General features: G+C 41.9%; 3 protein-coding genes and 1 long non-coding RNA gene across 8 annotated transcripts; 2 read left to right on the top strand and 2 right to left on the bottom strand.

Annotated features, from left to right (window-relative positions):
* Positions 1 to 3,965: 3,965 nt before the first annotated feature.
* On the bottom strand, positions 3,966 to 4,979 carry LOC121804114 (fibrous sheath CABYR-binding protein-like). Its single transcript, XM_042203655.1, has one exon. It carries the CDS (start codon positions 4,977 to 4,979, stop codon positions 3,966 to 3,968), a length of 1,014 nt encoding a protein of 337 aa, XP_042059589.1.
* A 10,159-nt stretch (positions 4,980 to 15,138) lies between these two features.
* Positions 15,139 to 39,148, top strand: LOC121805396. Of its 3 annotated transcripts, none has more exons than XR_006051473.1 (5): positions 15,139 to 15,215; positions 15,279 to 15,342; positions 15,442 to 15,509; positions 29,569 to 33,957; positions 38,536 to 39,148. XR_006051473.1 is itself a non-coding variant. In XM_042205230.1 (5 exons), exons 3-5 carry the CDS (start codon positions 15,470 to 15,472, stop codon positions 38,537 to 38,539), a joined length of 1,854 nt encoding a protein of 617 aa, XP_042061164.1. In that variant the 5' UTR covers positions 15,139 to 15,215; positions 15,279 to 15,342; positions 15,442 to 15,469; the 3' UTR covers positions 38,540 to 39,148. The 3 variants fall into 3 exon arrangements, 1 of the variants encoding a protein (XP_042061164.1); XR_006051472.1 differs by having other exon boundaries at positions 29,569 to 32,102; positions 35,191 to 39,117; XM_042205230.1 differs by having other exon boundaries at positions 29,569 to 31,378.
* Positions 39,149 to 39,821: 673 nt separating this feature from the next.
* LOC121805397 (2-oxoglutarate-dependent dioxygenase 33-like) lies at positions 39,822 to 41,419 on the top strand. The gene is made up of 6 exons (XM_042205231.1): positions 39,822 to 39,987; positions 40,055 to 40,200; positions 40,315 to 40,334; positions 40,414 to 40,460; positions 40,535 to 40,838; positions 40,908 to 41,419. Exons 1-5 carry the CDS (start codon positions 39,970 to 39,972, stop codon positions 40,835 to 40,837), a joined length of 534 nt encoding a protein of 177 aa, XP_042061165.1. The 5' UTR covers positions 39,822 to 39,969; the 3' UTR covers position 40,838; positions 40,908 to 41,419.
* Positions 41,420 to 43,116: 1,697 nt separating this feature from the next.
* Positions 43,117 to 46,762, bottom strand: LOC121801978. Of its 3 annotated transcripts, none has more exons than XR_006050721.1 (4): positions 46,008 to 46,762; positions 45,095 to 45,186; positions 44,074 to 44,161; positions 43,117 to 43,406 (listed from the first exon to the last, which is right to left on the bottom strand). It is a non-coding gene; the product is annotated as an uncharacterized LOC121801978 (long non-coding RNA). The 3 variants fall into 3 exon arrangements; XR_006050720.1 differs by having other exon boundaries at positions 44,096 to 44,161; positions 46,008 to 46,759; XR_006050719.1 differs by lacking the exon at positions 43,117 to 43,406 and having other exon boundaries at positions 43,916 to 44,161; positions 46,008 to 46,482.
* Between the last annotated feature and the right edge of the window lie 25,327 nt (positions 46,763 to 72,089).

Here is a 72,089-nt window from a genome sequence, read left to right on the forward strand (position 1 = left end):
GCTCGAGACAGTTGAGTTTTAAGCCCAATCAACACGTATAAGAAAAAAAAAACTATACCTAGAAAAACACTGCACAAACACTAAACACAGACTACAATATACACATATGTCATACTGGCCATTGCATCCCCCCTCCCACTTCACAAGTGTCTGCCCTCAGATAAGGCTGTGAAGTGGAAAAGGTAATGGCTTGTATGACTGACACACAGACATACCAAACAAGAAAACACATGCTGAGACTAAAAAATTCTCACACTTAGACTATGCAATAGGCTGAGTGGGAGAGTTTTAAACCTAAACAGAGCTCAACAAAATCAAACACATATATACAAAAACTCCTCACACTTAGGCTACGCAGTAGGCTAAGTGTGAGTTAACATGCACACGAAAAGAAAACAACATAAACACAAACACATGCGTCAAAGTAGTAAACTCCGTACTTCTCACACTTAGACTATTGAATAGTCTAAGTGTTATGAATAGGGTTTACTCACATACTACACAGTTTATACTACCTAAAAGCACTAGAAAAACAAATAAAATACGAAAACTAAAACTGAAAAGAAAAAGAAAACTAACTGGTCAGGTGGGGTGGTGGTCACATGTTTCTCCTGCTCCTCCGCGGGACAGGGGCTGGTGCAAGTGGTTCTTCTGACTCCTTGATAAGTCGTATTCTAGGCCTTGGTTACGGGTCAGTATGATGTGCTTAATTGATTATATTTGCAAAACAGTTGTTTAAAGTGTGCAGGTTAAGCATTCTAGCCAGTAGGGAAGTTTCGGAATGTTCAGGTGAAGAAGGCGCCAGCATGATCTCATACTGATCAGTATTCGTGCTAAAACGGCTTGAGATGGAGAAGACGGATAGCTGGGACGTATTACCCACAATTAAGGGCAAAGAAGTCAAATTGCAACGAGGATTTACCCTAAAATCAAGGGTAGCCTCCCTATAAAAGGAAGCCAAATTGGAGGGGATAGAGGATTCACTCATTGAACACACCATCTTTAGGTAGAAAGTTCTCTCGGTAGTTCAGTCTTTCAGCCGTGTCCCGCTTCTTGCCTCGCCGTAGCCATGATCACTTGACGTTCAGATGTTCCCAGAATTCCAGTCATCGTCCATTCCAGCCAGCAAGATCGTAGTCTAGAGTCGCATCGCCCGGAGTGGCAAAACACTTTTACATTGCTTTCGTAGTTTTAAATTTCTCGCTTTCCTTACGTTGGATCTTGTTTACCTTTGGATATTTTCTGCTTTTGAAATACTTTGTTGAAGATCCGAACGTGTTTACGCTATGAAGTTGATTTCCGTTTCGTTTATTGTGGTGTTTCTTTATTCCCTTGCCTAGTTAGCTTAGATCTAAAGTTTCTCGGTGTTTAAAGTGCTGATTCTCTCAATTCCGTTTACGTAACAAATTTCTTTAGGATAGATAAACAAGTACTGTTTGATCGGAAAGTAGGTCGTTGCATGCAAAGCTTAGTTTTAATTTCTGAATCGTTCTTTCATGTTGACCAGTATGCAGAAGTCCAGTTTCAGTGTTTGATTTCGGATTTGATTTCTTAGTTTTGGATCTGTGTTTGTGAGTTGCTAATCTGAGTTTTTTTCCGTGTTGAATCTGGAATTGTTATCTGAATTTTGGAAGTGTTTGTTGAAGAAGATGATGTCTATTTCAATTAGAGGGGACCACTTACTTTTCAAGATGCTTTTGCTTTTGTCCTTCACTTTTAGTTAAGCCCTGTCAGCCCAGTCACAAAACTTCCACTACACTCTGAATATTCTGTTTAGCCCGAAATAGAAACCCGTACCTTCCAAATATTTTCTGTTACAAAATTGTCCCCCCATTCCACGTACACAGTTACATTCCAAATGTTTTCCTTACCGCCTGACCAGTAGAACACCTCCTTTAAGTTCCAGCCTAGGTAGAAACTCAACCCAGCGTGGTAGCTAACCAAATCTTCCGATTGTCACCGCGGTAGTTTAAGAACGCACCATCTCTGTGGGATTCGACCCTTACCACCACTATACTGATCAGAAGAAGTGGGTTGAGGAATCTTTGAAACCAAGGTCTAGGTTAGTTAGGATTTCTATCCTGATCAGTAGGATATATCCTTGCTTGAACGACACCTCCGCACCTTAGGTCCCTTTCACTCCTCTCTCTCGGACTCTGATTCGGGTCCGGTTCCTCGACACCTTCTTCCTCTGTTGCTTCTTCTTCTGTCTCGGCTATCCTTGGTTCATCAGTCTGGCCTCCGTGGCCACTCGTTCCAACTCCTCGTACTAATTTCCCTGCCGTTAACTCCTTCAGAATTCCTTCCATTACACTTGTCAGGCGAGTCAACTCCGCCCTAGCTTGTCGATTTTCCTCCGTTAGCTCTTCCACTGCTTTCTCCAATCTCTCTTGCCTCTGCGCCTGAGCTTGTGTTCTCTGGCTCGTTGTAACTCTTCCAGCTGGAATAGCTTCTTCTCCCATAGCGTAGAAACGCGGTACTCCCTGCCTCATTATACAGTATTCGTTCGGACGAAGAATGGTGTATCAAACAGACTAGGGGGGTCCACCATGATCAGGGGGGATAAGCCTTCAGCCTCCGAGATGATGATGTTGTTTCTTATAAATGCTCCCAAGAAATGGCAGAGGGAGAGGTTTCTCACAGGATGGGTGGCAATGAGATGGCACTGGTAAGCTGTCCAGAATCCCAGATGTATTTTCCTCCCTCGCTTGGCGCACCAAAGGAGGTATAATTCTGTCATCGATGTTCGGACATCTGAATTCGACTGTCCCAGCAAGTTGAAATCCAAGTAGAGTGTTACCAGGCGTAAGATCGGGTTGTTGAAGTGGATGGAGCGGGAGATAGTGGATGAAAACTGCCTAGTGGCCGGGTGAGTTAATTCTTCCCATTCCTCCCGTGGCTCAAAATTGACGTGCCTGCGGGGAATTCCCCGTTCCCTGCTTCTCCACTCCAGCCCTATGGCCTCCTCCAGACTACACATCCCCAATCTTACTGTCCACTCAATTAAACTCATGCTTATCTCACCTCCAAACAACCTAAAGCTTATTGACTCCTCGTCCAAGTTTGTGGTGACCCTAAATCTGAACGTAGTGGAAAACTCATTTGCTAGCCTAATAGGAATAGTCGGATCCCCATTCTCCAATAACCAATCAAATCCTAACGCACACACATAAGATAGAAAAGGTTCACGGGCATCCAACTCATCGAGGGAAGGGAAATGAAGTACCTTTCCACACTTAACTTGCTTGCTCCCTTCATCCTTGTTATCGAAAGCATCTTGTAGCTTTTTGGAGGCGAACAACTTCATCTCCTCCACCAGCTCATCAGTGGGTCCACTGTCCAGCGTCTATACTTCAATCTCTCCACCGGGGGATGTACCAGTTCCCGATGGTTCAGTGGAAGCTGTTGTTCTCTGTACTCTTCGTCCTCCAGGGAGATATCACTGTCGGAGCCCGAATCTTCACTGGCAGCATAGTCGCTGTCGTCTGTCTCCGGACGGTGCGGTGGGGTTCTCTGAGCTGGATCTGTGATGACGATGCCTATGTTCACCGTGCGTTGCTTCTTATTGCTTGTTTTCCTTGTAACAGGGGCTTTCCCCTTCCTTTTTCTCTCTTCTTGGTACCAGTCCTCATCTCTATCTTCATCCTCTTCCGGTTTCTTCTCTGCTTGTGTTGAAGGCTTGTCCTGGGCTGTAGGGCGGGTCTCCACGAGGGTATGTGTACTATCATCTCTTGGCTCGACGTGACCTACTGACTCAGATGCGAGGTCCAGACCCTCAGCCATCTGCTCAGTCTCATCTCTCTGGTCACTCGGCGTTGGTGAGACCACTTCAGTTTCCCTTTGAGCATCCTCCATTTAGTAGCCGGTATGGACTCATCCCCAGGTTTTGTAGAAGTAGTCCTGTCCTCTTCACTTAAAACTTCAACTGGATCTGCTGCTGTGTTCGCCTTCGTCTTGCTGGATACCTATTTTCCTAGGCATCTCTGCGATACTCTCTTCGGTTTTGGTCGTACTGCCTTGGGATCGTCCCTCAACACCAATTTTCGCTTGACGGCCTTCGGTTTTGTCACTGGAGGTGCCACTGGTTCTGGTACCTCTGTTCTTGCTACTGTCTCCTCCTGATCAATATGCGCATCACTCTCCCCTGCGTCTGGCTGGGGAGTCACTGACTGTGGTACTCTTCCTTCGGTTTGCCTCTCTTCCACCTCTTCTTCTGGCTGATGGGCTGGGCCTTCTGGGTCGTTCCTCGTACTAGCTTCTCCACCCTCTCCTACTGCCCTTGATGCGAGGTCTGGATCCTCAGCCATCGTGGCATCTTCCATCCTAGTTACCTCGTTCAGAAGCGCTTCAAACTCCTCATCAGTCATGAGGCCTTGCTTCCTGGCGGTTTCATTCAGATCTATCTCCCCCCTCGCCATTTCTTGAGGAGTAGACTCCGCTACCGGCATTCTTTCTGGTTCATCTCCTCTATTTTGACTCTTCTGCTCCTCTCTTCTTCTCGCTTCCCTTTTCCCTGGGTCAGAATCGTAGTAGGCGGAGATGGGGTCAATATCCATCGAGTCGCTTTGTTGTGGAGTTTTGGAGGGTTCCGAGGGCTCTGGCGGTGTGGTCGCCGAGGGAGATTCCCTTTCTGGTGGAATTGCTGAGGAAATCAGAATGGAAGTGGGTGGTTGTACTGTTGGTTGCACGATCGGTTCTGCTGCAGTTACTGCCGGGGCTTCTCCGGTTGTGCTCGATTTACCCCCGACTTGGCTAAAACCTGCCAACGCAGTCGCCCAATCTCTATTCGGGTCCTGTTGTCTGAGGAACTCCGCCAGTGCATTCAAAGAAACCATCGCCGGAGCCTGAGGAATCGGCTCCTGTTGTTGCGGGTTAGGCGGCCGCTCTCCCAGTGGTGGATGCGATTCTGGGGTTTCTTCCCGGTAGGTTGAAGGGGCTTTCTCACCGGTTTGTTTCTTTGCCCATTTCTTTTTTCCCATGGCTTAAATCGACGATTTCTGGTGGTAATATGGGTGTTGGTTTCTGTGGATGACGACGGAAATTTTTGGAAGAGAGAATTGCAGGTGAAGGTTTGTGATATGAAAGGGGAGAGACGGTTTGGATATGAGAGTAGAATGGGTGGTTGAGGGTTTGTAACCAGCTATGAGTGGTTTCCACGTTGGCGTCGATTCGTGTGGGAGACGGTTGAGAGCTCTGCCTCCTGATTAGACGTCGTCTATCTTTTTCTGCACACGCGCCTTCCCAGTCGTTCTCCGCCTGCAAAGCTGCAACAAGCCCCCAAATTCAAATTTCCCCCTATATTTTCCTAGAGTAGTAACAAAGTAAAAAGGATACTTAAATAAAATCGAGAGTTTCACCAAAATGGCATTCTGGTGGTCAGTACGTACTCTAAATTAAATTTAAGGACCGAAAAAATATTTTTGGATTTTTAATTTTAATTTCATGCAGAGATTTAATTAACTACCACGTATTTACAATATTTACATCTTCTCTTAGGCAATTTAGAATTCTACTTGGCCAGCGTATGTAAATTACGCTAAAAGAAGCTAGCCAGTGGAACTCCAAATTCCAATCCTACCGGTCAGTATGCAACCTTAACATGTGGTTGCAGTGGAATCTCATCCACTACACCCACCTTACTATTCTCCCTAAACACCTTCAGCTTATGTCCATTTACGATAAAAGGTTCAGAGTTAGAAAGACTCCCTGAAATCTCTACTGCTCCATTAGAGCGGATTGCGGTTATGACATAAGGTCATGTCCACTTCGACTTGAGCTTCCCAGGCATTAGCTTCAATCTCGACTGGAAGAGTAGTACTATCTGGCCAACATGGAGGTCCTTGGTCCTTAGATTTCTGTCGTGCCACAATTTAGTTCTCTCTTTATACCACATGGCGGAATCAAACGATTCCAATCTAAGTTCCTCTAACTCCTGCGGCTACAGATTCCTTTCCTCCTCACAGGCCTTAGCATCCATATTAATTTCTGTACTGCCAGCATGCTCGGTGCTCGATCCCAACGGGTAAGTGGCACATCTTTCCGAAAACGATTCGGTACGGGGACATTCCTATGGGAGTTTTGTAGGCTTTCCGATATGCCCATAGAGCATCCTCTAACCTCATGCTCCAGTCCTTCCTAGAAGGGTTGACTATTTTCTTTAGAATGTTTTTTATCTCTCGATTAGAGATCTCCGCTTGACCGTTTGCTTGCGGGTGGTACGGGCAACGACTTTGCGTAAGTCGGGAGGAGCACCCTGCACGGGAGGGTCAGTGACAAGGTGGTTACTGGCGGTGCTGGAGCTTGCATCGTCGCTCCATGCCGTGACAGTTTCTCCCTCGTCCTCAACGATCATGTTATGCATTATGATACATGCATACATTATGTCTGCAATTAGTGGACGGTGCCATCCACGGGCCGCTCCCTTCACCATAGCCCACTGTGATTGGAGGACTCCGAATGCAAGCTCCACATCTTTCCGTGCCGCTTCTTGCTTTTGGGCTAACAATGACCTCTTCAGCGTTGTCAGACATGTGATAGTCTTTACGAACATGGGCCATCGAGGGTAGATCCCTCGGCAAGATAGTACCCCATATTGTACCGACGTTGGTTGGCCGTGAACTCTACGTTCGGCGCTCGCCTGGCACACAAGTCGTTGAACAATGGAGACTCGTTCAACACATTGAGGTCGTTGTTCGGCCCAGCGACACCAAAGTAGGCATGCCATATCCACAATCGTTGGTCGGCAACGGCCTCCAACACTATCGTTGGATGTGTGCCCTTGTGCCCGCTAGTGTATCGTTCTCTCCAAACTGTTGGACAATTCTTCCACTGTCAATGCATACAGTCGATGCTTCCCAGCATCCCCGGGAAGCCGTGGGCCCGCTCGTGCATGTTCACCAACCTCTGGGTGTCGTTGGCTTTCTCAAGTATGTATCCTTAAATGCTTCGATCACTGCCCGACAGAATTTAGCTAGGCAATCTCATCCAGTATGCTCGCTTACATGGAGATACTCATCGAACATATCTGCTCAAGTTCCGTAAGCGAGTTGATGTATGGCAGATGTGCATTTCTGCAAATTCGATATACTTTGCCGGCCAACGGCATCGGTGGTTTGCATGAAATACGAGTCACGAGTAACAACTGCGTTGCCAATGCGCACGAATAATGGCCTCCGCATCCGGAACCGACGACGGAACATCTTATCACTCCATCGAGTATCTCTAGAGAAATAATTTGTGAAAAGCCGCAAATGAGCTTGTTCACGGTCTCGGTGGATATACATCCGAGTCCGTGGTACGCGGACGTGTTGTTCGTTCCACGCTTGAACTGCAGCTTGGTAGCGAGCAACCTTGCTGTTGATTTCCTCTTGGATTGCGGGCATCGCCTCCTCTAACATTCTGACAACTTGAGCTTCGATTGCTCTTTGAGCATCTGAACGAGGAGACATTTTTTACGGATATATTTGCGAGAGAGAGGAAATAAAGTAGAATAGAGATGAAAATGATGTGGAATTTATAGTAGAAATTTCGAATTAAAAAAAGTTATTCAATATTGGGGCCCAGGTCTGACCCAAGCCCCCTCCAACGCCGAGCCGGGACGCAACGGGTCACGGCCCCGTAAGCTCCATCATCGGGCCAGGCCAGAACTGGGCACGACCCCTGGTGACGTACCAAGCAGCCGTCTTCATCCCTCCAACGCCGCAGGCTGCGGGACGGGACCCAGAAGCGGTCCGGCCCACAACATTAAGGATGCTCTTATGTTGAAATTTTAAATTCCATATAATGATGTTATTTCTCATTTCACTAAGTTAATTCATAGTCTGAAACTATAGTAAAATTAATCTACTATTTTATGTGTTCCAAATTTGTTCCAACAAATTTCACTTTTTTTTTAAAACGTGTTTTCAAAATTAAAAAAAAATCACAATTTAGTAAACCCTACTTACAGTGATTAAACTTTTATGTTTCAAAATTTATACTATATCCTATATAAAGAATTATCTTCACAAATAAATTACTCCCTCCGTCTCGGCTAAGATGACACATTTTTTAGTCGATACAAAATTTTAGATCTTATTGGTTAATATTTGGAGTGGTTGTAGTAAGTATTAAGTGAAGAGCAAAAGAAAATTGAATATTTAAATGTAGAGGGAAAAAAGTGGTTGAGTGTATTATTTGGAGTGAAAAAGTAACCAAAAGTATAAATGTGTCAACTATAAAGAGAAACGTGTTATCTTAGTTGAGACGGTGAGAGTATTGAATATAAATTTGACAATTATGAATTTACATAAACACGAAAAGTTATACTCTCTCTGTTCTATAGTAGTAGAGTCATTTTACTATTTTGGTATGTTCCATAGTAGTAGAGTAATTTCCATTTTGGTAAGTTCCATAGTAGTAGAGTCATTTCCATTTTGGTACGTTTCATAGTAGTAGAGTCATTTCCCCTTTTAATAATAGTCAACATATTTCTTCTCACTTACTTTACTCATTCTTGTTTTATTCTCTCCATCTCTCTACCTTTTTTTATTTCCTACTTTATTCTTCCTTAACTCACTTAACACACCTTTTTCTTTATACCGTGCTGAAAAGAAATGTCCTCATTACAACGGAATGAAGGGAGTAAATAATAGTTGTAATATCCCTATCCCAAAAATAAATAATTTTATAGTAATTGTCATTATATATGATATTGTCATTTGTATTATAAAGAAATAAATTGAAACTTTAAATGGTAGTGTTATGATGACTACATATCTAGTTTAGTTGGTAAAGAGTTTTAAAAATATATTATGTATAATAACAAATTATTACCACGGGATTTAATGCACAATCTGTAGAGTAAGTGAGAATAATTAGTAAAGTAAGATAGAGGAAAAGAAAAATGAGTAAAGCAGGAGAGAGGAAGTGAAAAAGTAGTGAAAATAGAATTAGTGGATTGTGGGGTCTATATCCTAAAATAGAAAGATTCTAAATAGTGGCGTATCCAGAGTTTTTTATTTGGGAATACGAATTATATGACAAATAATTATTATAAATAGAATAATATTGATTATAAAAATAATTTAAATAGTAAGAATTTTTTTATATGAAGTACAAGTTGTACTAAAAATAATACTCCATTCATCCCACTTTAGAAGTCTCAGTTTACCATTTTAGTCCCTCCCACATTAGGAGTTTCGGTTAAAATATTCCATAAATGACAATAGGCCCCACATTCTACTAACCTTATTTCACTCATACTTTATTATAAGATTAATATATAAAAATGAGACTCACATTCTAGTATCATTTTTCACCAACTTTTCTTTACATTTTTTAAAACGTGTACCAAACTCAAATGAGACTCCTAAACTGGAATGGGGGAGTATTACCTAAAATCTTAAAAATAAGAATTTCATATTAAAAAATAAAAGCAATAAAAAAACTAAGAATTTTTTTATTTGAAGTACGAGTTACATTACTTAAAATGATAAAAATAAATAAATAAATAGAGTATCAATATAATAAATAAAGCAATTAAAATAAATGAAATAAGAAACATAATAGGGAAAATCAAAATAATTAAAGTATAGTAAACAATCCTAATACCTATAAAATAAAATAGGAGTGCAAATTTTTACCTAACTAAAAATTAATTACTTACAATAACGAAAATGTTAGTAGGAGTGCAAATAATTAACTAACTAAAAAAACTAATCACTACATACTGTAACAAAAATGAAAATGTTAGTACATAAATAAAAAAGGATTCAAACATAAACATAATTAAAACAATGAAAAGGAAAAAGCATAACAAAAATGAAAATGTTGAGTATAGAAATAAAAAAGGTAGTTTCCATAAATCAAAAAGAAAAAGAAAATGAGAATAAAAGTTAAAAGGTTCAATCCAGCCGGGAATCGAACTCGGAGCAATGGAGAGGCATTATAGGCAACGAACCACTGGAGCACCAAGCTTTGATTTAAATATCCAAATATCATTAATATTGGGTTATAGTTGTACCTTGTTCCCACTTGCACCCACCACTGATTTTAAAGTTTCTATTTTTAAAAAACGGTCCAAAATGAAAATAGTTGTTATTTTTAAAAAATGGAGGAAGTACCTTGTCCCCACTTGCATACGCCACTGATTTTAAAGTTTCTATTTTTAAGGAACGGTTCAAAATGAAAATAGTTGTTATTTTTAAAAAATGGAGGAAGGGTTAAATAGTAAATGGTTAATTTAAAGGTGTGTGAATGTCTATAATTAACGTGTGCATGTACACATAGAATTATACATTAATGTACGTAATTAGTACTTTTTTATGTATATGATATATGCATGTATTTCGTTGTGGTTATCAATAAGAAAAAGATAAATTCATATGAATACAAAATGTGTGCCAATGTATTAGGTGGTCAATTATTGTACTCCCACGTCTTCAACTACTGATGGTGTTTAATTTGTACTACTATATATTTTAAGTCGGCTGATACAGTAGCTTATATTCACCTTCGGGAACCAAGAAAAGAGAACATGAGACATAATCAGGAGCCCAACTAGATTATTTACTGTAAACAGGTAATGTATAAATTATATTTTTAATTTTATATACGTTACGTAGTTGATTGCTATATGTTTATATTGGAATAAATATTTGAATTATATGATGTGAACCTAATATAGTTATGTGTTATTTGAAATTATTTTGTTGAATATGATATGGATATATGATTGGTTCAATAGATATGTCAGTAGTGCAATTGTTGTATTTTTTATATGGCATTAGAATTGCTTGAATCATTGGATTAAATAGGATATGTGACAGACTTGCCCTGTGTCTGATGTCAATGATAATGGAAATAGACCTACGGGTCATATACAATGATTATAAACCTACGGGTCAAAGAAAATATGCAAACAGAGGCCTTCGTGGAAAGATCAAAGCAAAGAAGGACCTTCGTGGAAAGGTCAAATAATTAAAAGGGACCTTCAGGTCGTATACAATGGAAATTCCGGACATATACCAGGCTTGATTTGTCACATAATAATAAATTGAATAGAGGGCCATATGCATATACATAAGAAATTGTTATGATATTTAATGTTTATGGTTATTGTGCATATTTAGAATTGTTGTAAACAAGCCTAGGGGGGATTTTAGTAATTATAGTATTTGAATGATAATCTAGTTAATATATAATTTCTTTATTGAAATACTCCATATGTCTCATGTTATTTGAGGTGTTTCTTTTCAATACTGGATTTAAGAAAGATGTCTTAAGTGAGTTAAATAAAGTAGAAGAGAGAATAAAGTAAGAGAAAGAAAAGAGAGTAAAGTAAAAGAAAGAATAAAGTAGGTGAGAATAAATGTTTTGTTTTTAGCCAAAAAGAGAAATACTTAAGTAACTTGGGACAATCCAAAAAGGAATACGATTCAAGTAAGTTGAGAGGAGGGAGTATGTATTTGTTTATTATAAAGTACTAATACTATGTTAGAGGGGTAGGGGTGTGACATTTAAGATTATATATATATATATATATATATATATATATATATATATATATATATATATATATATATATATATATATAGGGTCCCCTTATTCCCACAACACTTTCTTAGTGTAGAACTAGAGACTAAATATATATATATATATATATATATATATATATATATATATATATATATATATATATGGTCCCCTTATTACCACAACACCTTCTTAGTGTAGAACTAGAGACTAAATTTTAGCCAATGGATTTTAATTTAGTGGTTGAGATTAGAGCTCCTACATCTTAAATTCGTAATTCATCCTGTGAATTAAATTGTTCAGCCAAAGGGCATCTTAGTCATTCTGTAAATGAGTGTAATTGGGTAAAAATGAATTTAGAGTAAATCAATGGATAGTTTATTTGGTTTGATTTCACGCACGTGATAGTTTATTTAGTTTAATTTTTTTGATTAATCCTAAATTCCAAATATAGAGAGTGCATGTGCCTCCTGCGAGAAATGCTGGATTCAAATCTGTTTCAAGTTTTTGTTTGGAATCAAACACCTATTAAAAATTATATGAATTCTGATTATTTACTGAGTAATTTTGTGATTCTATCGACAAACATTACCATGGGGACATAAACTGTTCGATAAAATGTCTATATTAAACTTGAATATTAATATTAGCCCTTTTTTACTTTAGCCGTTCAATCACTTCAACTTATAATTACTGTACTTCATCTTATAATGAAATAACTTCATCCGAGAAATGGAAACATGTCGGTTAAATGAACCAAATTTTAACAGTCCAAAACAAATAACTTCATCTTATGATATAATTTCTTCATCTGTTTACGAAATGAATTCATCTTATAATGTAATTAATTCACGGTATATAGTTAAAATGAACCATCAAACAAATCGAAACTCAAATCTTGAAAATCAACTCACCACATGAAGTGATTGCATACTTAATTTCTAATTTCGATTCATTTTTAGTGTATTTTGTGGTGAGTTGATTTTCAAGATTTGAGTTTCGATTTGTTTGATGGTTCATTTTAACTATATACCGTGAATTAATTACATTATAAGATGAAGTCATTTCTTAAAAAGATGAAGAAATTATGTCATAAGATGAAGTTATTTGTTCTGGACTATTAAAATTTGGTTCATTTAACCGACATGTTTCCATTTCTCGGATGAAGTTATTTCATTATAAGATGAAGTACAGTAATTATAAGATGAAGTGATTGAACGACGACATTATAGCAGCGGCGGCGGTGGCACAATACATTGGGGCCGAGTTGCGGATGAATTTCAACCCGGGACTGACCTCGAGACGGTGCCTGAAGAATCCATACAACCAAATCAAAGTATAACAAATAAAAAGAACAAGTAGAGACGATAGTTGAAGATTGTGATTGAATGGAATTGATTGAAGATTGAGATTGAGTATATTAACAGATTCAATTCCAAAAAAATCGTGAATCACAAAAAAAAGATGCTGATATATTTTCCATGATTAAGTTGCATGAATTAAGGTAACCAAATAACCGCTACAATTTTGGAGTTCCTAAACAACCCTTTTGCAAGTTTAATTAAATAAAAAAATTAGATTTAATTGATAATGAAATAACCGTTAGATTAAAATAAGGGGTGGATGAGATTTGTTCTCTAGTTCGGTCTTTAAAATTAGTTCGACATTGAATACAATCCTATATATATATATATATATGAGCATTATTCTCTTATTCATCCCTTAGATCCTTTATTCTTCTTAATATAGGTCGTTAGATCTCATTCATCAACGGTCCAGATGATCTGCATTATTACACTATAATGGTGCATTATTAGTCGGTGTGCATTATTCAACTGAATATCTGCATTATTACACTATAATGGTGCATTATTAGTCTGTGTGCATTATTCAACTGAAAATCTGCATTATTAAATGACACGTGGCACCAATCTAACTGCCGGATGACAAAATCGTGGGGCTGAGATTAAAAAGAACAAAGAACAAAATATACAAAAAGGAAATGAATACATCCATATATATATATATATATATATATATATATATATATATATATATATGGGTGCGTTAAAATGATAACCATATTTATGGTGATAACCTAATAACCTATCATTTTATGGGTCAAAAATATCATTTTTACTAAAAATGATATTTATACACTATAAAATGATATTTTTTCAGCATGCATAGAATGATACTTTTAATCCATAAAATGATATTCTATTTTATAAAATGATATATTTCGTCCATAGAATGATAGGTTATTAGGTTATCACCATAAATATGGGTTATCATATGATCACATCCTTATATATATGTGACAATAGTAATTCCCCCGTCCCAACTAAGTTGAGTCGTATTCCTTTTAGGAATGTCCCAACTAAGTTGAGTCATTTCTTTTTTTTTAACAAAAAATAAAACATTCAATCACTTTTACTTTATTCCACCAGATACTTTACTATGTCTTTATCTTTCCGACTTTATTTCTCTCTCCTACTTTTCAACACAATTTCTTAATCTCCTGCCCAAAAGTTGTCTCAACTTAGTTGGCACGGAGGGAGTATCATTTTTAAGCTAAAGTACTAAAAATGAGTTAGATAGAAGGATAGATGATCTTACAAAATTCCATGATACACCTGATAGCTTTTACGAAATTTACATGATACACCAGATGGAGTAATTGATATAGGCAAGACATCCATGTTACATGTGACGAGAATAGTTGCACTTGCATGTGTAGTAGGTGTGGTGGTGGCCCCAACTTGATCAATCATTGTCTAGTAATCCTATTTATATAATGAAGTAGTATTTGGTAGAAGAAGAAACAACAATTTTACATTGTCTCATTGCGGCCATGGCTACCGACTTCAGATCCATCCCCTTTATTGGTAGTATTTCTTGAATTTCTCTATACCATCATACAAATTTTATTTGGTGTTTGCATTGTAACAGATATTGGTCCACTAGTAGAGAAATGGGACGATCCCAACCCAACACGAGATCAAAGTGTAGCACAAGTTGTTCAAAACTTGGACAAAGCTTGCAGAGAAGCTGGCCTCTTTTACGTGGTAATAATAATGTCCTTATCTTCCTTATTATTTCACTATTTTTGTTATCTTAGACTCAATATGTGTGTGTGTGTGAGAGAGAGAGTGTGTGTGTTTTATGGATCTCAAGTGTGTGTGATGTTGCAGAATTACTAAGTTGAAAAGATGTGTGCTTTCTTCTTATGTTGTGTAAATTGTTTGACTCTGCCACCGATTTTAAAAAATTGTTTGACTTTGTGAAGAAAAAGTAAAGAGAGAAAATGAGTGGAATGTGAGACCCGTTATTGGATTAAGTGTAAAAAAGTTGGTGGAATATAGGGTTCTCATACTAAAAGTGGAATAAAGTAAATGGTTCTATAAATCGTGGACGACCCAAATCTGCAAAATGGACGTTCTTTAAATATTGAACAGTGGGAGTAGCTATTTTTGTACCTTAAGACTCAATTCATGTTGATTTGTGTGTGAGAAAAAATCAGTGCTTCTTCCTTGTTTCTTAGCTTGTTAGTTTTGTTTCAATGAAATGGTGTGTATGCAGACGGGCCATGGGATTCTGGATTCTATTGTGAAAGAAATTAGAAGCATCTCTCGCCGGTTTTTCTATTTGCCGTATGATGAGAAGCTCAAAATAAAACTATCTCCAGCAACTGGATACAGGTTATATAGTTGTTGTTGGTGTAATTGATGTGGTTTTATAGCTGAGAATGCCCATGAATGCAGGAGATATCAACGGGTCGGAGTGAACGTTACCAAAGGTGTACTTGACAAGCATGAAGCGATTGATGTAGGTTTGGTTTGGATCCATGTTTCATTGTTCTATCTTCCATTGATGTATCATTCACATAATTTGCATAATTTGTATCGTTGATTTTGCAAAATACAGTGCTACAAAGAGGTGAAACCTGGAATGTATGGAGGCCTTGGTGAAGTTATGGAAGGATGTAATCAGTGGTAAGTATTTGAAGTTTGTGAACAAGAGCTTTTAAAACATGATCATATGTTGTGTTTCTTCCATTCTAATTCAAAACTTTGTGTATGTCTCGTTGTTCTAGATCAGTCATCTCATATTCTAGATTGTTGGCTTAGTAAATGCATGTTAGAAGTTAGAGTAAATGTCAATTTTGGTCCTAAACATATACCAAAATATGAATTTGGTCCAAAATATTTACTTTTTGAAAAACGGGTCCATAACAAATGAAAATGTAGCCGAAGTAGTCCTTTTTTACGGTTCCGTCAAAAAACTAACGGTCAACGCTAATTGCACAGAGGCATGACCGTTAGTTTTTTGACGGAACAGTAAAAAAAAGGACCACTCCGACAATGATTTCATTTATTATGAACCTGTTTATGAAAAAGTGAATGTTTTGGACCAAATTCGTTTTTAAGTCATATATTTAAGACAAAATTGACCTTTAGTCACGTTAACAAAAGACAAGTGAAAGGTTGAATCATCAAAACCTGAAGATAGAGAAAGAGAAATAAATAGTGGAATTAGTTATGGTGTTGAAAGGCCTCGAGAGGGGCGCGAATTCATACCAAGTTATATTGAAGATAACCGAACCGATTGGATCAGTTAGAAAATGTCGTTGCCACTTGATCAATTTGAACTCGCTCTCGCTCGTTTCCTACCAATGTAATTTGTAAGCTCCCAATTTTGCACTACTTTAACGGTAAAGCAGCAAGTTCGGGGTCGATCCCACAGAAAAGTTGGTGTGCCGAGTGTGCGAGTAGTGAACAGGGGGGTTGGCTGCTGCCACGCTTTAACTTGGGAGTTTTTAACTACTGTTTTTACTCTAGACAGAATTAAATTTTGCTAACTTGATCAAAGGAACTTTAACTACTGGGTCAAGTGAATTGCAGGTGACAGCGGAAAAATAAATACGCGGATTAAAATAGAATAACTTCGATTAAAATTAAACTAAGTATAGCGTAAATTTGAAACTAAGCTAATACTTCGGAAAATAAGAAAGCAAGTAAACCCGAGAAGAATCTCGGCGGGAAATTTAGGAATACGCCGACAGATAACAAGTATTCTGCATCGCTTCTTTGATTGCCCTTTCTAACTACGCATTACTTTATCTAAGCTAAGCTATTCTAGAGAATTGGACTAAGCTAGAGAACTAAACTAAGCTAAACTAGACGGAAAGTAAAGGATCCGGTTTTTTCTTTTTTTTCATGTGGTGGCACCTCCTCTATTTATAAGCTCGACTCGGCCTCCAGCTGGATAACGATCTTGACAGGGAATATTCACTCATGTTGAGAATGCGTGACTCATGGATTGCTACGTGCTCTTCTTCTAGAATCGACGACGCTTTTCAGTAACAAATCGGTGACTCAGCTCCGTCTTTGCGTCTCATGTATCAGCACGTGTCCCCTTCTAGAACGTTGTCCTTGATAACAGAATGTTGCGCACCATCCAGCTCATAGCCTCGCATGTCCTTCTTCCGATACCCAGTGGTCCCCTCCTTAACTGCTTGACTACTCCCCTTGATCAACTTCCCTGATTTTTAGCCTTTTATCACCTTTTATACTTGCTTGATCAGTTCGGTCTTGCTGCCTTGGTCAAGCGGCATTTCTGCACAATTAAGACTTGTTTTGCGCGATAAACCGATCAAGTAGTACACATTTTACCCTTAAACCGATGCATGAAATGAGCCTTATCAAACTGCTCACACTTAAAACATACTTGTCCTCAAGTATATAAAAAAAAGATAAGGCAAATTTCAGGCATGGTTTACTCATTTCACAAGTAAAAGAAGACGAAAAGAAAAATAAGACTCAAAACCAAAAACACATATTTACATGTATGCATTAGACCGAATAAATTTCCAACAATCATACCCGAGGTTGAGGTCAATCCATTTGCCAGTAGCTTATGTTTCTTCTTTTTCGCGTTTGCTTGATCAAGGTGTCAGTTTGTCAAGATTGCTCAATCTAAACCACTGTTAGATTCACTTAGTCGCGCATTTCTCACCAGAGATGTTAGGACTGTTCACTCGGTATTGCCACAATTTTAATACCTTGAATCGGACTGCACAAGTAGTTCCTTAAGGCCTTTGTTTTGGTTGTAACGGGGCTTAAGGGTAGTAATGTATTAGGGTTGGGTACTAGGGGTTCTAAGTTTAAAATAAAAATTTTAAGTTGTAAAAAGAAAAATCACATGAGTCAAAAGATCAAAGTTATGACTACATTGTTGGATCAAGTTGGGATATTTATTTTTTTACTAGATACTTACTTTGGTAAAAAAAAACGTCCTTTAGCCTTTTTAATTTTTAGCTTATTTCCTAACTTTCGATTTCCCGGGTCAGGTTACAACTTTTTCCTGCCCTTTTCTTTTTCTCAAATTTTTCTCAACAATTTTTTTGACTTGGTCAACCTGATCCTCTAACTTGATCAACCCGGCTACCCTTTATTTCGGCTATTCTATTGCTATCCCCTTTTGTTTCCCTTGAAAAACTTCATCTCTTTGACCCTCTTTCCTCATGTGATATGAAACTTGAGTTCGGTTTTAAGGCTTCAAAGAACGGGTAAGAGTGTATGGGCTCAAAGTGGTTAACTAAGGGGTGTCTGATTAACGAGGTGGGTTCGTGGAACGAAGGAAAAAATGGCTCAAATGGCTAAGTTCTAGTGCCTTTAGTCCTTACTACTTGTGCAATTTTCATCTCAATACTAAAAGTCAGTCTCTCGTAAAATTTTCTTTTGTAAAAATAGTAAAAAGTGTTCTACTTTTGGCTTATAACTCACATATAGAGAGGCTTCACGGTTGGTTTAGAAATTGAGCGTTTCCATCATACTTGCGTCGTTCAAATTGATCAAGTTTTTGCAATCAAGTTTTTACATGTGAGCATACCGAATCATTTTTCTAACTCTTCTAAAAAGTAATCAAGTCTTCCATTTATCCAATTTCATGCATATTGCCTATTTCATTACTAACTGGAATTTGTTTTTTTTTTGAAAAATTTTAGCATGTATGATACTACTGTAACTAACCCGTCCCCCGTCCCCACTGCATATGAACTCATCCTCGAGGGACTGGATGCAGTGGAAAAAAGGGTTAGGCACAGGCAACGACACAATAATAACAAGGGAAACTTCTCACACTTAGACCAGACACTGGGTTAAGTGTGAGACCGTACCGACAATCAAAACATGCTAACAAATATAGAAAAACAAAAACAATAACAAAAGACACATAAGGCAGGCAAACAAAGAAAAATGGCATGCATACTTCTCACACTTAGACCCAACACTGGTCTAAGTGTGATGCGGAATAGAATGACAATTATACATACCAAAAACAAATTAAAACTAAAATTGTTTTGAAATTAACATGAGCTGAGATGGGGGGTTATACTTAATGCTTTCCGGAAGAATTACTGGGAGAGACTGAGGTATCCTTGGAGGATGACGGGCGCCGAGACGGAGGAGAGCTTGTAGGGGGAGGTGGTGGCCGTCTGGCAGAGGTTTGGTCTTGGGCGGTTCTCAATAACCTGGCCAGCAGAACCAGTTGAGCATTTGAATTCTCCTCCAGCTGCATCAATGTCTGCTCCACTCGGAGCTTCCATGCACTGTCAGTGCTTGCAGCCTCCTCCTGCTCCATCTTAGAGTGGGCGCCTGGTGTGTATCCTCCTCTTCTCCATCGGCAGGGGTTGCTGAGGTCTCCTCTAGCCTTCTTCTCTTCTGGGCCTGGCTTATTTGTTGCTCCCGCCAACCTGTTGCGTAAAACTGGAAATTCCCTCCTTGCGTCTTCGCTAAAACCTGAATTCTAACAAAGAAGTCAAGGTTAGATATTTCAGGACTAGGGCAAAGGATGGGGTGTCCGACATTCTTCACGGTCCAGTTTCTCCTCAGATACGCACCGAGGAGGTGGCAGACGTTTAAATGGCGGGCAACATGGGTAGCCATTTGGTTTATGGAATAAGCCAGCCAGAACCCAAGGTGGACTTTCTTCTGTTCTCTCATGCTCCACATAAAGTAAATCTCGGCTAGAGTGAGGATCGCCAGTGTATTACCTTGCCTGAGGAGATTACAGGCCAGGTAGACCTGGGCTAGATGGAGGGCAGGATCAGCGATAAGATGTCCTCTAGATTCAGAGGTTCTGAAAATAGGGGCGCGTCCACCGCATATTGCCTTCCAGACGGCCTGCTGATCGAATTCAGGTTTCCTCTGTAGGAGACCGATATCGCGCCCAACCCAAACCCCATTAGTCACCCGGTTCTCTGTATAGAGGCCCATCTGGATAGAAAATTCATTTAGGCTCATCAGTTGGTCCTGGCCAAAGACCCTAAAGGAGACACTTCTGTCGTTCAGGTCTGAGCTTCCGGAGAATCGGAAGGATGTGAAGAACTCCTAGGCCAGGTCTTCCGGCGCAGGAGTCTTATCGACCTCTAGTAACCATTCAAAACCGATGCTGGCAATGTAGGCAGAAAACCTCTCCTTCATCTCTATTTTTTTTCAAGGATGGCTGGTGCAGCATCTTCCCCGCCTTTAACTTCTTCTGGGAAGTCACCCTTTGGTGCACCTCCCTCTGTATTTTAGGATCATCGAACTCCAATATTTGTTGTCGAAGAGCTGGGGTCAACACCACATGCTGCGGAGAGTAGGCGGTGGAAGGAAAGGTTGCAGGCCTTCCTTGTTGTCTTCTGGATGTTCGGGTCCAACGCAATTCCTGTCCCGTTGAATCACTGCCCTCATCTCATGGCTGTGGGGAAGCGGGTGCAGAATCATCTACAACGGCGGCCGCTGTGTTAGCGGAGCGGCTTCTCTTGGGGGTAGGGAGAACACTTTCTTTCCCCTTCCTCTTTTTCTCTCTCTTCTCCCTTGCCAGGCTGCCCTCGGTAGCCTCTCTCTCCTCTCCAGCCTCCTGGATCTGAGGCTCTTCTGGTTCCTCTTCATCCACTAGCCTCCGTACTGTGTGTTGCCTCTGTACCACCATTCCCTCCTCACTCTGGATTTTTAGGCTTTCAGCTACCTCCAGGAGCTTGTCCTTTGTCATGCGCCTCGTCTGACGGCGTAACGGCTCCTCCTCCTCCTTCTCCGTCTCCCCATAGTCGAACAACAGGCGGAATTCCTACACCTCTTCATCGTTGATGTTTCCGATCTCAGTCAAATGCGGCTCATGGATTGAAGTGAAGCCTCCACCGCTTGCTGGCGACGGAATAGCGAATGGCTGCCCATAATCTTCTCCCAATCCCTCTTCATTGGAGGCGTCTGCACTGCATTGCATCGGCTGGGTTGGGGACGAAGGTGAAGGTTGGATGGGAGATGGTGGAGGTGATGTAGGAGGGCTAGGTGGGATCTTTGGTTTAGAGGAGAAGCACTATTTTTATACCGGGAAATTCCAAATCTAGCTTTGAGTTCGGCGTATGCTGCTGCATCGTCCAACTCGCGGGGTATACTCTGGAGGATTTTATCGAGGTGCCGTAGAGTTTCCTTATCTACTTCAGAAAGTGGAATGGCGGTGCTGGTTTGTTGTGGGGCAGTGGTTGGCGTAGAAGGGTTAGGGTTTCCTTGACGAACTTGGGATGAAGTTTCTCGGTCGCCACCGTCGGTGCCGGCACTGGAGGATGATGAAGGAGTGGGAAATTGCTCGATCAACATCTTTGCTAATAGTGGTGATGAGTGCTGGTGGAGAAAGTGTTCTAGGTGAGGGTTCGGAACTTGGAGCGGTGTGGAGGGAGTAAAAGGAATGCACTGTAGTCGCTTTTAGTTGAAAGTGAAATTCGGCTCTGAGATCTGCCTACTGTACTGATATCACGACTGTTGGGATCTCTGACGGTTCAGATCTCTGTGACTGTTCATGTACGGGCGCGCCTTTTCAGAGTGCCAGCTGGCTTAGCTTCCTTGATACGCTTTCTCCTTCTCCTTGGGACGTTCCTTCATTGCGACAGTTGGCGCAGCCTGACACTTCTCCAATGACTGCATATGTCCTATCACCACTTGTCCCTGATCAATTGAATCACTGTGGCCATTGGTTATCCTTCGTTGCACCGATCAAGTGGTAAGTTAAATCCAGATGCAAACTCAATAATTCCACTTGATCAGTTTCTTTCCTCCACTTCCGACTTTTAATTTTCTAAGACATAAAAAAAAACTCTTTGAAAAACTATTTACACTAACTACAAGGATTTGACCGGGTTCCCCTAGGACGTCACTTGATCAGTTTAATAGTTTTAGAATTTGCTACTTGATCAAGCGGACTACGCAGGAGTACCTGATCACTCCTTCTACCTGGTCACTGGCTGAGATTAGGCAGGGTTGGTGGAACTTCTTCCACCATGCCTGCTTTGGCCTTGTCTCTATAGGGTTCAACCCGATGACCCTTTCCTACGAAGGAGAGCGGATTGGGGGGGTCTCCTTTGTACATGTTTGGTTCCACTGTGTATGTCGCCATGGTGGTATTAGAGTTCGCCCATTCCGATATTAGTTTGATTTGACACTGGGACGGTAACCCTTCCTATTCACCGATGGGCTCTTCCTTCCTCGAGGAGGGGTTGGCCACTCCTTTTTCCACCGTGGTTGGATGCATGTACCGATTTGGGTTCATCTCCATCAGGTGTGCTAGGGTCTGCTATTTTCCACTTTGACTCCTTCTCCACTCGGTCTCAGTTTTTTCATCAATTGTCCTCCTTGTTCTTGCAGATCTGGCTTGTGATATGTCTGATTGGACAAATCATTGGGAGTAACTGGCGACCCAGGTAAAGGTAATAGTTGCCTAGTAGGCGAGGGACTCGCTTCCAGCTTTCTTCTCAGTGGAATGGCTTGGTCAGGTGGTTTTTCGATTCTTCCTGGTTGAGTGATCTCTTCTGTCTTGGTGGGTCGTGTTAGCTTGCAGAAATCCATAATTGTTTTTTCAATGGCTTCATCATCCATTTTCCCAGTCATCATTGCTTCGAACGAGTCAGCTGCTTCCCCCTTAAGCTTTTCATTATCAGTGGAATAAAAGGATGGTTTAATGAAGAGTTCAGCTTCCAGACTCTTTTGTTCCAAAGGCCTAACGGTATCTACCGATTGTATGCTTCCGTTGTCCCGTGGCTCCCTTGCAGCTTCATTAATGTCAACTGTAAGTCGTTCTCCATTAAACTCTAGATTCATCGTACCATGGTGGACATCAATGACTGTGCTGGCGGTAGATAGGAAAGGTCTTCCCAAGAGAATTCCAACGGACTCCTCCGTCATCTTTATGACAAAGAAGTCGGCGAGGTACTCAAATTTGTTCACTTTGACGATTTCATTCTCTAGAATTTTCTCGAGGTAAATGCAAGACCCATTCGCTAGCTGTATCACCATATCGGTTTCGACTAGCTTTGCTTCCCCCAGCTTTTCATACATAGAATATGACATAATATTGATGGAAGCCCCTAGGTCGCACATTGCTTGCTCCATTAGAACGTCTCTGATGGAGATTGGAAGCGTAAACACCCCTGGGTCAGCTTTCTTGGGTGGAAGATCACTAGGTTGGATCACTCTAGTCACATTTCCTGTTTTGCCCATCTTCCTCTTCCCAGCAACCTGTCTACGGATGCTGGACTCTTTTCCTTGTGTGACTTGATCAAGGGTGCTGGACTCAAGGCTTTCCTTATGATTGGGTCTAGGTGCTGGAAAACTCGCAGATGAGCTTTGACAAACTGTTTCCGATTTCAGAGAGACTGTATTGACATTTTCTCGCCCTGTAGGTTGTTGCACTGTGGCCGGGGGCTTTCCTTCATTCCCTCTCAGCTCACCCAGTGACATGGCAACCTGAGATAACTGCTTTGTAAGCATCTCGAGTGCAGCCCTCTGTTCTTTCTGAGTCTCTTGTATTTCTCGCATCGCATCTTGGGCTGATGCGGTATCATCACATCTCCTGGTCCTTCAAATTGTTGTTTGTTATATCTCTGATTAAATCGACCTCCTCCATGGCCTTGCTGATAGTAGCCGGAAGGTCCATACTGCTCTGGTTGGTTCTGGGGAAGATGATTCTGTTGGTTCCCTCTTTGGTACTGCGGGACATAGTTCACAATTTGAGTATTTGACTGTCTTCCATGGTTGCTAAGCTGAGCGCCTTGGTGTTGGTACCCTCATTCTCCTTCCTGTTGTTGACTTGACCAGTTTGACTGTCCTCCACTTGACCAGTTCCCTTGCGGTCCATTCGACCATCCTGCCTGACCTCCCTGCATTCTGTTCCCTCCAGTGTTTGATCTATCCTGGACCCAAGCAGGCCAGTTGGGCTACCCTTCAGAGGGTTGCATCTGCAGTGTCGAGGGTTGCGATGGTTGGCTCTGATTCTGATCAGTCCACCTAAAATTTAGGTGGTTCCTCCATGGAGCATCTCTCCGCTTCCCCTGGATCCAGTTGCCATTTTCGTTCCAGTGGCCAACGACATTTACTTGGGCCTGCGGCTCTACCTCAGGAGGGAACTCGCAATAGTAGTAGTGATGCTCTTCTGGTGGGGACGGTTGCGGCACATACTGCGTTTCCTTTGGTGCATGTGGTGGAGGTGGTCTAGCTTTCTCTACTGCCTCCATCAGTTTCTTTTCCATCTGCTCAAATTGAGCCTCCAATTTTTCATCATTGCGCGCCTCTGCTATATGCACTGCCCCTCTCCTATACTGCCCTCGAGACGTCTCATACGACCGCTTAGCCTCGATCAGCCTCTCCAGTATATTTTTGGCTTGGCTGAATGCGGTCTTTGAGAAATCTCCTTGAGCTGCGAGGTTGAGGTCGTTCTTGCTATCCACAGTGAGTCCACTGTAGAAAACAGAGTAGATTTCCTTCTCATCCATCTTGTGGTTGGGGCATGCTTGAAGCAAACCTTGGAATTTGTCCCAGTACTGGCCAAAGGGTTCATCGTACTCCTGCATAGCCTCTGTAATCTCCCTTTTCAGGGCACTTCTCTTCGATGCTGGGAAAAAGCGATCTAGGAATATCATGTGGAATTCAGCCCAGGTTCTGATGGATCCTTCTGGCCGCCTTGACAGCCAGACACCCGCATCGCCCTTCAAAATGAAGGGAATAGCTTTGAGCCTATAATCTTCGGATGTGGATCCAGCCGCCACGGGTTGAATATCACAGTATCGGCAGAATTCCTCCAGAAAAGCGTACGGACACTCCTTCGAAAGACCGTAGAAGTGGGACAAAACAGCCAGTACTCCCGATTTGATCGCGATGGTCTGCATCCCAGGAGTAGTGGCAATGGCATGTGTGGGCTCCTTCTCATCATGACCGTGCAGAGAGCCAATTCCTGAGTCGTCAACGACGAGGGCCATCTCTGCTTGTTCGAGTGGTGGTGGTTGTATGTTCTGTTCCGAAGCTGCTGCGGCTTCTAATGCTGCTCTGTAACGAATGGTGACGACGCCGGCTTCCTGGACCCTCCAATGAGCGTTAGTCTCTCTGTATAGAAAGGGATGATTCCAGTGTCCACCGCGTTGGTACCTTCTCATCAATAGTAAAAAAACAAAATGAGAAAACAAAGAAATAAAATTATATACACCTACGCACTACGCACAAACATAAAGTAACACCAAGTTATATTGAAGATAACCGAACCGATTGGAGCAGTTAGCCAATGTCGTTGCCACTTGATCGATTCGAACTCGCTCTCGGTCGTTTCCTACCAATGTAATTTGTAAACTCCCAATTTTGCACTACTTTAACGGTAAAGCGGCAAGTACGGGGTCGATCCCACAGAGAAGTTGGTGTGTCGAGTGTGTGAGTAGTGAACAGGGGGGTTGGCTGCTGCCACGCTTTAACTTGGGAGTTTTTAACTACTGTTTATACTCTAGACAGAATTAAATTTTGCTAACTTGATCAAAGGAACTTTAACTACTGGGTCAAGTGAATTGCAGGTGACAGCGGAAAAGTAAATGCGCGGATTAAAATAGAACAACTTCGATTAAAATTAAACTAAGTACAGCGTAAATTTGAAACTAAGCTAATACTTCGGAAAATAAGAAAGCAAGTAAAACCGAGAAGAATCTAGGCGGGAAATTTAGGAATACGCCGATAGATAACAAGTATTCTGCAGCGCTTCTTTAATTGACCTTTCTAACTACGCATTAATTTATCTAAGCTAAGCTATTCTAGAGAACTGGACTAAGCTAGAGAACTAAACTAAGCTAAACTAGACGGAAAGTGAAGGATCCGGTTTTTTCTTTTTTTTCATGTGGTGGCACACCATCTATTTATAAGCTCGACTCGGCCTCAAGCTGGATAACGATCTTGACAAGGAATATTCACTCATGTTGAGAATGAGCGACTCATGGATTGCTACGTGCTCTTCTTCTAGAATCGACGACGCTTTTCAGTAACAAATCTGTGACTCAGCTCCGTCCTTGCGTCTCATGTATCAGCACGTGTCCCCTTCTAGAACGTTGTCCTTGATAACAGAATGTTGCGCACCATCCAGCTCATAGCCTCGCATGTCCTTCTTCCGATACCCAGTGGCCCCCTTCTTAACTGCTTGACTACTCCCCTTGATCAACTTCCTTGATTTTTGGCCTTTTATTGCCTTTTGTACTTGCTTGATCAGTTCGGCCTGGCTGCCTTGGTCGACGGCATTTCTGCACAATTAAAACTTGTTTTGCGCGATAAACCGATCAAGTAGTACACATTTTACCCTTAAACCGATGCATGAAATGAGCCTTATCAGGTGTTAAGAGCATCTCCAATAAGCACGGACGTCAAATAGCCATCAAATAGCCTTCACACTGCCACATCATCAGCACTACAATTCTCCTGCCACATCAGCTTGCCACATCAACTGGACATCAAATAGCCCTCACATAGCCTTCACACTACCTATCCACATCACTAATAACAATTATATAATTTAATTTACACTTGTATCAACATACGGAATTTAATTTACGAGACAAATACGGAAAATTCGAATAATAATATTAAAATTTAAAAAGTACATTAATTTAAAAAAAAGTACAATAATATTAAAAAAGTACAAAAATTAAAAAGTACATTAATTTAAAAAAGTAAAACAAAATCACTCATCGCCGCCGTCCTCGTCTCCGTCGTCGCCCAGCGCTTCTTCACTGTCGTCGCCGCCGCCTCCGTCGCCACCTACGCTTCGGCTATTCCCGCCGGTGTCCCTCCTCATCGCCTCCAATTCTTCACGCTGGCTCTGGAGCAATACACGAAGAAAATCCTTCACCTCGGGGTCCACCGCCGCTTGGAAGTCCGCTAAGGTCTTCACCATTTGAGCGCGCGTTTGTTGGCGCGCGAAGAATTTGAGCTCCTCGGTAGACCTGCCAAGGGGGGATGCCGAATGGACGTCCTGGGAACTCGGGGTGCCCCCCTCGCAACCTGCTGCGCCCGCCTTTGCCCAACCGGGCGAGGTCGGCGACCGAACGACCGAGGAGTCGGGACCTCCTGGGCCGTCTCAGGGAGGTCTGACGAACCACCGCTGCTGCCGCTATAATCTCCGGTATAGTTCAGTCTCTGCCTCTTCGGCCAGCCAGCGTCGACGCCTGCCCGGAATTTCTCCGACTCGTTGAGCACAACGTAGCAGTTCTAGTAGGTGAACTCATAGTACTTCTTATCCGGATCGGGGTAGGCTCTCTCCGCAATCCTCCTGCAGTCTTCCTCTGTTTGGCCACTGGTCTGCATGCGGAGGGCGTTGGCGTACAAATCTGAAAATCGAGAGACGCCAGCCCTGATTCGGTCCCAGCACTTCCGGACCTCCTCCCCGGTGCACGGTCTCCCTTCAGGGCAAAATGCCCTGTAGGCTGCGACTATCTTGGCCCACAAGTTGACGATCCTCTGGTTGTTCGAAACCAGAGGATCGTCGCAGACACTCACCCACGCCTTGGTAACCGCAACGTTCTCCGCGTCTGTCCACTTCCTCCGGCCCCGGATTTCGGCTTGGGGCTGCGACGACTCGCCGACCTTCTTCGCCTTGCCCTTCTTCTTACCCCGCCCTACTCCCTGGCTTTCAATGAGAGTTTCCAAAACCTCGTTAATATCAAAACCCAAGTCCGCTAAGGAGAAGGTCTCCGTATACTGTGCATCCGTTGGGGTCGATGTGTGCGAATAACCGGTGGAAAAATCAAAAGTCGGCCGATAGGCGTTGTCCCCCCGTGCGTCCCCTGCGCCGGGGGAATCATCTGTTGCGCTGGTGGCATCATCTGCTGCGCCGGTGGCTGCATGCCGGGTGCCCACCCCGGCATCATCTGCATAGGGGGCTGCATGCCGGGTGCCCACCCCAAAATCATATGCTGCCACGGGTACATGTTGTAGTACCCGCTCATCGGAGGCCAACCACCTCCCCCAGGAGCCGGGGAAGTATGGGACCCTGCCCCGGGAGTCGGGGGCGTCTGAGACCCTACACCGGGAGGCGGGGGAGTCTGAGACCATCCCCCGGGATTAACTAGAGTACCTTCGTAGTTGTTCTCCATTGCTCGTTATTGATCTTGTACAGAAAGTAAGGTAGAGAGAGAGTACTCGTTAAAACAAGTGGTGCGAATGAAAATGAGGTTCAACGCTCGTATATATAGTGTTTTCGAAAAACAAAAAAAAAATTTAAATCCGACGCCGGTTTGGCGCCGATCCGGGACGCACAAAGGCGCCCGTGAGGATCGGCGTCGGAACCGGCGTCAGCGCGGTGATAAACTCGTAGTGTAGCAAGTATTTTTGGATGTTTAACGTGAATACTTCAATGTTTTGTAGCATATTACTTGAGTTTGCATCCATTATCCACTACTTAAGTGTTTTGATGAGTTTGTCTAGTGTATGGGGATAAAACAGGTGAAAATTACTTGAAAACGAGCTTGAAACTGGATTACAGAAGAAACGCCCGACCGGGTGTTCATGTACAAGAGAAACGCCCGGCTCGGGCGTTTGTGCAAAGAAGGAACGAATCCAGAGAGTTTGCCCGACCGGGCGTTCTGCCTCGGAAGAATCACCCGACCGGGCGATGTGAAGGAATCAGGGCCATCGAGAGATCGCCCGACCGGGCGTTTAGGCGACTTAAAATCACCCGGCCGGGCGATGTGTTCTGCGAGAGTTAATTGCTATTATTTCCGCCCCGGGTATAAAAAGAGAGCTAGGTTTTCGTGCCCAAACACACCAGACACGCCCCCAATAGCAGTTTTCACATTGGAGAGCAGATTAAAGCGACAAAGAGTCCGATTCATCAAGAAGGTTGAAGACGAAGACGATTTGCCCACTCAATCCACCTTTGGGAGTATCTTTATTAGTTTTCTTATGTTTAGAGAAGACTACAATGAACGCTTTTGATTAATTTAAAGGCTTTTGATTACCTATGCTCTTGTGATTTCTTTGTTTCATTCTTGTGCTCTTTCAATTCAATTGCTTAGCTACCAATTGAGTTTGTTAACCTAGTTTTGAGTAATCGAGAGATACCTAATTAGGATTGATAAAAGAATGAACAACACCTAGATAATTTGCATTCGAGAGAAGGGATTCTAGAGTGAGGGCTTGAGCCTTTTGTTTTAAGGAGTTAATTATGAAGTATTAGAAGGAGACTTCAATATTAATGGTTAATCAACGGGTTGGGTGCACTCGAGAGAGGGCTTAGCCTAGACTAGCGGCTTTCCTAGTAATCCTAGAGACTTCAATTGGGTAATCGAAGTTGTTGAATTGTTCACTTTGTGTTCGTTGTAGTTGGATCTAAAGCTCTACTTCTTTCTCTTATTTGAAACCTTTCATTTGTTGCGTGATTTTAATTTGTTTATGTTTAATTGTTTTTAAAAATCAAAAACCAAACCTTTGAATCGTCTAGATAGTAGTTAAAATCGGTCCGTGGTACTTGAGTTTACACATTTTGTCTCTGTGGGATACGATACTCTTGCTTACTTTGTGCTACACTAGCCCCGTACACTTGCGGGAATTTCTTGTGTTAAAATAAGTGGAGTCAAGTTTTTGGCGCCGTTGCCGGGGACAATTTGTGTTAATTTAGCTCAATATCGTGGTAAAGACAGAGATTACTAGTTTAGACTTTATTGCTTTAATTTTTTGTTTTATTTTTGAGCTCTCACATTGAGTTTTCTTGTTTCAGGTTGTATGCACACACGCTCTAGGGGTCTACCTTTAGAGCCTATCGATCTTGAGATCGAAGCATCCAACAGAAGGAGAAACGCTTTGAGAAGGCTAAATCAAAGGATCCGAGTCTCTTCTCCGGTCCAAAGACGATCACCTTCACCTGTTCAAGAATCACCGTCACCTACTCCGTCACCAGCCCACTCCCCTATTCAGTTTGAGCCACATTCTCCTATTCTGATGGAGAACGTAGAGGGGAATGATGTTCCACCACCTCCTCCAACGAATGCTCAGCTTCAACAACAACTCGAAGACCTGCAAAGGCAGTTAAATCAAAGGCAAAACGTGGTACCTGTCCAGAACATGTATGCCTATCATGGGGTGGCAAACCCACCCGTTTGCAACAATGTTAATGCCAACACGTTTGAACTCAGGAGAGGACTACTTCAGATGGCTGAAAACAATGCTTTTAGAGGCCGACCCACAGAGGATCCTAATAAGCATCTCACTAAATTCATCCAGATCTGCAACACGACGAAGATAAATGGAGTCACAGATGAGCAGATCAGATTAAGGGTGTTCCCTTTTTCTCTGGAGGATGATGCCAAGGATTGGCTGGACAGTATGGAGCCTAACTCCATTCGCACGTGGGATGCCATGGTTGAGAAGTTCTTAGAAAAATACTACCCACCGAGTGAGGCATTGAAGAGGCAGTCTGAGATTATTTCGTTTGAGATGACTCCCCCAGAGAGTATCCGAGGAGCTTGGGAAAGATTCAAGGGGCTGATGAAGAGATGCCCCAATCATGGGCTGAACCCGACGCATCAAGTCCTAGCATTCTATAGGGGGTGTCTGCCTGAAGCAAAGCGTGAACTGAACCTGAGCGCAGGAGGATCATTGCTGAAGAAAGGAGAAGAAGAGGCCATGGAAGTGATTGAGAGAGTGACATCTAATGATGAAGGCTGGAACAACGAGAGGAGCAGAGTACACAGGGTAGCCTCCGCCGCAGAGAGCAGCCATATGGACAACATGTTCAAACAGATGGAACTCCTCCACAAGAAGATAGATCTCATGGGGATGGGACCGGCTGTGCAGGAGCAGCAAGAGGGTGTAGAGGATGTTAACTACATACACCAAGGGGGAAATAGATACTATAACAACTCCCGCTCCAATCAAGGGGGTGGAGGTTACAACCATTTTGGGAACAAGGCGCATCCTAACCTATCGTATGGGAACCCCAACAATGCCCTTCAGCCACCACCGGGGTTCACAGTTTCTCAAGGGATGATCACTGAGCCGCAGAAGAAAAGTACAGAAGATATACTGAGTGCATTCATGTTACAGTCACACAAGAACATGGAGCATTCCAATCAAATGCTAGAGAAGATTGAGAATGATATGCACAACATGTCAGTGCATATGAAGAGCCTAGAGACGCAAATGAGTCAGATTGCTCAAGCTGTGAGCAGTCAGCATACGCCAGGGCAGTTCCCAGGACAACCAAAAGTAAACCCCAAAGATTGCAAGGCAATTCAGTTGAGGAGCGGGAAGAGTTATGAGGGTCCTTCCATGCCAGAAATCCCACCAAAGCCTACAGTTGAGCCCGAGAGTGTACTATTGGAAGAAGTAGAAGCGGAGGAACTTAAAACATCACCGCCCGCAGTTCAACTCGAGGTGGGCACACCAGTCAAGGCATCAGAGGTTAGAGTACCATTTCCCCAAGTGTTGCAAAAGAAGAAGAACGATGAACAGTTCTCCAGATTCTGGGACATCTTCAAGAAAGTACAAATTAACATCCCACTTATTGAGGCACTTCAGCAAATGCCTGGGTATGTTAAATTTCTCAAGGATGCAGTCTCCAAGAAGAAGAAAAGGGGTACAGGCCGGGGTATCATCAAATAAAGAGAGAGAGGTAAAAGAGGGAATCCACTAGACACCCCCCCAAACTTATTCCAAGCAAAACTAGGATAAGTTTGAAAGAGAGTGGATCTCCCATGGACCTTCACTGCGGAGGAGGAGGCGGATGCTGCCACTGGCCACGGAATTCATCGAATCGGGCATTGATGTTGGCCCATTGTGCGTTGTTGAAGTCAGTGAATTGGGTCCAGTTGGTGTCGAACTGGTTCCATCGCGCTTCATTCTGGACCCAATATTCCTGCTGACGCAGCTCCATCCGTGTCAACCTCTCATTGATCGAGCCGTAGTCCTCCTCTTCTCGCTCTTGTCGGCTTCGTGTCCTCTGAGTGCTTGTCCCGGCTTCATCTCCCCCTTGGTGGGTCGGTTGTTCCTCACCTTCCTCCTCATTTTCTTCTTCATTTTGCTCGACCCCCATCTCGATCGCGGGAAAATCCATGTGGGGCGCTTCATCAACACTCGAGCTCGGGCTTACATCCCTAAATTGCAAGTTCCGCGGATTCAACGCCGTGGCTTGTTCGTGGACCGCAGCCTTCATCTTCCAGTTTTCTTTGCGGAAAGGACCGTTCACATAGGTGTTGACGGTGTCCGGGAGGGGGTAATGATCTGCTGCCCTCTGTATCAAATATATCTGCCCTCGTTGGTCCACTCCGACCAGCCTTGTTCTTCTCAGAAAGCTGAAGTCCATCAAGTTGTCACCAATGTCCGCGACCAAGCCCCTCGTCGACACTCCCAGATGGAGTGCAATAGCTGACACAACCGCACCGACACAGAGTGTGCCGGTTTTCTTCTTCGAAGCCTTCTTGAGATGTTTGATCATGAAGTGGCCCAAATTCAAGGGAGCCTCCTTGTGCAGAATAGTCCATAACAGGAAGAGCTCGTCTCTCTGCACGCTCCCATGCTCATGACGAGCGAAGGGGTAACATACACACGCCTTCTGGAGTAAGCGCAAGGCTGGGTTTCTAATGAGAGAACCCTTTGCCCTGTTGGCGGCGAAGTTGTCATCAACGGTAGTGATGGCCTTCCAGAAGTCATTCGCATTGTGACTGAAGCTAAACGGCTCTCTATACACCTCCCCTGAAAATCCAAAGATCTCCTTGAATTGTGCCATCGTCACTGTGTACTCAGCATTCCTCATACGAAACTTGATGGCAACTATCTCCCTCCTGTTCATGATTACCTCAAGGGTAGATAAGAACTCTAGTGTAAGCCTCTGATAGGCGGGGTTCCTCTGTGCCATGAAGAGCCCATTTAGTTGCCCTTCTTCACATAGCTCATTGAAGCACTGCTCAATGCCCAACCATCGGATTGTGATAGGGCATGGATATCTAGCTACCCGGTAGGGTAGTTGTGAGTGTACGGCCCATTTCTTCTTCTCTGCGGCACTCAAATTAACTCCAGAGTGGTTAGGTGCCATCGTTCACTACCTAAAAATTGAAAGTATTAGATCAATTCGACAAGAAACCAACAATTTGCATTAATGAAGACACTCTCCCCCAAACATACTCTATACTAAAAGAACTTCTCATTCACACATTTATCAAGACTAGAATCAACCCCCCATTGTGTCACACAATGTCTCTTCCACAACAATAAACCTCAATCACGCTTAACTCAAACATTCCACCAACATGCATCACTATAACTAACATTGCATCTATGTAGACATCAACAAATCAAAGCATGCTAGTTCCCCACACTCAATAACCACAAGCCCATTAAGGAAATTGCACAATTCATACTCAAAGCAACCATTCAAACCAAATTCATCCTCTAACTAGCAATTAGTAAAGAAATCTCCAAATAACAAAAAACATGCTAGTTTCCAACCATCGATTCACCAATAATCATCTAAACACCAAGCATAAGCAAGAGAAGAATGAAAATCATACCTTTCAGGCTTAGAGTGATAGAAAACGGATTTCTCCCCTTTTGTTCTTGTTTTTGGTGTGTTTTGTGTGTTTTAAGTGGAACAGGAGATAGGCTTTGATGGGTGAAAAGCGGACAAAAACTGGAGAAATGGCGAAATGGACTCGGAATCCAGAAAGTTTGCCCGACCGGGCGAATTCTCACAGAAACTCGCCCGACCGGGCGTTTCCAGAAATCAAGATTATCCAGAAAGTTCGCCCGACCGGGCGATGTACAAAGTGCGAATCGCCCGACCGGGCGTTTAATGAATGCGGGATTGTCCAGAAAGTTCGCCCGACCGGGCGTTTTGCAAATTGCAAATCGCCCGACCGGGCGATTTCTTCGCGTAGTTTAAAAAACGCAATCGAGGTCAGTTTTTATACTTTCAAACCCTAGCCACAATTCTCTCTCGTTCCTCTCTACTCTCTCTCGCCCCTCCACCCTCAAATCTTCCACTTACACTGATTTCACACACACCATCCTCCCAATCCATCTAATTCAAGGGTTGAACCGATTAATCGGTTGATTCACTCAAGAACAAGCAAAAAGGGGAGAAATCCGTTTTCTATCACTCTAAGCCTGAAAGGTATGATTTTCATTCTTCTCTTGCTTATGCTCGGTGTTTAGATGATTATTTGTGAATCGATGGTTGGAAACTAGCATGTTTTTCGTTATTTGGAGATTTCTTGACTAATTGCTAGTTAGAGGATGAATTTGGTTTGAATGGTTGCTTTGAGTATGAATTGTGCAATTTCCTTAATGGGCTTGTGGTTATTGAGTGTGGGGAACTAGCATGCTTTGATTTGTTGATGTCTACATAGATGCAATGTTAGTTATAGTGATGCATGTTGGTGGAATGTTTGAGTTAAGCGTGATTGAGGTTTATTGTTGTGGAAGAGACATTGTGTGACACAATGGGGGGTTGATTCTAGTCTTGATAAATGTGTGAATGAGAAGTTCTTTTAGTATAGAGTATGTTTGGGGGAGAGTGTCTTCATTAATGCAAATTGTTGGTTTCTTGTCGAATTGATCTAATACTTTCAATTTTTAGGTAGTGAACCATGGCACCCAACCACTCTGGAGTTAATTTGAGTGCCGCAGAGAAGAAGAAATGGGCCGTACTCTCACAACTACCCTACCGGGTAGCTAGATATCCATGCCCTATCACAATCCGACGGTTGGGCATTGAGCAGTGCTTCAATGAGCTATGTGAAGAAGGGCAACTAAATGGGCTCTTCATGGCACAGAGGAACCTCGCCTATCAGAGGCTTACACTGGAGTTCTTATCTACCCTTGAGGTAATCATGAACAGGAGGGAGATAGTTGCCATCAAGTTTCGTATGAGGAATGCTGAGTACACAGTGACGATGGCACAATTCAAGGAGATCTTTGGATTTTCAGGGGAGGTGTATAGAGAGCCGTTTAGCTTCAGTCACAATGCGAATGACTTCTGGAAGGCCATCACTACCGTTGATGACAACTTCGCCGCCAACAGGGCAAAGGGTTCTCTCATTAGGAACCCAGCCTTGCGCTTACTCCAGAAGGCGTGTGTATGTTACCCCTTCGCTCGTCATGAGCATGGGAGCGTGCAGAGAGACGAGCTCTTCCTGTTATGGACTATTCTGCACAAGGAGGCTCCCTTGAATTTGGGCCACTTCATGATCAAACATCTCGAGAGGGCTTCGAAGAAGAAAACCGGCACACTCTGTGTCGGTGCGGTTGTGTCAGCTATTGCACTCCATCTGGGAGTGTCGACGAGGGGCTTGGTCGCGGACATTGGTGACAACTTGATGGACTTCAGCTTTCTGAGAAGAACAAGGCTGGTCGGAGTGGACCAACGAGGGCAGATATATTTGATACAGAGGGCAGCAGATCATTACCCCCTCCCGGACACCGTCAACACCTATGTGAACGGTCCTTTCCGCAAAGAAAACTGGAAGATGAAGGCTGCGGTCCACGAACAAGCCACGGCGTTGAATCCGCGGAACTTGCAATTTAGGGATGTAAGCCCGAGCTCGAGTGTTGATGAAGCGCCCCACATGGATTTTCCTGCGATCGAGATGGGGGTCGAGCAAAATGAAGAAGAAAATGAGGAGGAAGGTGAGGAACAACCGACCCACCAAGGGGGAGATGAAGCCGGGACAAGCACTCAGAGGACACGAAGCCGACAAGAGCGAGAAGAGGAGGACTACGGCTCGATCAATGAGAGGTTGACACGGATGGAGCTGCGTCAGCTGGAATATTGGGTCCAGAATGAAGCGCGATGGAACCAGTTCGACACCAACTGGACCCAATTCACTGACTTCAACAACGCACAATGGGCCAACATCAATGCCCGATTCGATGAATTCCGTGGCCAGTGGCAGCATCCGCCTCCTCCTCCGCAGTGAAGGTCCATGGGAGATCCACTCTCTTTCAAACTTATCCTAGTTTTGCTTGGAATAAGTTTGGGGGGGTGTCTAGTGGATTCCCTCTTTTACCTCTCTCTCTTTATTTGATGATACCCCGGCCTTTACCCCTTTTCTTTTGATGATATTTGATGATGATATGTGGGCATGTAAATTTGAAATTTGAATTGTGATGTTTTGTTGATCTTGGATGTTGGAGTAGGTGGCCTTGTTTCCATGTTCCACTTGTTTTTGTGTCTTTGTTTTCTTTTTAGGTTTGTTTTTCTTTTTAGGTTTGTGTTGATAATCTCCCTTGGGTAGAATGATAGATTTGGGAAGAAAATTGGTGAACTCGAATGGGGAGTGAGAGACGTTTGGAGATGAATTGAGTATGTTGTTGGATGAGTTGCCTATGATGAGAATTGGCTTAAAATGTTTGTGAAAACTTGTTGATATAGCTAAGTAACTTGTATCTCCTTCTTGTAATTTGCCTAGAGTGAATTGCTCGTTGCTTTGTCTTTTGCCGAAAAATACCATGTGAGGATTGAGCCTATATCTTTTTCCAAAAATGTGTGATTTTTCATCAACTATGTTATATGTTTCTAGAACTTGCTCGCGGTCTCCTTGAATCTACATAGTGATTATAGAAATAGGAGATGACGTTAGGCCATCCCTTCTACCCTTATCTTAATCTTAATCCTAATTGTAAATTATAATCCCTTGTTAGCCAACTTTGAGCCTAAAAGCCTTTTCTTTGATAGCTAATAAATTGGGTTGGGTTCCCTTAGTGTCAAGTGAAAGAGGGAAAACGGAGGAGTTTGTAAGAAAAAGAAATGAGAGAGTTGATAAACTCGTAGTGTAGCAAGTATTTTTGGATGTTTAACGTGAATACTTAAATGTTTTGTAGCATATTACTTGAGTTTGCATCCATTATCCACTACTTAAGTGTTTTGATAAGTTTGTCTAGTGTTTGGGGATAAAACAGGTGAAAATTACTTGAAAACGAGCTTGAAGCTGGATTACAGAAGAAACGCCCGACCGGGCGTTCATGTACAAGAGAAACGTCCGGCTCGGGCGTTTGTGCAAAGAAGGAACGAATCCAGAGAGTTTGCCCGACCGGGCGTTCTGCCTCGGAAGAATCGCCCGACCGGGCGATGTGAAGGAATCAGGGCCATCGAGAGATCGCCCGACCGGGCGTTTAGGGGTGTCTAGTCGATTCCCTCTTTTACCTCTCTCTCTTTATTTGATGATACCCCGGCCTGTACCCCTTTTCTTTTGATGATATTTGATGATGATATGTGGGCATGTAAATTTGAAATTTGAATTGTGATGTTTTGTTGATCTTGGATGTTGGAGTAGGTGGCCTTGTTTCCTTGTTCCACTTGTTTTTGTGTCTTTGTTTTCTTTTTAGGTTTGTTTTTCTTTTTAGGTTTGTGTTGATAATCTCCCTTGGGTAGGATGATAGATTTGGGAAGAAAATTGGTGAACTCGAATGGGGAGTGAGAGACGTTTGGAGATGAATTGAGTATGTTGTTGGATGAGTTTCCTATGATGAGAATTGGCTTAAAATGTTTGTGAAAACTTGTTGATATAGCTAAGTAACTTGTATCTCCTTCTTGTAATTTGCCTAGAGTGAATTGCTCGTTGCTTTGTCTTTTGCCGAAAAATACCATGTGAGAATTGAGCCTATATCTTTTTCCAAAAATGTGTGATTTTTCATCAACTATGTTATATATTTCTAGAACTTGCTCGCGGTCTCCTTGAATCTACATAGTGATTATAGAAATAGGAGATGACGTTAGGCCATCCCTTCTACCCTTATCTTAATCTTAATCCTAATTGTAAATTATAATCTCTTGTTAGCCAACTTTGAGCCTAAAAGCCTTTTCTTTGATAGCTAATAAATTGGGTTGGGTTCCCTTAGTGTCAAGTGAAAGAGGGAAAACGGAGGAGTTTGTAAGAAAAAGAAATGAGAGAATGACATGCAAAGCATGGAAAAAAAAATAAAGAGAAAAAAAAAGATGAAGAAGAAGAAGAAAAAAAAAAGAAAACTAGGTTAGTTTTTGAAAATGAATAAGCGTTGTTCGAAAAAAAGAAGGGGAAATTGGGAGTTGAGAAGAGTCTAGGCAAAGCCTATGACTAGCTAAGGATCGCAGTGCACAAGGGTGAAGTAATCGTAGTTTCACTTCGGGATTATAGTCACTTTGGCTAAATTTTCCTCACCTAACCAAAGAGCCCTACATTACAACCTTGGAAAAGACCTTTCGGATCCTAAATTTGTAGTCACAACATAGTAGAGGAGAGTCTAGACTTCGAGCAAGCTTATGGTAAGCTATACATTGTTGATTGATTTGAGAGGTTCATACTATACCTATACACTTTGAGAGTGAGAGGAAAATAAAGAAAAAAATCACATTATATTAATCCTGTGAGGGCAAATTGACAAAATGGAATACGTGCTAGTAACTTGAAGCAATGTTCATTTTGGTTTACTTGTATGCGAAGTATTGATACATGATGATTCTGTTTTCTTTTACTGAGGCAAAGATGACAATCCAACATACTTACACGAGTTCTAATTCTCTGTTTTCTACTTCTTATTTGAGGACAAACAAGTGTTTAAGTTTGGGGGAGTTGATAAACTCGTAGTGTAGCAAGTATTTTTGGATGTTTAACGTGAATACTTCAATGTTTTGTAGCATATTACTTGAGTTTGCATTCATTATCCACTACTTAAGTGTTTTGATGAGTTTGTCTAGTGTTTGGGGATAAAACAGGTGAAAATTACTTGAAAACGAGCTTGAAGCTGGATTACAGAAGAAACGCCCGACCGGACGTTCATGTACAAGAGAAACGCCCGGCTCGGGCGTTTGTGCAAAGAAGGAACGAATCCAGAGAGTTTGCCCGACCGGGCATTCTGCCTCGGAAGAATCGCCCGACCGGGCGATGTGAAGGAATCAGGGCCATCGAGAGATCGCCCGACCGGGCGTTTAGGCGACTTAAAATCGCCCGGCCGGGCGATGTGTTCTGCGAGAGTTAATTGCTATTATTTCCGCCCCGGGTATAAAAGGAGAGCTAGGTTTTCGTGCCCAAACACACCAGACACGCCCCCAAGAGCAGTTTTCACATTGGAGAGCAGATTAAAGCGACAAAGAGTCCGATTCATCAAGAAGGTTGAAGACGAAGTCGATTTGCCCACTCAATCCACCTTTGGGAGTATCTTTATTAGTTTTCTTATGTTTAGTTCACTTTCCATGGATTTATCTTGTGAATTTGCATTGAATATGAGTAGCTAAATCCCTTGTAGAGTTTTAGAGAAGACTACAATGAACGCTTTTGATTAATTTAAAGGCTTTTGATTACCTATGCTCTTGTGATTTCTTTGTTTCATTCTTGTGCTCTTTCAATTCAATTGCTTAGCTACCAATTGAGTTTGTTAACCTAGTTTTGAGTAATCGAGAGATACCTAATTAGGATTGATAAAAGAATGAACAACACCTAGATAATTTGCATTCGAGAGAAGGGATTCTAGAGTGAGGGCTTGAGCCTTTTGTTTTAAGGAGTTAATTGTGAAGTATTAGAAGGAGACTTCAATATTAATGGTTAATCAACGGGTTGGGTGCACTCGAGAGAGAGCTTAGCCTAGACTAGCGGCTTTCCTAGTAATCCTAGAGACTTCAATTGGGTAATCGAAGTTGTTGAATTGTTCACTTTGTGTTCGTTGTAGTTGGATCTAAAGCTCTACTTCTTTCTCTTATTTGAAACCTTTCATTTGTTGCGTGATTTTAATTTGTTTATGTTTAATTGTTTTTAAAAATCAAAAACCAAACCTTTGAATCGTCTAGATAGTAGTTAAAATCGGTCCGTGGTACTTGAGTTTACACATTTTGTCTCTGTGGGATACGATACTCTTGCTTACTTTGTGCTACACTAGCCCCGTACACTTGCGGGAATTTCTTGTGTTAAAATAAGTGGAGTCACGCGGGAATCGGCATGGCGACGCCGATTTTGACGCCGATTTCGCCCACGCCGGTTCCAATGGTTCGGCGTCAAACCGGCGTGGGCGAAAAATCGGCGTCGCGGTGGTGATGCCGGTTATTGGAGATGCTCTAACCAATGCAAAATGAAGCTTATTTCACGCATGCTTGGTGAATCTATTCCTATTTTCAAGCCAAGTGATCCTCCTTGTTTCAAAGATTTAATGGAGGATTATGTCAACCGTTGCACAGGTGATAAATTGATAAAAAAAATTCTATGTATCTTGATTCAATTGTGTGATGAGTTGCATCATTGTAGATTTGTCCAAAAGCTCTAGCATTGGGCGGACCTTTGGATATGTTCGAAGGTGATATAGCAGGAGATCCGTTTTCGGTGGTTCGCATTATCGGCTATCCTGCTGTCAACAGGAAACAAATGCCCGATGCCATAAACGATATTGGATGGTAAGTTGTGGAGCTACTTTCTTACTTCTGTTTCCTCTCCTCTATTTACCATTTTCCGATACCTCTAATGTTTGTTGGCTACGTTGCACGTCTTTCTCACTCGAACAAATCCAGTGGCGAACACACTGACTACGGTAGGATTTTGGTCATCGCACTTTCATATCTTAATACATTTATGAATCCAAACTGATTTTTTTTTGCTTTTACCCATAGGGTTACTAACATTGGTTAATCAAGACGACGATATAACTGCACTGCAAGTACGTGTTTTCCTCCCTAGTCCCGGAAACAAACAAAAGCAATTTTTCTTCTCTTACGACTTTTTGAGATGTAGGTGAGAAATATTGTTGGGGAGTGGATACCGGCTGCACCTGTTCCAGGCACATTTGTTTGCAATATAGGCGACACGCTGAAGGCACGCACGCACATTCAGCACGCGCGCGCACGCACACGCACACGCACACGCACACGGACAAGAGTATCTAAAGCTTGTATTCGAACACACATGCATGACATATGTACTCATTCTAAATATTGGGAAGATGCAGATCTTAACAAATGGGATATACGAATCAACTTTGCACCGGGTGATGAACAATTCTGCGAAATATCGTGTCTGTGTTGCATACTTCTATGAGGTCGAATCGTGCCCCCATATATGCTTCTGCTATACATGCTACGATTTGACAGTTAATTTTTGTTATCAGACAAACTACGATGCTGCTGTAGAGCCACTGGAGATATGCGTGGAGAGGAGTGGTGGAGCGAAGAAGATTGATGGAGCTGTTGTTTATGGGAAGCATTTGGTTAGTAAAGTGCTCAACAATTTCGTCTTTTAGTTTTTTTACTCTCTACGTCCCATAGAAATAGACTAATTGGGATGACACGAGTTTTAATGCGTAATTGGTAAAGTAAGAGAGAATGAGAAAAAGTAGCTGAAATAACGTAGTGGATGATACTGATAAGACCCATGAATGATTATGTCAAAGACTAGGAGAAAAAGTTTTCATAAAAGGATATTGATTATTTCTATGGGACGGACGAAAAATGAAATTTAGTCTATTTCTATCGGACGGATGGAGTATAACAAACTAGATTCGAAACGGATTCCCCTATTGCCATCTCATGTTCAAGACTTCATCTCTGGCTGTAATTACAACTGAGTTATTGTTTACTTCTAAGCTTCGACACTTTTTAATTGATTTATTTTACGATTGCATTGACGCTCAGATGGTTATTCCAAATTAATCCACCCTATATTTTTTAAAACTACTCTTCATTATTATTATAGTATAATAACAAATGAAAGTATTTAGGGGTGAGCAAAAAAACCGAAAACCGAATATCCGAACCGAACCAAACCGAAATTTTGAAATTCGGTTCGGTTATTTCGGTTCGGTTCGGTTCGGTTTTGAAAATACAAAAATTTCGGTTTTTCAGTTCGGTTCGGTTCGGGCGAAGAAAAAAACCGAATAACCGAATAACCGAATTTATTTAATTATTTATTATATATATATATATATACATATGTTACTATTATTTAATTATAACCGAAATTCGGTTCGGTTATTTCGGTTTTTCGGTTCGGTTCGGTTTTGAAGACTTGTCATTGAACTTCATTTTGAATTTATTTTGATGTAATTTGTTGAAACTATTGAAGACATTTTAGTTGATGTTTTTTATTGTGGAATGTTGATTGCATATTTGTATTTGTTGGTTGATGCCTTTGATGGATTAGGGATATTATCATTTTTATCATGTTATGTTTTGTAGGTTGAAAATTTCTAAGTTTCTGTACTGTTTTCTTTCTCTCCAGATTTTCGGTTTTTTAATTCGGTTTTCGGTTTAAGGTTTTTCGATTTTTCAGTTTTTTATATAATTTCGATTTTTCGGTTTAGTTTGGGTTTTTAAGTTCGGTTTTCGGCTTTTCGGTTTTCAGTTTCGGTTCGGTTTTAGTTTTAGGCGAAATTCGGTTTTTCGGGTTCGGTTCGGTCAGGGCTAAAAACCGAACCGAAACCCGAATGCACACCCCTAAAAGTACTGAATATTTAATGAACTTATGATTAATCAGGATATAGTTTTAAATTATTTTTCTTAACATAATGAAATTATACACTAACATTTAACTACAAATTAGTAGTACATAAAATGCAGAATTATGTTGCCTTTTAGGAGGATTAAATGCATTAATAAAATCCATTTCTATCGTTTGGTTTGCCTTTTACCATTTCTGCAAGGTCCTCATTAATTGCGTTGACCCACCTAAAAGAGGATTAAATGCATCAATACAATCCATTTCTATCGTTTGGTTTGTCTTTAACCATTTCTGCAAGGCCTTCATTAATTGCTCTGACCCACCTAATTAAAGGCCATTCCTTTAGTTATGCTAACTACTGAAACTCTGTTACAAAACATGAGTCTTGTTTGAAAAAAGAGGAAACTTGAACTATCTAAAAGCCAAACCAAACAAAGGAAATTGAACTCCATAAATGATAATGGTCTAACCAAACATTTGTTATATAACATGAATGCCATGAAAATAAAAACATTAACAACAATCATTCCCTTTCTAATGAAACCAAAAAAGTCTAACCAAACACCTCCTAATATTTACCTTCATTTTTCGCGGATCTCATAGTCGTATAGTAGCTGAATTGAATCTTATCAAACCTTACATAATTTCATAATTTTTAATAAATTTTTTCTTCAAGAGTGATTTTCCTAATTTTTTTATTTGACTTATTTTTATTTTAAAAGAATATGATTTGGACTAACCATCTATTTTAAACTTTAATGCATGATCATATCTAGTGTTCAATTAACGTGTAACACCCCGAGTTTTTCATGCACGGATTTTTGTAGTATAAAAAAATTTTGTACGAAGAAACACTTGGAATTAAAGTTGCAAGGAATGCATTTAAGGATAAAAGTAAGAGATATGCTTTTATTAAGAGTACAATTTGGAAATACAATTACATGGATAATGGAGATGCTATTAGTACATAATTACATAAGTGAAAGAGACAACACTCACACCTACATGACACTTTTCATCCTACCAACTCTATTAAGCAAGACTAGGAGTTGGCTAAATTAGTATGGGAACCAAGTAGCTACAAGAAGGGAACCCTTTTCCTTTCCCTTTCTCCTTCCTCTTCCCTCTCGATTCTTGCTTCCATAAAGCTCCAAGGAGGCAGCTAGTGTACCTACAATATTACACCAAAAGGGTTTGTCACATAAGAAGGGAGAAAAGAGACACAAGCTCATTTAAGGAAGGGGAGAAATAGGCAGCCAAGGGGCTGCGGTTTCCAGCTGTGAGGATAGCCACATTTTGTCCCTTTTCAACTTACACCATTTGGGGATAAAGCCAAACTGCCCCAGAGTAAGCAAACCAAGCCACAAGCCGAAAAGGGATAGAGGGATAGAGCCCTTATCGAGGCTCAAGGAACAGCCAAGAGAAGGATCTTCCTTCCCCAAAATTATCACCAATAAGGAATGAACGACAGCATCACAAAACTCAAAAAGGAAGCCAACACTGCAGCCTCAAAATAGAAATTGGAGCTCTCCAATGCCTTACACCAATATAGTTGTAACACCCATTACTCGGTTAGTTTTAACCAAATAAGTGACGTTACCTTTCGGTACGATCGATAAACAAAACCTGCCTATTTTTTTTCAACCATTTTGCAAAAACTCATCATAGAACACTATCATATAAGTAAATAAACCTGATAACATAACTATTTACTACTATACATAACAAAATATGGATAACTTGATCCGATAATTATTTACATCCCCATTAACAAAAGAAGGTTATAACCTTACATCTGTAACCCAACTATTTACAAACAAAAGATAACCTAAGCATACCACTTGTAAACTCCAACTTTACCAGCAAAAAGGGGTAGTGACTTGACACGTGCTGCTGCCAACTAGCGAGTTCACTCACTTCTATACTCTGCAAGAGGGAGAAGAAAAGGGGAGGTGAGCTTCGAAAAGCTCGTAGTGTAATCGTATTCCAGAATAAAACCTCTAAAACTTCAATCTATATTACTATCACAAGTAAACACCTTATTACCTAGAATGTCGTACAACACATATTCAATTTATATTGGCATCAATATACAAGTTCAAAACAATGTCACCCAGTATAAGCATTCATAACAGTTTGAATCATTTAAAGGAATCATCTATATCGTTTACAAACAGTGCAACATCACAATCATATTAATCATGTAATACTTTCAATAATAACCATCTATCACCTATCAATCAGAATTATATAACACAATACAACATAACTTTACCTGAGGAAAACATAACTATTTAAATAATTCAAAGCACAACCATATTATTTCAAAAATAGAGCCCCGAGGTATGCTTAGTGATGGACACGGGTACACGGACACTATCTGTAGCCCGATGAGGGCATCTATCATGTAAGTCCGTATCGGACACTATAATATTTCATATGGCCTATGCAAGGAAACTGTCATAGATTACCCATATAAGGTACATTTCAACTATCGATATATCATATAGACCCTCGCTTCGGTTATCCAGAAGACGAGTGATCAACATGTGTACAGTACTGCTGTCCTATGGCATGCCAACTATACCCTGTGATTCACTCAAGCAATGGGGCATAACGCAACTATTTCATATCAACTTTCACATTATTCAACACATATAACTATTTAAATCACTTTGCATCTCATAAGAAATACCAAACAACAATTTCAATATCACCGTTTCTGTCACTTCACCTTGAAGTATACCAAACCCACACAATTATTTTTAAGTTCTATGGCATAAGCATACGAATCACACAAACAAGTAGTAATATTTATCGAAGTTAAAGGAATTAAATTCTAGAACAAGCGTACACTACCTGTACACGTCACAAAAGAAACCGCTATTACTAGCTTAGTCAACCATGGAGGTGCCCTTTTCCCTTATCGCTTGTGCTTGCGCTCGGTTCACCTAATTTTTAAACAATCACATATACAAATTATAAATAAACACTTAAAAGCACAAATATGGAAGCCAAAATATCACATCTATCTATCTCCCTTTTAGCATAAAAACTTTTATTCTCAACTTTTAAAGTTTTAGAAAAATATTGACTGCATTACATCATCTTCATATAATAAACTGACTTAGCTCGGAGATAACTAGGGTCGAGCCATACACCAAAATAAACCTCTAGGTATCTATTTTAATTACAAAAAGGTTTTCCTCAAAATTCCAAGGGATTAGGGAGTTATGAACGTTTTACTACAGCCTGCTAGTTTGTGACAGATTCTGGCGACTGTTTAACATGAATTTTTAAAAATAGCAAACGTTGATGAAATGCTTTGAAATTTTGCAGACATCTTCCCAAGACCTGATAGTATGCATAAATATTTTTAGAACATAAATTCTAGCATGTTAAGATGGCCGAAACTGATCAGTACAGCAGCACCAGAACAGCCTATAAACAAGCTATTTCTATTTGTGTGTTATTGGTTAATTTCTCCAAACACTTTATGTTCAACACCAAGATTACATGGTTTTAATCCAATTATGATTCATCTCCAACAAAAGCAATCCCAAAAAAATAGATTTTTCCTCACTTTCATGCTTAAATATCATATCATACTTCCAATTGCATAATTCAATAGCCAAATTACATCAAAGCATCAAAACAACAAAATCCTCAATTCTATGAACCCTAATTTTCGACCAAACAAAAAGAATCACATCAAATTAACATCACTACTATACTTAGAAACATGATCGAAGAGGTTATGGAGGAAGCTAACCTCTAATTTCAACTATTTTCCAAAGATAAGTGGAGATGTGTTTGCAACCTAAGCTCCAAAATTGAGGGGAAGAAGGGGAATTGAGAGCTTGGATTGATAGAGTGTTTTACATGTTACACGATGGAGCGACCGGAGGAGTCGCGGTGGCTGATCGGAGGGAGTAGAGGGCTATTGAAAATCTTTACAGAGAGGGAGAACTTGGCGTGGAGAGAGGGAACAAAAAAATAGAGAGGAGAAAGATGAGGATGACTATTATTTTTCTATTTTCTTTTCCTTAATTTTCTTCCTAATTTTTTCTCCACAAGACACATTTTTGTCCTACTTACTCATCACTTTCAAAACTTTTTCTTTCTCTTTTTCTTTTTCTAATTCTCTCATTAATTCAATTTCCTAATGTATTTCTTTTATTCCTAATAAAAACATATACACATAAAACCTCTAACTAAAAATCTAATTACTAACTCTCAGTGTTGTTAAAATCGCGCCCAGAGCACGCTTGGGTCGCGGGTCGCAAGGGTCGAGACCGACGTCGCCCCATTGTGGGTGGGTGGGACGAGATTCAGGGGTCGCCGTTGGGGCGGCTGAGGCGGCTGGGTCGAGCGACTGGGGCGAGCAGCTGGGGCGAGGAAGAAGAAGAAGATCGTCGGTTTCGACGGAACCAGCGTAGAGAGAGAATGGGGAAGGGAAAGTGAAAGAGGAAAGTGAAAGAGAGAGAGTGAATGGGCTTTTGCATATGAGGTGGGGACCACTTCTGTTTTGCTAGTTGGTCTTGACAAGTTGTATATTACTATTTCTTTACATATTAATGAATATTTTTTGGTATGATGCAGTATGTTTTAATACATTTAGTAACACTTAGTTTTTTGTTAATTACACCTATTCCATGGAGTATTATTGCAATATACAAATTATATTATTATAAAAGAAGTATTATTATAAAGAAATATTATTCAACATAAAAATCAATACTTAATTTTCATAATATAATTTTGAATACTAAAAAAGTATTTAGACAATGGTTTCAATTATTTATTTTGTGTTATACTTATGACTTATGAATTGTTTTGATATTTTGATAATTTCTATTTTCCACTTTATCTCTATTCACATGAATTACGTCGACATTTATATTATTTGATATATTATAAACATTAGAGTAATATATTTATTTGATTTAATATTAAAAGGCAAAAAAATTAGCCTAGATTAGTGGGTCTCTCGACCCAGTCGACTCGTCGACCCGCGACCCGAATTTTCACCTTATCGACCCGGTGCGACCCTCGACCCTAACAACACTGCTAACTCTAAACTTCTAAAAGCTTAGGATATTACAATAGTAGTGAAGCTTTAAGCCCAAAATAAAAAAAGAAGAGAGAATCTTTAACCCAAAATAGACACAAAATGCCAAGGAGTTTTGGCTATAAATACCAGCCCCACCGCCATCTCCTTCCTCACACCTCTCTATATTCACAATACACAAGAAGTGCAGCAAGGGAGGAAGGAGTGATGAAGACCGAGAGGGCAGTCCGGCGTTCGAAGGAGTCACCGAGAATGAGGTAATACACTAGCACCCTCTCTGCATTATTTCGGACATCATACTAGGCCCGAGAACTTAGAGAACTTAGAACTAGCCTCAACAATCAGTAGGAATTTGTGAAGCATGGTTAGCCAAGCAACAATGGAATCCAGTAGCTAAAACAAGTGAACAAGTTCTCCACTCCAAGATCACAGCTTTAGAACAACATAGTCAATCTCCAACACCACTAAATTGAACCAAGGATTCACAAACAAATGGGAAACTCATTCCAGTGAGCTAACAATCCTCCCAAAAGTCATAACTTGCTTCACAAGATGCAAATGGAACTCTCAACATGTTACTGCCATAACTCACAACTGAAAAAAAAAAGTAGAAGGGAAAGGGGGGAAGACTTAGCTTTAGGCCAAGAATAAGCCGACAAGGCGAGCCGGGATGCGGAGGCGACGAGGGGCTGCCCGGCAAGGATCGGACGATGGCGGAACCCCGGAGAGCAGACGGAGGCGGCGGAATGGCAGCGGGAACTCCACTCGCCGAGTACCCGAAGCGGGGACGGCGACGCTACAAAATCGTCGGGGGCCGCTGCCTCCGAGAGAGCTCGGCGTGAGAGGAAGAGCTCAGGAATCGATGAGCTGCTGTCGGAGATGTCAACGAGAGGAAGAGCGCTGGGCGGAGGGCGCTAGACGAAGGGCGTGAATTCTGGTGCATGAAAAGGAACTCAATAAATGTACTGAAGATGGCTGAGCGTGTGCATGGAAGAGAGATGCGGGTGCATGGATGAAGAAGCTCGTACGTGAGCAATGCTCGAATCCAGCTGTCACATAGCTGGAATCTAGTCAGCTGTGAGTCAGCAATGACTCAGCATATGTTAGTTACAAGTTAGTTAGAAGTTAGTTAATGTGTTAGTTAGCTCCTTCTATAAATAGCTAGCTTTGTAGCCGTGTAAACACATGTTATGAATGATGAATTAATGGAATTCCCTTCTCCCTTATCTCTCTCGTCTTATCTCAATGGCTCATTGTGTATAGGTGAGGTTCCGGTCGCCGTTCCTATCCCCGGTGACCCCAATTCTGCACCAAATTCACTAGAGAGGGGGAGGGATGGAACGACGCGCCGCTGCCCTCCGTTCCAAGTTAAAGACGAAAACAAAAATTGAGATCAGAAAGGGGATGAGGGAGAGACGCCGGAGGAAGGAGTGAGCGGCGGCGACTGATTCTCGCCGGAGTGACGACGAGATGAGGAAGGAGGAGGGTCGGCGAGAGGGGGAGAACCGATGATGCGGTGGTTCTCAAATTAGGGATCCCCAATTGGGGAAGTTGACTTAGACCATCCACAATAGGCGGCCAGCGACCGCCCAGCCGAGTGCCGGCGCTGGGCGGTCTATTGCAGCCGCCCAACGGCTGAGTGGAGAGAGAAACCGCGCAGCGCTGGGCGGTTATGTGGCGCTGGGCGGTCGGCTGGGCGGTCCGTTCGGCGCTATTGCAGCGCCCGGATCGCCTAGCGCACCGCCTAGCGCGAAAATTAATTTTTTTTTCCGAAACACTATATATACGCGCTTTGCTCGTCATTTTCATTCGCACCACTTGTTTTAACGAGTACTCTCTCTATCTTAATTTCTGTTCAAGATCAACAACGGGAAATGGATCTCAACAACGAGCCTAGTTCCGGGAGTAGCGGGTCACAAACTCCGACGATCCCTGTGGGAAGTGGATGGGGTCAGGTGCCCGGGTACTACAACATGTACCCGTGGCAGCAGATGATGCCCGGGGCCCCAATGGGGGGGAGTCCGCCGGGGGGGTTTCCGCCGATACCGGGGTGGGTACCCGGGATGCAGATGATGCCCGGGGGAGCATCGGCGACACAGTGGACTCCGGGGGTCATACCGGCGACACAGTGGACTCCGGGGGTCGTACCGGCTACACAGGGGACTCCGGGGGTCGTACCGGCTACACAGGGGACTCCTGGGGGGTCCCGGCGACGGCGGGGGATGTCTATCGCCCCAGTTTTGATTTTTCGACTGGGTCTTCGCACACATCGACCCAAACACCCTTGGGGTTTGATAGTTTCTCCTTAGATGAGTTGGGGTTTGATACTCTCGGAGCTCCGGAGACTCTAGTTCAAGGGGGGGGGGGGCAGTGTCGGGGCGTGGCGCCCCAAAGAAGAAGGGCAAGAAGAAGGTCGGCGAGTCGTCGCAGCCGGGTGAGGAGGAGGTACGGAGGAGGTGGACGGACGACGAGAACGTCGCGCTCAGCAAGGCGTGGGTGAGTGTTTGCGACGATCCTCTCGTTTCGAACGAGCAAAGGATCGTCAACATGTGGGGCAAGATAGCAGCAGCCTACCAGAGATTTTGCCCGGAGGGGAGGCCCCGCAACGGGGAGGATTGCCGGAAGGGCTGGAACCGAATCAGGGCGGCGGTCTCCCGATTTTCGGGTTTGTACACCAACGCACTCCGCATGATGAGCAGTGGCCAAACGGAGGATGACTGCAGGAGAATAGCGGAGAAAGCCTTCCCACTGAAGGGTTTATACAAGGACTTCACCTACTGGAACTGCTATCTTGTACTGAGCGAGTCCGAGAAGTTCCGAGTAGGTGTCAACTCTGGCTAGCCGAAGAAGCAACGACTGAACTACACCGGTGATTACAGCGGCAGCAGCGGAGGTTCCCACGACCTCCCCGAGACGACGCAGGAGTTCCCCACGCCGCGTTCGGTCGGTGGCCGACCTCGCCCGATTGGGCGCAAGCGCGCTCAGCAGGCGGCGAGAGGGAACGCCGGGGCTTCCCAGGAGGTCCAGTCGGCATCCCCCCTTGGCCAATCCACCCAGGAGCTCAAATTCTTCGCTCGCGCCCAAACGCGCGCTCAGTTGATCAAGACGATGGCCGAATGGCGGGTGGCGACGGATCCCGTGGAGAAGAGCGTGCTTCAAACCTTGCTCATGAGCCTGCAGGACGAGTTGGAGGCTATACGGAGGGAGACCGGTGGCGGCGGCAGCGGCGTAGGCGGCGGAGGCGACGGCGATGGTGGCGACGGAGGCGACAGCGACGGAGACGAGGAGTGAATTGTCACTCTTTTTTATTAATGTATTTTTTTTTAAAATTAATGTACTTTTTTTAAATTATTGTACTTTTTTAAATTTTAATAGTATTATTAAACTTTTCCCGTATATGTCTCGTAAATTAAATTCCGTATATTGTGTGATTGTTAATTATGTCATTTTATATAATTGTTATTAGTGAAGTGGCTATTGATGTGGCTGGGCTATTTATGATGTGGCTAAGCTATGGCTGGGCTATTTATGATGTGGCAGGAGGATTTTTAGTGCTGATGATGTTGCAGTGGCTAGGCTATGGCTGGGCTATTGTTGGGCTATTCCTATTGTGGATGGCCTTAGGGACGTGAGGAGAGGAACCGACGGATGGAAGGGAGTATGAAGTTGGGCTGTTCCCAACTAAAGGAAAAAAAAAGAGAGAGGGGAGTAGATTGGGCCACTGCATTAATAAAATGATTTGGGCCCAGAAATGAATAGAAGAGAAAAGAGAAGGAGATTGGGCTATCTTTTTCCATTGGGCCACCTAATTAAATTACCTTGGACAGAGAAATTAACTGTTGAGCTTGGACATTTAATTATGTGGACTGTGAAGAGTATTTAAGTTGGGCAGAGAATTATTTATTGGGCTGAAATAATTGATCCTTAGGCCAAAATAAACCAAAAAGGGAGAAGATCAGTTGGGCCGGATGGAAGTTATTTACGAGGGAGCTTGGGATGCAAACTAATTTGGTTTTGAGCCGGAATTCTAATTAAGTTCTTGGGCCATGATTAATTAGGGGCATGCATTCTAATTCTAATTAAAGTTTAAGAATTTTCTTAAGTCTTGTTAGTAAGTGGTGTTGTTTTTTTTTAAAAAAAAGGTTATCTCCGCGAGTTAAGGGTGGAGTCAGGAGAATTCAAGTTAATGAGTTTTAAGCGAACGAGGTAGGCTTTCTGTTAAAATCACAGTTTTTACGAGAAGTATTTACGTAAGCTTTCTGTTAAAATCACAGTTTTTACGAACAGTATTTTACGAGCTTTCTATTGTGATATATGATTGTAGGCTTTCGAACTAAAGTGTTTTTATGTGGGTTTCTAACTAAAGGGTTTTTATGTGGACTTTCGAACTAAAGTATTTTAGTGAGCTTTCAGTTTAGAGTATGTTTACGGTTTTTATGAAAAGTATTTAGTATGCTTTCTGTTAAAGTTATAGTTTTTACGTGAAGCATTTTACGTGAGCTTCTTTCCTATGTGATTATTGTGGGCTTTCGAACTAAAGTGTTTTTATGTGGGCTTTCTTTTAATATCCACCACTATAGTGTGGATATGAAGCAAATGTTTTGAAGTTAAGAAATACCTTTTTCTCAAAAATGGATATGTGATAATTTCTTTTAAAGTTGTTGTCATGCCATAAAATTTTTGTTTTCGAGACCTGTCTGTGAGGGCTATACGCCGAAAGTTTGGCGATGCCAACAATTTGATAAAGAATTCGGTTCCCAATAGGACCGCAAATCCTATTCTTCGTGCACGAGCGCTGTGAGCCATCCTAGAGAGTGGTTGGCCGGCGAGGGTGTTCGTTGAAGGTGGCCACCTTCACGGCACACGGGATTCTCAGACATGGTGGATATATCAAGAACTTAGACTGATCAGTCGGACTTTTAAGATCACAAAAGAATTTAGTATGCTCGGGTCTTTTAAGAAAAATCCCGTGTAATACTGTTGATGGATGACAACTATATTTGTATGTTTTGTTTTCGGCACGTGTCCACTGAGTACTCCTGTACTCAGCCCTGCATGTATTTATAAATGTGCAGGTTGAACGTCAAGATGGAGAAGAATTGATCGGAGTCGATGCTATTAAATAATCGTGTGGATTTCTCGACGATTCGTGTCTTTATACACGAAGTCGTTCAGTAGGGACCTATTCCGCTGTGTTTTGTTAAATGAGAATAGAAATGTCTCATCATTGAACTCTGATTTAGTTGACATGTCAAATTATTCTATTCTGAGATTGTATGAGATACTTGACTGTTATTTTGAAATATCACATTTGGCCTTCGGCAAGTCCTTCAGATTCTACCACATTTCTATCCCCGCTTCTTTAATCCCTCATTAGTCGCGAATTACTCAATCTTGTTATCCTTAACGAGATTTGGGTCGTGACACAACGGTCTCACTTTTCTTTATAATTTAACTTTTACTATATTAATTCCTTTTTTTTCTTTTCGATATTTCATATACTTCTCAGTTCAATCTCACTAGTATACTTTTGTTTTAATCCTAAAAGATCTTATTTCTACATTATTTGTGATAGCTAACTAGTATAGTACTCCCTGCATCCCACTTTAGGAGTCCCGGTTTACCATTTTTGGGTGTTCCACTTTAGGAGTCCCGGTTGGAATATTCCATAAATGGCATTAGGCCTCACATTCCACTAACCCTTTTTCACTCACATTTTATTATAAAACTAATATAAAAAATAGGATCCACATTCCACTATCTTTTTTCACCAACTTTCCTTTACATTTCTTAAAACCTGTGCCGAACTCAACCGGGATTCCTAAAGTGGGACGGAGGGAGTACTATTTTTATAAGAATCCTAACCATTGGACTTAATACTCCACTTAATAGCAAACACTACTTAACTGACTTTAATATTAATATATTAGTTTAAAAAATTTAGTAGTTGCGTCATGTTAATTCGACACCCTTTTCATTTTGATCCCATAAAATAATTAATTTTTATTTTTTCTCTATAATGAGTTGCACCTTTGTCACAACCGCATTTTGTTAAGGATAACTATTTTCGAAAACCATGACCAAGGGTGGAGAATAAGAAAAAGGGAACCGAAAGAGAAAACAAATCATTAACCAACCATCTATTTTATTACGAAAGATAATAGAATTCACAAAAGATTCTATCGGTCATATAGACCTGAACACTTCAACAATAAATTTACTACAAGACACTAAAATAATGCAATTTGGAAGAAGGTTTGAACACGACAATATTATGGAGATATATGGCTTCGAGGGTCCAACAAGGATACAGTAATCACCAATCCTACTAACCACTATTTCATCCACGACCCAACCTGCATATTTAGAGACACATGCACGATTGATTATAAAAGTACTCGGTGAACACATTACCAAATTATACACCTATATTTAGGGTTCTTTTGGTACGTAGTTAGGATTATTTAAATAGACAAAAATCATATTAAATTATTTAGTTTTAGATGGTCAAATTATCATTATTCATTATTTGGTATATTGGATCAATTATGTAAATAATTTAATTTCTTCTTTTGTATATAGATTTTCATTTATGTATAAATTGTGAACTAACAATATTATTACAATAAAAATCTTTAATTACCGAATTATCAAAGTATAAAAAAGAAAACTTTGCACATAGATACACAGTCGCCGCAACTTGGCGCTCATGGAGGCCACCATCTACGTGCAGTGGACCGTGTGGCGGCTCAGAGACTCCGACTGGAATACAGGGTGGCGCTACATGAGGAGCCGGTGTGGTTGGGATCGGGGCAGAGACAATGAGGAACTGGTTCAAGATTGAGAGGTTCGGGATAGGACCATAATTGTTATTCAACTTAACAAATTTTCCGATATTTATATTCACAAATAAAATGTCCAATAACCATAATTGTTATTCAAATTAAAATTGTAACAATAACAATATCGCCTAAAAATATCCAATAGAGGAAACAAAAGGTTCAGTCGACCAACCAATTGATGCCGAAAAATCCACCCCTCCCGAATAGAGGGCTGCGCATGAATCTATGGAGAGTTGCTCCAGATTTTGCTGAGAGAAGTTTGATAGGGTAAAAACGCAATGTAATTTGGTAATAATCAATTAATTAATGATAATTAGGCAATTAAACTAAATTATCTTCTTTGTTTTTTTTTTATTTTAAATAAATAAACTAACCTTTTTGGTAGGGGTGCTTAAACGGTTCTCCGGTTCTCGGTTAACCGGAACCGGAATCGGCAGGTTAATTGAGGAACCGGGAACCGGAAAACCGGTTCCAACTTTTTAAATAAAACCGGTTTTGGTTCTGACCGGAAATGACCCGTTCTTAACCAAGAACCGGATTATAATTCAATTTTATTTTGTTATAATTTAATATTCTAATAAATCTAACTTAATTGAATTAATATTGAAATTGAAGTAAAATAATTTGAAATATTGAGTGATTTTTAGATTTAAATAGTGTTAAATTTGCAAGCTTTGTTTTCTGAAGTATTCAAAATGTTTAAACCTTGATACTTTAGTTTTCAATTATTTCCCCAATCCATTTTTGATGAACTAACTACTATGAGTAGGACATCATAAGTTTGTTTTAATGTCCAAAAGAACTTGTACAAATACAATGTCATTTCATATGATAGAAATTTAACTTTATAACAAATTTATATAACAATTCATTTAACATATGATTTTAACATGTTTACATATGATTTTAACATGTTTGTGAATAATTTATTAACTATTCCGTTATAAACTAAAAAGTCACAAGAAAATCAATTAGTATGGAAATTCCATTGTATATTTGTTATTTGTTTAGCCAAAAAAAAAAGAGAAAAATGAAATTCAATTTCAAAACTCATTTTTAAAAAAAATTGCTAGATTTTAGAATTCTTTTTTGTTTTTATAAAAATTTTTTCCAACATAAACTAGTCCGACCTACTACACTTGGCATCACTCTTACCCATACATGTATATTATTGTATTGTTGGTTTGTATTTTTTGTGTATTTATTTTAAATTTTAGGTATTATTTGTTATATTACTAGATGTTGGATTATTATTTTTTTTCATATTGAACTATTTAAAATTATAAATAAATTCGGATTAAAATTACACATCGGTTCCTGTTCTGATCCGGATCGACCGGTTCCGAACCGAAACCGACCGGTTCCGATTCCGGTTCTAGGATTTATGAAAAATTAAAACCGATAAACTGGTCCAGTTAGAATCGGAACCGGCCGAATGAGCTGGCCTTTCTTTGGTTGGTTCAATTAACTAATTAATACATGGTGAAGAATGTGGGCCTCTTCATAAAAAGAAATTGTCACAACCCAATTAAAATAAGTGGAGCCCTAACCCATAACTAACAAAAACAAAAAGAAAACAACACCAGATTTGGAAGTGTAGCCCTAACCCATAACTTACAACAAAAATGCAAATAATATTTTTTAATACTCCATTCGTCCACAAAAATATACGAGTAAGTAAAATATGAGATAAAATTTTTATTTTTGAAATGAAACTATTTTTTATGGCCATTTTAAATTGACAAAATGAGACTAATTTTCATTGAAGGAGAGAGTAATTTAAAATTAAACAAAATATAAAAAAACAAAATAATTAGCTCTAAATGTTCATTAAACGGGTAGGATGCTCATGTAAACACCATTCTCTCCAACACTGCCATTCCCTCTCGATCCCAATCTCTCTCTGCCCGGCCCCGCCTATCTCTCTCAGTTGCTCTCCGGACCACCGTCGTGATACAGGGTCGGCTCCTCCTTCCTCCACTCCCGGCCACTCTCTTTCTTGTTTTTCCGATAGCTCTTTTTTGTTTTACTCCATTTTAATTAATTTCAAGTGGGCTTAGGTAACTTTTACATAGCTATATAGCACACTCAAATACGGAGTATTAATTTATACTCCCTCTGTCGCATAATAGATGACACACTTTCTTCTTTAGTTTGTCTTACAAAAGGTGACACATTTCTTTTTTTGAAAAAAGCTATCTCTCACATTATATATAAATATATTATTTCCTCTCTGCACCTAACACACAAAACAACATCTCCTAAAATCGTGTGTCATTCCTCAAGTATGTCATCTATTATGGGACGGAGGGAGTAAATAGTATCACACTCGTGATTTGTATTCTTTTTTGGACGTCCTAAGATAAGAGAGTCATTGCTTTTTTTTTCCTTATCGCTTTAATTTTTCCTCTCTACTTTATTCCATTTCTTAATTTATTCACTATTGACTTTACTAACAAAACCTCATTTTCTTAAATCTCGTGTCGAAAAGAAATGTTTCTCTTAGTAAGGGAGGGAGAAAGTATTTTTTTTAAATATAAATTTTATGCATCGAAAACAGAAAGTAAAAAATCATTCATTAAAATTGGCACATAAATATTTATTAAAATCGTTTGAATATTTACAAAAACTACAAATGCGTGTATTAAAAAGTCATCCCGAAGGAGAAAAATATATATACTTTGAAGTGCACAATTTAAAAAAAAATGTTTGAATCTCAACACGAGAATATAGTTTTGAACATTATAATTAAATTTAAATAGAGTAGCTAAAAAACAAACCAATTTTTAATTTGAATTGCCCTATAAAACTAACCATAATGCCAAACCATCAGCATCTTAATTCAGAAACTAAGAGCAAAACAATAGAAAAGTTTATCTTTTTTTTTGTAATACTATAAGCGTAGCTTTTTTGATATAGCTTGAAAGTGCATGCTAGTGTCAGGTGTCGTTTCGAGCAAGGATGTATCCTACTGATCAAGATGGAAATCCCAGCTAAGCCTGAACCTGATATCAAAAATTCCTCAACCCACTTCTACTGACTAGTATAGTGGACGTAAGGGTCGAATCCCACAGAGATGATGCGTTTTGGTATCGTGGTGATATTCTGGAAGGTTTGGTTAGCTACCACGCTTTGGGTTGAGACTTAATCTAGGTTGGAATTTAAGATGGTACTCTACTGACTAAGAGGTAGGAGAGATGTATGACAGGCGGCTGTGTACGTGACAGTGGGGAACATGATGTTTCAGAAACATATGGAAAGTACGAGTTTACTAAAAAAGGCTAAACGGAATATCAGAGGAAAAGAGGTAGTTAGGTGACTAGGCCTACAACTCTGAAAAGTAACAGATGAAAAGTAAAGGACAAAAGTAAAAAGTGGTTAAAAAGCAAAAGTGGTCCCAAAGTGGATGGAGATGTTATCTTCTTCAACATGAATCAATTCAAATCAGCAAATCCAGACTTATCACCATAAAAACACAGATTAACAACTTCATGAACATAGATCTACAATTAAAACTTCAAATCAAAAGATCGAACACCGAAACTGCAACTAAACTTACTGGGTGACATGCAAGGTGGCAGAAACTACGTAAACTAGGCCTTCACACTTAACCATTTCAGATCTAAAATCTAACAACTAACTGAACTCATAAACTCAGATCTATCAATTCGGAAATAAAAACATGCTCGCAACAACTGGAAATTACCGTAACAACTGGATCTAAGCTATATAGGCAGAAAAGAACGAAATCAAACAAGCACCGATGCACAGAAACAACTTCATAGCATAAAAACGTCAGGATCTTAACCACAGTACTTCAAGTCAGAAAGTATTGAAAAAGCAACAGATCCAACGTAAGAAAACAAGTGCGATTAACTAAGAAAGCAAATAAAGATTGTTTTGCCACTACGGGCGATGAAACTATTAACATTACGAAACACGCTGACTGGAACAAGAGGATGGGGAACTCCGGCGAACTGATGAGTTTCAGGTGACCATGGTTGTGGCGAGGAATGAGAATATGAAGGATAATGCTGAAGGATTGATCTACCGAAGAGAGATTGCTAACTAAGCGTAGGAGTTGATGAACTAATTGATTCTGATTCTCTCTCCAAGTGGGAGGCCTCCCTTGATTTTTAGGGTAGACTCTCTTCATGAAATGACTCTTTTGCCCCTTGCTTGCGGCTGATTTTCCCAGCTATTCTTATTCTCCATCTCGAGCCTTCTTGGCATGCATCCTGGTTTTCACCTGAATTATCCGAACATTCCCATACTAGCTAGAACACTCTCCCTGTACATTTTAGCAACTGTTTTGCAGATATATTCCAATTATGCACATTATACTGACCAGTAACCAAGGCCTAGAATACGACTTATCAAACTGCTCACACTTACCCCATGCTTGTCCTCAAGCGTGAAGAACAAACAAAAGAAGTAAGTCGAATTCTAGCTTGGTTACACCCCTGACCGACTCTATCCTAACCTAGACCCTAAACTATGACTCAAAGAAAAACACTAAAAAAAAGACAAACACACATAAAAAAACAAAAGAAAAAAAAACTTAAACACATTAACGCATCAATCGGGCTATATTTTCAACCATCCCTCCCCTTGGGATTAGGTGCAATCCGGCCTTAGACAGCCTTGAACTTCCGCCTCCCCCATTTTCCTTCCCAGTCAGTATATCCGCTCGTCAAGATCACCCAAACTCTCGGCCAAACACCAGATAAGCTCAGTAACTCATTCCTTACCGGGATGTTAGGACTGTATTCTCTCATAATGCTGAACCACAGATGCTTTGGACTTAGATCTCACGTGCGGCTACCGAAGGTTTTTAAAGCTTGTAACGGGGTTGTTGGCTTGTAGTGTTTGGGTGGTTGTTCTTAAGGCTCTAAGGTTAAAAAACCATTACTTTATTCTGATGCGGGGGAATTGTGTGCATTTGAGCTTTCGGCTGATACTTCTTACGGTTGGACGTTTTCTGATATTGGGCTCCAACTGGTCAGTAACGTCTTGTGGCTTCGCCACCCTTATTCCTTCTCAAATTTTTTGCGGTCAAGTGTGTCCGACCATTTTCTTCCCGTTTTTCTCCTTTCTTTTTGTGGCTTCGCCACCCTTATTCCTTCTTATTTTTTGGACCTGGAATGACTTCCTGGTCATTTTCTCCTTGCCTCTCTATTTCTTCCAGTTGGTTTTCTTCTTGTATGTCCTGCTGGCTAGTTTCCTTCTTTCCTTATGCCTTGCACACACATAGTTCCAGTGGCTAGTGGGTTATATCTGGGTATATATGGCTAGAAAATGGGTTCTAAGGGTGGTTTTTTTTTGGGGGAGGGGGGGTTCCAACTGCCTTCAGTGTTTGCTACACGCGATCACTTCACCCTAGGCAACTTGTGGCAGCCACTCTTTTCTTTCCTGAATTAGTGGAAAGTGGTTCCACTTTAGGCTTTTATCTCACATTTAAAGAGGGCTTTTGTGTTTGGGCTCTAAGGATGGGCTTTTCTCTCATACTCGCATCATCTATACTGACTAGGAGATACTAACGAGGTCGGTTTCCGTTGTCCAGCATGTCTTATCTCCCTCAATTCCCCTCACCGTCAGCTCGAGACAGTTGAGTTTTAAGTCCAATCAACACGTATACAAAAAAAAAACTAGACCTAGACACTACACAAACACTAAACACAGAAAACATCTATGTACACATGTCATACTGGCCATTGCATCGCCCCTCCCACTTCACAAGTGTCTGCCCTCAGATAGAGCTGTGAAGTGGAAAAAAAGGTAATGGCCAGTATGGCTGACACACAGACACACCAAACAAGCAAAACACATGCGTCTACTACAAACTTCTCACACTTAGACTATATAATAGGCTAAGTGGGTGAATTTAAAACCTAAGCAGAACCCAACAAACACAGCACATATATACCAAACTCCTCACACTTAGACTACGCAGTAGGCTAAGTGTGACCTACATGCACATGAAAATAAAACAAAGAAAACACGAACACATGCGTCAAAATAGCAAACCCTTTACTTCTCACACTTAGACTATTATATAGGCTAAGTGTTATGAAAGGGGTTTGCTCACATACTACACAAATTATATTACCTAAAAAAAACACATAAAAATGAAAAACGAAAAACTAAAACTTAAAAAAACTAACTTGTCAGGTGGGGTGGTGGTCACGCGTTTCTCCTGCTCCTCCTCGGTGCAGGGACTGGTGCAGGTGGTTCCTCCAAATCCTCTTCCTCGTTTCCGGATGGTTCTTCCTCAGATTCCTCTTGTTCCGCTTCTTCTTTCTGCTTTGCTTCTTCTGTCTCGGGTACTACCTCCTCTGACACTCGTGGTTCATTAGTTCGGCCTCCGTGGCCACTCGGTCCGGTTCTCTCACTAGCTTCCCTTCCGCTAATTCCTTCAGAATTTCTTCCATCTCGTTAGTCAGGCGAGCCAACTCTGCCCTAGCTTGTCGATTTTCTTCCGCCAACTCTTCCACTGCCTTCTCTAGCCTCTCCTATCTCTGCTCTTGATCTTGTGTCCCCGGATGTGCTGCAGATCTCCCAGTCGGTATAGCTTCCTCGCCCATCGCGTAAAAATGCGGTACTCCTTGTCTCATTTACACAGCATTCATCAGGACGAAAAATGGGGTGTCAAACAACCCAGGGGAGTCTACCATGATCTGGGGAGATAAACCTTCAGCCTTTGTGATGATGATGTTGTTTCTGACGAACACTCCCAAGATATGGCAGAGAGTGAGGTTTCTCGCTGGGTGGGTGGCAATTAGATGGCATTGGTACGCTGTCCAGAATCCTAGATGTAATTTCCTTCCGCGCTTCGCGCACCACAGAAGGTATAACTTCGTCATTGATGTTTCTTACCGCGGAGTTCGACTGCCCCAACAAATTGAAGTCCAAGTGAAGCTAGACTAGGCGTAGGATTGGGTTATTGAAATGGATTGAGCGAGAGAGAGTGGACGCAAATTCACCGGAGGATGGGTGAGTTAACTCTTCCCACGCCTCCTGGGGTTCGAAATCTACGTGCCTATGGGGAATTCCCCGTTCCCTACTCCGCCACTCCGATCCTATCGCCTCCTCCAGATTGCACATCCCCAACCTTACTGTCCACTCAATTAGATTCATAATTATTTCCCCTCCAAACAACCGGAAACTTATAGAAACCTCATCCAAATCTGTTGTGACTCTAAATCGGAATGTGGTACAGAACTCCTTTGCTAACCTAACACTGATGTTCGGATTCCCATTCTCCAACAACCATTCGAATCCTAACGCATGCAAATAAGAGAGAAACTGCTCACGGGCTCCCAATTCATCCAAAGAGGGAATATGAAGTACCTTTCCGCTTTTAACTTGCTTACTCCCTTCATCCTTGCCATCGAAGACCTTTTGTAGCTTCTTAGAGTCGAATAACTTCATTTCCTCCACCAGACCGTCAGTAAGATCTACTGACCAGCACCGGTACCGCAGTCTCTCTACCGGAGGGTGCACTAGCTCCCGATGATCGCGCGGGAGTTGTTGCTCACTGCACTCCTCATTCTCTAAGGATATTTCGCTATCTGAGTCCGACTCTTCACTGATAGCGTATTCGCTATCACTCTGTTCCCTGCGGCTTTGTGGGGTTCTCTGAACGGCTTCAGTTATGACTACGCCTGTATTTGCTGTGCGCTGCCTCTTGACACTGGGTTTCTTCTTCATAAGAGCTTTCCCTTTTCGCTTCCCTTCTTCCTGATATCTAGCTTCCTCTCCATTATCCTCGTCTTTCTCTTCTTCGGATTCCTTCTCAGCTTGTGTTGAAAATTGATCTGGGGCAGAGGGTAGGGTCTCAGTACTGATACAAGTACCCCCAGTTCTCGGCTCGACGTGACCGGCTGGTGCAGATGCGAGGTGGAGCCCCTCAGCCATCTGCGTCATATCTTCGCCCTGGTCACTCGGCGTTTGGGAGACCGCTTCGATTGCCACCGCAGTATCCTCCAAATCAGTAGCGGGTAAGGATCCCTCCCCAGGTTTTGTGGGAGTGGTCCCTTCCTCTTCGCTTAAAATCTCCACCGGATCTGCCGCCGTGTTTACCTTTGCTTTACTGGATGCCCACTTCCCTAAGCATCTTTGCGACACCCTCTTCGGCTCGGCTGTCCTGCCCTAGGGTCGCCCTTCAACACCAACTTCCTCTTGACAGCTTTTGGTTTTATCACTGGCGGTACCACTGGTCCGGGTACCTCTGTTCTTGCTACTGTTTCCTCCTCCTCGATATTCACATCACTCTTCCCCGCCTCCGTCTGGGGAGTTGTTGACTCTGTCCCTTCTTCTCTAGTCTGGCCTCCCACCACTTTGTCTACTGGCCGTTCGGCTAGGCCTTCTGAGTTGTTCACTCCATCGTCCTTCTCACCCTCTTCTACTGCCCTTGATGCGAGGTCTAGACCCTCACCAATCGTGGCGGTACCATCTTCCGTCCGATTTACCTCATCCAGAAGTGCCTGAAATTCTTTATCAGTCATTAGGCCTTGTTTTCTGGCCGTCTCATTTAGATCTATCTTTTCTCTCGCTGTTTCTTGAGGAATGGGCTCCGCTGTCGGCGTTTTCTCTGGTTCATCGCCCCCCTTCTGGCTCTTTTCCTCCTTTCTTCTTCTCACTTCCCTTTCCTCTAGGTCAGAATCGTAATAGGCGGAGATGGGGTCCACATCCATTGAGTCGCTTCGTTAGGGAGTTTGGGCGGATTCTGAGGGTTCGGTCGCCAAGGGAGGTTTCCCTTCCTGCGCAATTGTTGATGAAGTCGGAATGGAAGTGGGTGGTTGTACGGTGGGCTGCACGATGGGTTCTGTTGTAGTTTCTACTGGGGTTTCTCCGGTTGTGCTCGATTTTCCCCCGACTTGGCTGAAACCTGCCAACGCAGTCGCCCAATCTCTATTCGGGTCCTGCTGTCTGAGGAACTCCGCCAGTGCGTTCAAAGAAACCATCGCCGGAGCCTGAGGAGTCGGCTCCGGTGGTTGCGGGTTCGGCGGCCGTTCTTCCCGCGGCGGTGGTGATTCTGGAGTTTCTTCCCTGCAGGTTGAAGTGGGTTTGATTTTCTTTGCCCATGCTTTCTTTCCCATGGCTTAGATCTGTGATTTTCTGTGTGTAATGTAGGGGTGGTTTGGTGTTTGTGGATGACGGTGAGAAATTTTGCAGAGAGAAATTGCAGGTTGTGAAGTGAAATGAGAGAGACGGTTTGGATATGAGAGTAGAATGGGTAGTTGAGGGTTTGTAACCTGCTATAAGCGGTTCCAGGTTGGCGTCGATTCGTGTGGGAGGCGGTTTGAGTGCGCTGCTTCCTGATTGGACGTCGCCTGTCCTTTTCTGCACACGCGTCATTCAAGTCGCTGTCCCCCTGCAAATCTGCAACCCCCCCCCCCAAATTCAAATTCGGCCCCTTAATAATTTCCCCCTATATTTTCCTAGATTAGAAACAAAGTAAAAAGGACACTTAAATAAAATATGAGTTTCACCAAATTAATAGTTGAGGTCCGAAAATATTTTTGGGTTTTCTTAAAATTAACTAACAGGCAAAGATTAAATTAACTACTACATATTTACACTATTTACATCTTCCTTAGGAAAATTGGAATTCTACTTTGCCAGCATATGTAAATTACGCTAAAAGGAGCTAGCCCAGTGGAATTCCAATCCCTATCCTACTGGTCAGTATGAAACCTGAGTATGTGGTTGTAGTGGAATCTCATCAACCACAGTCATCACTATTGTCCCTAAATACCTTTAGCCTATGCCCATTCACAATAAAAGATTCAGAGTTAGGAAGACTCCCTGAAATCTCCACTGCTCCATTAGAACGGAGTGCAGTGATGACATAAGGCTCTGTCCACTTCGACTTGAGCTTCCCAAGCATGAGCTTCAGTCTCGACTGGAAAAGTAGTACTTTCTGCCCAACATGGAGATCCTTGGTCCTCAGATTCCTGTCGTGCCACAACTTGGTTCTCTCTTTGTACCATATGGCTGAGTCGAACGGCTCCAATCTCAGTTCATCTAGCTCCTGCAACTGCAGCTTCCTTTCTTCTTCACAGGCTGTAGTATCCACATTTACTTGCTGTACTGCCCAGTATGCTCGGTGCTCAATCCCGACGGGTAAGTGGCACATCTTTCCGAAAACAATTCTGTATGGGGACATTCCTATGGGAGTTTTATAGGCTGTCCGATATGCCCATAGAGCATCCTCTAACCTCACGCTCCAGTCTTTCCTAGAAGGATTGACGGTTTTTTGCAGAATCTTCTTTATCTCTCGGTTAGAGATCTCGGCATGACCGTTTGCTTGCGGATGGTAGGGGCTGGATAATCTGTGGTGCACACCGTACTTCTTCATCAAGGCTTCAAAGGTGCGGTTACAGAAGTGGGTGCCTTGATCGGATATTATGGCCCTTGGTACTCCGAACCGACTGAAAATGTTACTTTTGAGGAACTTGGCTACCTCTCTTGCTTCACACGTACTTGTGGCCTTGGCTTCTACCCATTTGGAGACGTAGTCAACTGCTACTAAGATATACAAGTTCCCATACGACGAAGGAAAAGGCCCCATGAAATCCATCCCCCATATGTCGAACAACTCACAAACAATGATCGGGACTTGTGGCATTTCATCTCGTGCTGATATTCCACAGGTCAGTTGACAACGCTCACAACCTCTACAGAATTCGTAGGCATCTTTGTTGAGGGTTGGCCAATAAAATCCGCTATCCAGAATCTTTCTTGTCGTTTTTCTGGGACCGAAGTGTCCTCCACATGCCAAAGAGTGGCAATGCGTCAATACGTCCCTCTGCTCCCAGTCAGGAACGCATATTCTAATCACTTGATCGGCTCCTACTTTCCAAAGGTACGGGTCGTCCCAAAAGTAGTATTTCGCTTCACTCTTGATCTTCATTCTTTGAGCTTTGGTGACGTTCCTGGAAGCTCTCCTGAAACTAAGTAGTTGGCTAGGTCGGCATACCATGGCTCCTGCCCTATTTTTCCTTTCCTTTTTCTGTCACATCCTGGCCAGTAAGCTTCATCACTCCTTCCCAGTCAATTTTTCTAGTGGCGAAAATCACTTCACACAATTGTTCCTCAGGGAATCGATCTCGCACCTCCTCGCTATTCCCATCCTGCACTATCATGCTCAAATGATCCGCAACCTTATTCTCAACCCCCTTCTTGTCTTCCACCTCCCAATCGAACTCTTGTAACAAGAGTACCCATCGGATTAAGCGGGGTTTGGATTCTTTCTTGGTAACTAGGTACTTATTGGCTGCATGGTCAGTATAAACGATGACCTTTGACCCCAACAAGTACTGCCGAAACTTCTCGAATGAATAAACCACGGCCAGCATCTCCTTCTCAGTGGTATCATAATTCCTTTGAGCTTGATTTAAAGTTTTAGACGCATAGAAAATTACATACCTTCTTCCCTCGATCTTCTGACCTAGTACAGCTCCCACTGCATAGTCGTTGGCATCACACATGACTTCGAAAGAATGCTCCCAGTCAGGAGCCCGGATAATGGGTGCAGATATCAACCTCTCTTTGAGGAGGTTGAAAGCAGTCTTGCACTGTTCATCAAAATTGAATTCCACTTCGTTTTGAAGAAGTCTGGTAAGGGGTTGGGCAATTTTGGCGAAGTCTTTAATAAATCGGCCATAAAACCCCGCGTGCCCCAGAAAACCCCTTATTTCCTTCTGGTCAGTAGAGAACGGTAGTTTGGAAATGACGTCCACTTTGGCCTGATTCACCTGGATACCTCTCTCTGACACCACGTGCCCTAGGACGATGCCCTCTGTGACCATGAAATGACACTTCTCAAAATTCAAGACTAGGCTCTTCGCTCGACACCTCTCCAAGACTACATCCAAATAACGAAGGCATGAGTCGAAAGAGTCTCTGTAGACTGTGAAGTCATCCATGAATATTTCTATACACTCCTCAATTAGATCGGAAAATATGCTCATCATGCATCGCTGAAATAATCCCGGAGCGTTGCAAAGTCCGAACGGCATGCGTCTGTACGCATAGGTTCCAAACGGGCAGGTGAAGGTGGTCTTATCCTGGTCTTCAGGGTTCACGTAGATTTGAAAATATTCGTTGTACCCATCCAAAAAACAAAAGTACTTCTTCCCAGCCAGTCGCTCCAACATCTGGTCGATGAACGGTGGAGGGAAGTGGTCTTTCCTGGTCGCGGCATTCAGCTTGCGGTAATCTATGCACATCAGCCAACCTGTGACTAGCCTTGTCGGTATCAGCCCATTACTCTCAATTTGAACCACCTGAATTCCGGACTTCTTGGGAACCATGTGCACATGCCTGACCCACTCGCTATCGGGCTTAGAAAAGAGATAATCCCTAATGACAACAACTTCAAGATTTCCTTCAATATTTCCTCCCGCATGTTGGGATTCACCTTTCTCTGCGAATCTCGATGTGTCTTCGCCCCTTCTTCTAGCCTAATATGATGCATGCAGACGACAGGGCTTATTCCCACCAAATCTGTAAGGCTCCATCCAATTGCTTTCTTGTTCCTGCCTAGGACGGTCAGTAGCCTTGCTTCTTGCTCCTTTGTCAGGCTTCTGCTTATGATCACCGGATATGAATTTTCCTCCCCGAGAAAGGCATACTTCAGGGTTGCTGGTAACTTCTTCAATTCAACTTGTGGGAGAAGTGTGTTTGCTGGTAGAGGGTTCCTTGCAGCATCCCCTTCCTATTCTAATTCTCCCTCTGAAAATTCATCTGTACTGACTGGTAACTTAGCCCCTGTGGCTCCAATAAATTCTGATTTCTGGCAGAAGTCCTTAATAGCTCCTTCTATCTCTTCATCAGTTAACCCTTGGCTACTGATCAGGTCACACCATGCAGCTGCCTCTACATCAGCCTGCCCATATATATCCAATGCTTGTAGCTTTTCCTGCAATAATTCAGTCTCAAGAAAATCTTGGACTAGGGGGTCAATTACATCCAAATAGCATTGATTTTCAGAATCGATAGGTTTTTTCATGGCCTCATTGATATCAAAGGTAAACTTTTCTCCATGAAAATCAATGCAAATTGTTCCCTCATCCATATCTACAATCGTCTTGGTTGTCCTAAGTAATGGCCTTCCCAACAATATACCGCTAGACTCCCTAGCTTCAGACTCACCCATCTTGATCACGTAAAAGTCAGCAGGATAAGTAAGATCATGTACTCTCACCAACACATTCTCTAACACACTCTCAGAACTTATACATGACCTATCAGCCAGTTGGATTAATACCCTAGTGCTAGATAACGTTACTCCTTTCAGCCGATTATAAACTGACAATGGCATAACATTTATAGAAGCTCCCAGATCACACATTGCATGCTTGATTTTTACATCTCCTATAGTTATGGGCAAAGTGAACATACCTGGGTCTGCTCTCTTGGGCGGTAGCTTTTCTTGCACAATTGCTGACTCTATTCCTTTCACCATGATCTTCCCATCCTTCTGGGCTTTCCCGGCTATGAATTCTTTGATAAATTTTCCAAGCGGGGGTAGCTTCACTGCTTGGAGGAATGGTATGGTGATATCCATCTTCCCAAAAATTAACATGTAATCCACTGGGTTTTCCTTCTTCCTCTTGGTCACGAACCGGTAAGGGAATGGTTTTTTTTCTTTCGCCTCTTCAGTCGGTCCTTCAACAGCCTTCCCTGAGTTTTCCTTGGGTACATTCTGAGTTGGAGCCTCCTTCGTGGGTTCCGTTTCCTTAGGAGGGTCTCTCCTGGGCAGTACGCCTCTTGTTTCATTCTTTTCCAATGGTGCTTTATCCAAAAAGAATGGATCTTGCATCCGAGGTAGAGGTCTGTTGAGCTCTCCCTCCGAGACGACATCCTTCAATATATTCGTCCAACTAGCCTCTCCGTTGGACTTCTTCGGTTGGGGTCCCTCATAGGCAGTACCGGACCGCAATGTGACCTTGCTCACATTCGCCTTTTCAGGAACATGGACTGTAGATGGGAGTTTTCCTGAATTTCCCTTCATTTCACCCATTGAACTCGCCAGCTGAGCCAATTGCCTATTCATCATGTCTATGTTCGCCTTATGCTCTTTCTGGGCATTCTGCCTGCACTACTTCATTATTGGACTGCAACTCACCCTTGATACTTTATTGTGAAGCGAGCAATTCTCCCATCATGTCCTCCATAGATCTCCTCGACCTGTTAGGATATTGGGACTGATTTGGTCCTTGGTGATGGTTATACTGGGGGTTTTGATTAGGTTGGTAATTTTGGAAGTTTTGCTGGTTCTGGTTAGATGGGTAGTGGTTATACTGGCCAGGAGGGTTGTACTGGTCTTGATGATATTGATTCTGGTTCTGGCCTTGGAAATGGTTCTGGCTTTGGAACTGGTTTTGGTTCTGCCGATGTTGGGAACCTTGATTATGCTGACTCTGGTAATTTTGGAAGTTTCTCTGGTGGGGTGGTACATAAACAGGGTTTGAGTTTTGGTTCTGTGGGTTCTGGTTATGGGTTTGTTGGTTCCTTCCTGACCAGTTGGCCTGGTGGTCGGGATTTGCTGGGCCACGGTTGAGATTCTAGTTCGGGTGGGGGTTGTATTTGTTCTGACCTTGACCTTGGTTCTGATTTTGGTTCCCGTCTCCCCATCAAAAGTTCGGATGGTCCCTCCATGGTGCGTCCCCCTGCCTTCCCTGGATCCAATGCCCACTAGAATTGTAGTACCCGGCAGCATTAACTTGCTCCATATTGACGAAATCATTAGGCTGATCATAACCCGGCCTTTGAATTCCCTGCTCGGCACCTTTGTAGCTCCTAGTTGGGGAAGGTGGTGGTGCGTTCTTCTCGATCGCGCTCAGGAGTGTCTTCTTCAATTCGTCCATCTTCAAATCCATATTCTGCTCTATCTTATGCTCCTGGTCAGTAGACAAGGCATTAGCAATTCTCTCCCTGCTGTAGCCATCCCTAGAATTGCCGTACTCCTTCTTTGCACTCAATAACTTCCCTAGGACCCTTTTAGCTTCGCTGACCCTTAACTACGTGAAACTTCCTCCTGACGAAGAGTTTGCCAAGGCCTTCGTTGCCTTGTTCATCCCCTCATAAAAGGTATGATGTATTTCTATATCGGCCATACGATGATTCGGACATGCATCCAAAAGACTCATATACTTCGCCCAATAATCACTCAAGGGTTCATCATACCCTTGCTTCACACTGGTTATCTCTCTCTTCAATGCGCTCGTCTTTGATGACGGGAAGAATTCCCATAAGAATGCCGACTTGAAATCTGCCCAACTCTCAATGAAATTGGGGGGCAGTCGCATGAACCAGGTGTTAGCCTCCCCTTTTAGAACGAACGGCAAAGCCTTCAATTTGTAGTCATCCTCGGTCGCCCCTGCTGGTCTTCTCTGTGCCTTACAAATCTTACAGAACTCATGAAGGAATTAGTAAGGGCCTTCATAGCTCTTTCCACAGTACGTGGGCATGATTGTAATAACATGGGGCTTCACATCACAAGCTGTCTGCCCCGGGGTGACTACTATAGCTTGCAGTGGTTCTCCTTCGGTATGCGTGTTCAGCGTCCCTATCTCCGGATCGTCATCATTGTGGTCTGCCATTCTCCTCGGGTTACCCTCCAACTGTAGTACCTGTTCTGGTATTCCTCCTTCTATGGTGTCTTGCTCCTCGTCACTACTCGTACCTATGTCAGACAGAGCTGTTGACAAGCCAGATCGAGTGGTTACGAGTATAGATCCTCGCTGAAGTATCTTCGGTCTCCGATGGTCAGGAGCCGAACCGCTTCTCATAAACTGAAAGAAAAAGAAAGAGAAAAAATTATGAACAATATATACGCCAAAGTATCACACACAATAACAGCTAATAACGCCATTCATCCCCGACAACGGCGCCATTTGAAAGTGTAGGTTTGTGTCAGGTGTCGTTTCGAGCAAGGATGTATCCTACTGATCAGGATGGAAATCCCAGCTAAGCCTGAACCTGGTATCAAAAATTCCTCAACCCACTTCTACTGACTAGTATAGTGGACGCAAGAGTCGAATCCCACAGAGATGATGCGTTTTGGTATCGTGGTGATATTCTGGAAGGTTTGGCTAGCTACCACGCTTTGGGTTGAGACTTAATCTAGGCTGGAATTTAAGATGGTACTCTACTGACTAAGAGGTGGGAGAGATGTATGACAGGCGGCTGTGTACGTGAGAGTGAGGAACATTATGTTTCAGAAACATATGGAAAGTACGAGTTTACTAAAAAAGGCTAAACGGAATATCAGAGGAAAAGAGGTAGTTAGGTGACTAGGCCTACAGCTCTGAAAAGTAACAGCTGAAAAGTAAATGACAAAAGTAAAAAGTGGTTAAAAAGCAAAAGTGGTCCCAAAGTGGATGGAGATGTTATCTTCTTCAACATGAATCAATTCAAATCATCAAATACAGAATTATCACCATAGAAACACAGATTAACAACTTCATGAACACAGATCTACAATAAAAACTTCAAATCAAAAGCTCGAATACCGAAACTGCAACTAAACTTACTGGGTGACATGCAAGGTGGCAGAAACTACGTAAACTAGGCCTTCACACTTAACCATTTCAGATCTAAAATCTAACAGCAAACTGAACTCATAAACTCAGATCTATCAATTCGGAAATGAAAACATGATCGCAACAACTGGAAATTACCGTAACAATTGGATCTAAGCTATCTAGGCAGAAAAGAACGAAATCAAACAAGCACCGATGCACAGAAACAACTTCATAGCATAAAAACGTTCGGATCTTAACCACAGTACTTCAAGTCAGAAAGTATTGAAAAAGCAACAGATCCAACGTAAGAAAACAAGTGCGATTAAATAAGAAAGCAAGTAAAGATTGTTTTGCCACTCCGGGCGATGAAACTGTTAACACTACGAAACACGCTGACTGGAACGAGAGGATGAGGAACTCCGGCGAACTGATGAGTTTCAGGTGACCATGGTTGTGGCGAGGAATGAGAATATGAAGGATAATGCTGAAGGTTTGATCTGCCGAAGAGAGATTGCTAACTAAGCGTAGGAGTTGATGAACTAATTGATTCTGATTCTCTCTCCAAGTGGCTTCCTTTTATAGGGAGGCCTCCCTTGATTTTTAGGGTAGACTCTCTTCATGAAATGACTCTTTTGCCCCTTGCTTGCGGCTGATTTTCCCAGCTATCCTTCTTCTCCATCTCGAGCCTTCTTGGCATGCATCCTGGTCAGTATTGCACCCTTCTGACGCCTTTTCAGCTGAATTATCCGAACATTCCCATACTGGCTAGAACACTCTCCCTACACACTTTAGCAACTGTTTTGCAGATATATTCCAATTATGCACATTATACTGACCAGTAACCAAGGCCTAGAATACGACCTATCATAGCTCTTACAATATTCTCCAAAAAAAACAATATGTTGGTGAAATTATAAAATATTTCCCTCCCATCTTTCTCCATCCCACAGCTCTTGTATAGTTTTGTGGAATTATAAAATATTCTCCAAAAAAACATATTTCCCTCCCATACTAATATCTCATGCACGAAAGTATTACCAGAGATAATTTCACCAGCAAAAGAAATATACTCACATGAAAAATTATTGAAACAATCACAAGAGATAGAATAAAGTTTTACTGGAAAATCAATGAAGAATGAATAAAAAAATAATATAGTGAGTGAGTGGATTCATAGATACCACATGTCATATATTTATAGTCTAAATAAAGATTTAAATTGTATACATATTTTGGTATTATTGTACTTAGGATATTATATACATTGCACATATTTCATAACACCTCTGCAATATAAGTACTTCATGGAACCACAACCGCTTGCAAATACGAAAACACACATAAACATTATATTTTTGTTGGCATTATATACATTGCCCTTAGATCATTATGTACATTGCCCT

Source organism: Salvia splendens, chromosome 5 (genome assembly GCF_004379255.2).
Source record: "Salvia splendens isolate huo1 chromosome 5, SspV2, whole genome shotgun sequence".
In the NCBI taxonomy this organism is placed as follows: Eukaryota; Viridiplantae; Streptophyta; class Magnoliopsida; order Lamiales; family Lamiaceae; genus Salvia; species Salvia splendens.

Coding starts and splice junctions, on each gene's coding strand:
- LOC121804114 (XM_042203655.1), bottom strand. CDS start 4,979: ATGGGAAAAAAGAAATGGGCAAAGAAACAAACCGGTGAGAAAGCCCCT.
- LOC121805396 (XM_042205230.1), top strand. CDS start 15,470: ATGGAGGCCTTGGTGAAGTTATGGAAGGATGTAATCAGTG. Junction 15,510..29,568: donor ATGGAAGGATGTAATCAGTG/GTAAGTATTTGA, acceptor TTCTTGTTTCAG/GTTGTATGCACACACGCTCT.
- LOC121805397 (XM_042205231.1), top strand. Junction 40,201..40,314: donor GCCATAAACGATATTGGATG/GTAAGTTGTGGA, acceptor GAACAAATCCAG/TGGCGAACACACTGACTACG. Junction 40,461..40,534: donor ACGATATAACTGCACTGCAA/GTACGTGTTTTC, acceptor TTTGAGATGTAG/GTGAGAAATATTGTTGGGGA.